The sequence below is a fragment of the Serinus canaria genome, chromosome 4, assembly GCF_022539315.1.
Source record: "Serinus canaria isolate serCan28SL12 chromosome 4, serCan2020, whole genome shotgun sequence".
NCBI classification, from domain to species: domain Eukaryota; kingdom Metazoa; phylum Chordata; class Aves; order Passeriformes; family Fringillidae; genus Serinus; species Serinus canaria.
In genome coordinates this window covers 7,786,815-7,858,903 of record NC_066317.1, presented here as the reverse complement: position 1 = coordinate 7,858,903, position 72,089 = coordinate 7,786,815, and the positions used below count along the sequence as shown (strand labels likewise).

General features: G+C 41.2%; 1 protein-coding gene across 5 annotated transcripts; it reads right to left on the bottom strand.

Moving 5' to 3' along the window:
- Positions 1-23,945: 23,945 nt before the first annotated feature.
- Positions 23,946-60,097, bottom strand: PCDH10 (protocadherin 10). Of its 5 annotated transcripts, XM_030238896.2 has the most exons (9): positions 59,414-60,097; positions 59,214-59,287; positions 55,276-58,461; positions 53,764-53,822; positions 53,098-53,204; positions 43,757-44,062; positions 30,137-30,232; positions 27,867-27,941; positions 23,946-25,584 (listed from the first exon to the last, which is right to left on the bottom strand). In XM_030238896.2, exons 3-8 carry the CDS (start codon positions 57,871-57,873, stop codon positions 27,907-27,909), a joined length of 3,201 nt encoding a protein of 1,066 aa, XP_030094756.1. In that variant the 5' UTR covers positions 57,874-58,461; positions 59,214-59,287; positions 59,414-60,097; the 3' UTR covers positions 23,946-25,584; positions 27,867-27,906. The 5 variants fall into 5 exon arrangements, with proteins under 5 accessions (XP_030094756.1, XP_030094755.1, XP_030094758.1 ...); XM_030238895.2 differs by having other exon boundaries at positions 59,214-60,097; XM_030238898.2 differs by lacking the exons at positions 30,137-30,232; positions 59,214-59,287; positions 59,414-60,097 and having other exon boundaries at positions 55,276-58,948.
- Between the last annotated feature and the right edge of the window lie 11,992 nt (positions 60,098-72,089).

The following is a 72,089-nucleotide window of genomic DNA, read 5'->3' as shown; positions in this document are numbered from 1 at the left end:
GTGAATTAGACTTTTTTTTCCTAATTTTTTTTTTTTTTAATATGTGCAAATACATCCTGAAAGTTCACATGACATTTTTGAATAGCACAGGTTATTCTTGTTGCTTTCTTCTCTTTCCTGTTTAGTATTTTGCAAGTACTCTAGCTACTAACTACTACAGTTACTAACTACTCTAGTTAGGGTCAAAACTGCAGGGAACAGAGTTTACCACTTTTTCCATCCTTTAAAGAACAGCAGTAGGTCTAGTTCCCTCCACGCTTCATTAATTATTATCCAGTTCATAAAGTATCTGAACAAGTAGTGTTATCTTCTAATTTTTCATCAGGTATGTAATGAAAGCCATGAAAAAGGCTCTAGCATTCCTCTGGTTAGCTTTCATGTTTTCTGCACATCATCTCCCTTCAAGTCAGTCTGGAATATTCACAGTGAAGAACTTTTTGTTTAAAAAAAATTATATATTTGATCATTGCAAACAGAATTTTACAACTGTTTGTAGCATTAAAAAAAATTAAAAATTAACTCTTCAAGCTACCACCATTAACCTAAGCAGAAGCAATGTGTCAGGTCACTCAAAAACATCTTGATCCTGGATGAGCTTCTGCACTTACATTCCTTAATTCCATCCTGGAATTAAAGAATGTAAGTGACCCTCAGGCAGATACTACTTATTCTCTTCACTGATAGAAATACAGGAAGAAACAGAATATACTATCTAGACTAACAATCTTCTTCCACCTCTCTCCTGGCTATAATAAATATCATGTCATATGAATCATATCAATGTTGTTAGAATTAATACTGATATATTGATATAATAGTACAGTAGTCTCTCACTAGAGACACAACTCTCATGTCAAAGATAAGCCAGTCTGACCAGTCCAAGTGAAAGGAAGGATGGTTTGTCAAAAGCAAGTGAGGATAGGAGAGATGAAAGGGATTCCAGACCTCAGATCTAAGTTTAATGTTGCTAAAAAACAGTCAGAAAAATCAGAATGGATAAGGATAGCTTAAGAGTTTTATATCTGCTTCTTCTGCCTACAAAAGTCAGTCTAACAGTAAAATTACCAGGGTTTCACTTCAGTCATCCAAATCCAACTCTTGCCCATTTATTCTGCAGCATCTGTAACAAATGGGAAAAGGTTCAAGGGATGAACAGCACACCATGTGCTACAGGTCAGCATCTTAAGCCTTGGGTGCATTTGAAGTGAATAATTTAATTATTTTAAAATTAAGTATCTGCAAACCCTGGGACTGAGCCCATTGGAGACATTACCCTGCAAGAGGGACCTGCCACCCACTCTTCATATTTTGTTGAAGAGGACAAAGAATGAAGAACTTCAGTCTTGACACCTCCCTTCATATCTACACAGTCAGTTCTCAAACACTGATTTTTCAAAGAAATAAATCACTGGTGAGGGAGATGTAACACACCAGCCCACACAGCCATCAGTGTGGCATCCCCAAAATATCAATGTAAAGTAGTCTCAGCAATGAAAAGGGTGGAGAAAGGCTGCAATGATTAAATCACTTTTGGAATCTTCCAATGGCAGGCTTGTTTACCTACATCTGAGTTCACCAATGTAGTGAAGGAAGACAGATACAAAGCAAGAAGTGGGCACTAGGGAAAATAATATCCTTCCCAGCAAAATTAAAGGCATTTTTACAGAAAAAAGACTTATAGGAAGTGGTTTTATTGTATGCAACAACAATAATGAGGTGCCTTATGGACAGCAGTATGAAATGCAATTTCTTTCAAATTAAGGGAGGCTATTTCCATCAGAAAAGTTCAGAGACCTCACTATCTATGAATAAAAAAAGAAAACTGTAAGCAATTTAAAAGCAGTCGTTTTCTTAAATAAAGAAATACAGGATTTTTATGTATCAAAAGACACAAAGCTGCCTACATAACAAAAAGTAAATGGTTATGTATCTGTAACTTAAATTTCCAAGAAAGCATCTTTGCTATTGAAAGAGAGAATCTCCCATTCCTCAAATCAAATTTCTATTTTAAATTAAAAGACCAGGTTGAAACAAAATCCATGATCATGCCAAGATTTGAGCTCAACAAACCTTGGAAGCGTGGCTGCTTCATCCTTTTATGCCTCTTCCAAGAGAACAGACTCACAGACTCAAACAGCATTGTATCAGAATGCACCCAGATATCCTTTTACAAGGCAATACATAAGCAGAAAAAAAAAAAAAATTAAACCCAGGGGGTTATCAGAATAAGAAAGAAACATTTCTCTCCTTCTACTCAGATCTGAAATAGATCTGTCCTCTGTCCTCCAGAGCCTTCCTCAGTCTGAGAGCACCAGGAAAGGAGCAGTTTCCCCCCCTTTCTTTGCCATGGAAAGCAAAATATGTCCAAGAGTGCAGCAGCTCCCAGGACATCAGTTAGTTTCCTTTCCCTGTGCAGCCATGACTTAATATTACACACATTTAATATTACATTCAGCTTGCCTGATCAGCAATATATTTGTCATGCACCCTGATTGCACTACTCCAAATGCTAAGCAACAAAGCTATTCCCTGAAATTCCATCTGAACTCAATGCCAGTTTGCATGATAATTGTCTACATCAGAACCTTGATAATTGTCTAAGTCAGAACCTGTGTAATGAATAATAAATAATAAAAAAAACCACTGCTATCCTCGTTTCAGTCAGCATTCCCTGCCAGTTGACTGGAGAGGTCTGCTGTTCAGGAATTCCACTCTGGAATCCACTTTTTAACAAGCTCTACACACTGTATAAAGACTTTGCAGTGAATAGGACTTTTGCTAATTCCACGAAGCAGAGGCTGTCAGGAGCCACACAGTCTGCAGGCATCAGCCTGTACACATCAGCTGAAAGATCTCAGAGAGGTCAATAGGAAGAGGCAGCACACTGTGGTGCCCTGCAAAAACACCAGTGCAGGTCCCAGAAGTAAAACAGCAGCTAGAGCACTGGTTTGGATCTATTTTTGGGGAGCAAGGAGGAAAACTCCTCACTGAGGGCAGGATTTCATGCTGGAGACAGCTGAGCTAGGTTCAAGGATCCCTACATGTGTTAGAGTGGACATGCAGTGCTTTCCCTTTTGATTCCAGCCCTCTAAAGCACCCCCTGACCACACCAGCTGGGTTTTGTGAGGTTATAGAACCAATGAGCTGCTCAACATGGAAATACTCCTTTTAAATTCCTCATCTTTCATTTGATAGAGTGAGGGAAGCTACTACACATCTGCTGGGAGCAAGGATTCACCTGCACAATAAAAACACACAACCTATTTCCTTCTCATTTCCATGAGAATTTTCCTATCTGTTCATCCAAGGAAAACTTTTTTTAAAAAATAATTTCCTTGACTAAAAGCAAAAAGACAAACCAAGCAATTCTAAGATATGAGATCTTACCAGAAAAATCATACTTCTCACTAAGCTCCCTCTCTCTTCCCAGTGCCAGAAATTTGTTGGTTACAGGGTATTGTTCATGGTGTTCTTGTAACTTTTTTTCACTGCAAAAGAACAGCTAGAAGCAGGGAAAAGAAACAGCATCTAAAAATGCAAGCAGAACATTTCCTGAATTTCACCAACTTGTGTCCAGTTTCCCAGAAATTAACAGGTCTTGATCTCAAGATCCCTTCAAAAAAACTTCAAATATCCAAGATTTCAGCTATTGCTGCAATCTAAAAACTTCATTAAAACTTGTCTTGCCTTTCAGAACTCTAGAAGCAGTTGCAAGATAAGATCATAGCAAAGGGTAGAACTAGGTTCATTGAGTACTTCCAAGAAAAATTCAGTTCTCACTGCCAGAGAATTTTAAATTAAGATATTTATGACCACACGAAGATGATAATCTAGTGAAGAATTTGAATACAGAGAAAGAGGGGAAGGACATGAGCATTTCAGAAATAGGACAATGAACTGCACAATCATAAAAGCACTTCAAATTTTGCCATTGCTTGTTTCTACTACACTGAGAGTTAGTTGTTTTACTTGCTCAACTATAAAGATGCTCTAAGTCAGGGGCCCCCAGAGTGGGGTCCATGAACCCCAGGGACTGTGCAAGACAATCCACTGGTGTCCAGAAAAATATTTTTGTACACCTAATTTAAAAAACATCTTTTTAAATAGGATTTTTTTCTTCTTTACCTCATCTTTTGCCCTTTCTGGTTTTGTGTAGATTTTACTATGTCCATAATAGCACAGTAGTGCTTATGTATAATTTATAACACATACATTTTTCCCTTTTACAGACATGTAGTCAAAACATTTAGGGAGCTGTTCTAAATGGTTCATCCACCCAAGAGTAACAATCTTAATATCTGTAGGGTATTTACACTATTCTCAAACATCCAGAACTACCACAATTTTCTATTCCATCTCCAAGCCATTCCAAACCACAAACAATTCAATATTAGCACCATTTAAACATATATAGCTATAGCAAAACTCAATCCTAGCTCATGTTCAGTCTTCTCACTGATTCTTTATAACCTCTGAACTGAGATAATCCATTTTCAAGTACTTGAGGAAAATGAAGCTTTCTGTTATAGTCTTCAACCTGGCTAGATCAAGGCAGTGCCTTTCTGTGGATATTGAATGAAAAAGGGGGATATTTCTAAAGCTTCTACACAACCAACAGCACTCAACCATGGCAGAGAAAGTTTCTTAAATTCTTGCACTTCAGCCTGTCTTGAGCTGAAGCAAGTCTCCTACTGCTGCACCCTTAAAAAAAATAGCATTTATCAGTATGCATAGAGAACTTAAAGATTCTGAAAATATTACCTCTAGAGCAGTTGTTTTCTGCTCAGCTTTATTTCATCATTTATTATGCCTTGATTTTTTAGTATTTTTTTTTAAATACTAAAAATAAGCAGGGAACTGAGGCTGGCTTTTGTCAACCAAAAACAGTATCCCAGTTTTGAGGTTCAATACTTGGTGCTGATTTGAAGGGAAATGCATCCACAGTAATGCTCCAAAATACCATCCTGAAGTGCTCCAAGCCTACACCAGACCCCTTGAGGCACCTTGGTGAGGTTTTGGTGGTGTTTTGGGAGGTTGTTTGGGGGTTTTAGGGCTTGTGTAAGGACAGGGAGCCTCTGCAGTGCATGAGCACAATGCTCTGGCTATGCCAGACACAGCTGACCCAGCCTCCTCAACAGGGGAACCTCTAGCCCAGATGTCATCTGATCAGCCCAGATTTCCTACTGCCACTCTCTAACCAGTCCTCATTGCCCTTGAGCACCAACACACCACAAAAGAGCTCAAACTTTCATCCACAGCAGCTCAGCACAGCTGCCCAGGGACTCCAGGGATCTCCCTGTGCCTTGTCCCAAGCCCAGCCCACAGCCACAAGCTCCCTGACCCGGCACCAACCTCACTCACCTCTGCCAGACCCACTAGACCATGGCTGCAGCTCACTCCCCACCAGAACTTTCCTTCTCCCCCTGCTTTAAGCCCTCCCCTCCCCTCCACACTGCCCCTGCCCAGGGGAGCCATTAACCCTGCCCTGCCTGGCTGGGGCAGCTCCATTGAACCAAGGGCTGGCCTGAACACTTTGGGTGCTACTCAAAATAGAATCACTTCAAGTCAAGTTTTTAAAAAGCTCCCAGCAGAAGAACTCACTAGATCAAGTCGCTCTAAGCCCCATCCAGCCTGGGGCTGGAACTTCCAGGGATGAGACATCCACAGCTTCTCTGGGCAACTTGATCCAGCATCCAATCATCCTCAGAGAGAAGAATTTCTTCCTAATAGTTAGTCTAAATCTTCCCTCTTTCAGTTTAAAGCCATTCCCCTTTGTCCTACCCCATACCCTTGTAAAAAAATCCGTCTCCACTTCACTCCTTTAGGTGCTGGAAGGTCTCCCCAGAGCCTTTCCTTCTCCAAGTGGAAAAGTTCCATCTCTCTCAGCCTGTCATGAATGGAGGAAAAAAACCCTCTATCTTAACTAGGGCTTATAGGGCAAGAGCAAATGACCTCCAGTTTCTCCAGGAGAGGTTTAGATTGGGTATTAGGAAAAGTTCTTCACTGAAATGGTGGTCAGGCATTTGAACAGTCTGCCCAGGGGAGTGGTGGAATCACCATCCCTGGAAGTGATCAAAAATGTGTGTATGTGTTACTTGGGTACACGTGGGCTAGTGGTGGATTGCAGCTTCCCTGGAGGTCTCCCTCTCCCGCCTTACTCAGCCCCTGCTCACCTTTTGCTATTAAAAAAGGAAAATATAAGGTGATAAGCTGTCCCCAGGCAGTGTCCCTGTGCCACCCAAGTTTTCCTCTGTGGCTGCAGAGATCTTTCTAAAAGTTGCCAAGAGATGTTGTGGCTGTGTAAGGAGCAGTTCATCCCTACATCTAATTTTAGGTGGACATACATGCCATTTTCATTTCCTTCAGCTCAGCCTACCATTTGTCCTTTCGTGTTCTCCTTTAAGCCACTGGGAATTCAAAGCTATTTCAAAGCATAATTATAGCAATCTGCATATAAAAGGCTGTATGTCCTACAGAGGGTTCAGCTGCATTAAAAAAAAAAAAAAAAACCAACCTCTTCCATTGAAGAAAAAATCAGGAGTTAATCCCACAAGTAAGATCCAGTAAAGTTACTATATTTTTCACCTGATGTGAACAGCCTGTGGATTCATAAAGCCACCAGAAAATTGTCTAAGCCAGTGCATTAAGTCAGTCTGAGTGCATAAAGGAATTGTAGCTGCTGCAAGGGAGCCGTGGCTCTAAAGCTTGCTGCAGGCTTGGCTGCTCAGGTAAAACCCAGGAATGAATGGCCTGACAGTATCATATCGTACTGCTGTTTAACAAAATTGAAATACAGGAATTATAGCCACATGCTGCATCACAGAAATCACCTTTTTCCATAATATTCCTTACATTCAAGATGCAGAGTTAACCTCAAAAATGCTGAAAGTCGTTCGGGTGTTTTTTACTCACCTTACTCCATTTACATACTCAAAATCTCTCTGATAGTTAGGAATACTTATTATTTTAAAGTTGAGCTGCAAAGGGTCACAGGACTTGAGGAACACCATCAACTGAATTTGGAATATTTTCAACATGAGTGCTGGTAGTACCGATTTTCTGGGGTTATTTTCTAAAAGTGGCTTACCTACCCCATAGCTTGTCTTTCTAACTTTCTCTAACTTTTCTGGGGTAATGCTTTTTGGGAGTTATGTCTCTGGGATTATGTTTCAGAGGTGTTTCCCTACCACACATCTCTTTCTTCTGTCTAATGTTCCAGTCTCCTTCCCCACCTGCCCCCTACTGAACTGTCATCAAACTCTCCTTCATGCCAGTCACTTTTCAGTTCTCCTTAGGATCACACTCCTTCATCACCTTCTCTCTTCTTCATAAGTTTGCACAGTCTGTTTGGGCTGTTTGCAGAGGAGAGGAAAGGCAGTGGGAAGGCAGCTCCAGCTGAGCTGCCTTTTGTCTCTCCCACTGCCTTCTGCCAAAGCAGCCAGCCAGGCCACCCTCCCCAGGTGACACACTGCAGGCAAACCCCTGCCTTTCTCTTCTTCTGGGAAGAGCCTGGTAATCAATGTTTGGCTGAGAAAAGCATCACAAGTTAAAACCAATAGTATGAATGATACCAGAGATTCAAGAACTTGCATCCTGGATATTTAGAAATGCAGAGATTTATGACTTTTCTACAAAGCTTTGTTGTGAAGAGACTGGAACAGAGGATTTAGTTTTAAAAATGGAAAAGATATCACAACAACTTAGGAAATCAGTTTAAAAAAAAAAAAGCAGGAACAGTACAACTAGAATTTCTGTATTTATTGCTTCTTAGAAATAAAAGGCATGTCCATTATTGTTTATCAATTTTCATTTTTCCATTCTTTGAGAAAGATATTGCATTGATTTCTAAATTTTAAGTAAGACATTTCAATACAGGTTCATCTCTAATTATTTTTTTCTAGGCAAAACAGCAGTAGTGAAATTAACAAAAATGCTGCTTTACTTGTAAACAAACTTCAAAACATGCCTCTGATTAAAGGCAGTTCCAATGTGAGCATGTCTTGGTAAAGTTGTGTAGTGGGCTGACCACAGCCCCTGGCCCCATGCCAGGAACCCACCAGAGCTTCTCCATCACTCCTGTCTGCAAATGGACAGGGGAGAAAGAGTATATGAAGGTTCATGGTTTGAAACAGACTGGGAGAGATCACACACCAAATATTGTCCCAGGGAAAACAGACTCCAGTTGGGAATATGAATTGAATTTATTAATAACAAAATCAGCATAAGGAAAAGTAAAATATTAAAAACACACCACCCCTCCCTCCTTCCCCACTCTACCTCCTCCCCTGCAGCTGAGCAGAGAGAAGGAGGAGGGAGTTTAAGGTCAGTTCATCACGGGTTGTTTCTGCTGCTGCTCAAGGAGTGGAATTCTTCCCATGCTCCAGAATGGGGTCTTTCCCACAAAAGACAATTCTCCACGAACTTCTCTGATGTGAGTCCATCCCACAGTCAACAGTTCTCTGCAAACTGCTGCCACAGGAGTCACACCTCCCTGGGCCACTCTCCTTCAGGCATGGCCTTCTCCAGTGTGGATCCCCCACAAGTCCTAACAAGTAACCTGTTCTAGTGGGGGCTCCTCTTTCCAGAGGTCTGCAGGTCCTTGCCAGGAGCCTGCTCCAGCATGGGTCATCAGGGTTCTCCTTGGGCTGCAGGTGGATCTCTGCATCCCTGTGGATCTCCATGGGCTGCAGGGGCACAGCTGCCTCACCATGGTCTCACCATGGGCTGCAGGGGAACCCCAGCCCTGGTGCCTGCAGCACCTCCTGCACCTCCTTCTGCACTGACCTTGGTGTCTGCAGGGCTGTTCCACAAGTTCTCACTCCTCTCATCTGGCCACAATTACAACAGCACAATAACTTTTTTTTTTTTTTTCCCTTTCTTCTTAAATCTGTTATCTCAGAGGTGTTACCACCACTTCTAACTAGCCCAGCCCTGGCCAGAGGCACATCCATTTGGAGCCAGCTGACATTGGCTCTGCTGATCATGGAGGAAGCTTCCAGCAGCTTCTCACAGAAGCCACACCTGTAGTGTCCCCTCCTCCCCCTACCCCACTACCAAAACCTGGCCACACTGACCCAATACAACACCCATTACAAAAAATAAAATGCTGGTAAAGTGATTACAAGCAGGAAGAGAGGATTTCTCAGAAGATTACGACAGGCAGCATTCAGCCCTGATTAAAACTGTTTTCTTGCTTGGTTTTTACAAATGCCATAATTTCCCTCTATTTTAGAATCCCGTATATTTAAAAAAAAAAAAAAAGAATGACTTCAGGCTTTTAGCACAGAGACATTGAAGCATATGGTAATCCCAGTCCCAAACACTAAAATGTGCCTGTCTGTGCCAAGTCTTAATTACCAGCTCATTAACACTCAGGTGTCAATTGCTGATGGCAAAGGCAGTACTCAGTTGGCCTGGTTTCTGTCATGCACAATGTAATTAAATTGACCTCGGCAAAAGGAGCCCTGTAGTTGCCTGATACCACTTGGACACCCATTGCCTCACTAATCACAATCGTGTAATTTAGTGAATCACAGAGTGTAATGAGGGAAAGGCTCTGGAGAGTACCAAATTGTACTTGCATATGTAATAATGACTTTAAGGACAATTAGGGAAATAGTGGCTGCTCTGTTTTCTTCCAAGCTAATAATGAACTGCAGTAACTACTTGAGTTTCTATTGTTGATTTAAAACTTTAGCTGCTATTTTCTGGTTTAAAATAATGGTCAGGAATAACTAAAGTGTTAAAAAAAACCCTAAATTTTCTGCTGCTTTTGGTTGGGGTAGAGTTAATTTTCTTCATAGCAGCTGGTATGGGGCTGTGTTTTTGGATTTCTGCTGTGAACAGTGCTGATAATTCAGTGATGCTTTTGTTATTGCTGAGCAATGATTACAGAGATGGACATGTCACTTCCCCTGGTAAGGGCACCAGCTGTGGCAGCAGCACCTGCATGTGACTTCACCTTGAGTATTGTGTCCAGTTTTGGACATCACAAGGTAAGAAATATAAAAAGCTTTGTCCTGGCTCTGGGTTAATTTTTGCAGTATCCAGGAGGGGCCATGGCTAGGATCCTGAGTTTATTTATTCTGTACTACTATTTATTCTGTTTATTTATTCTGCACAGGGGGTGGGTAGGAGGAGGAAAAGGGTCGCTTTCAGTTGTCCCAGTGGTGAAAAAAGCAGCAAGGGTAGCCCTGGGTTCTGCGTGGTGAAAAATCACATGTGAGTTTTCACTTCTCTTCTACACTCTGGTATCATTATTGTTTCTCTTATGTTTGGTTTTACTTATTGCTGTTTCCAGCAATTGGTCTCATTTCAGTCCATGATCTTTGCCTTTTGTGTCTCCATTTCTTCTCCCCATCCCTCCACAGGAGAAGGGAAGGGGGAGTGGGGAGCTGGGGAGCAGCATGTGGTTGGGAGCGCTTCAGTGGGAACACTGCATTGGGGAATTTCATTGCTAAACCATGATCAGCTATGAGAAAATACCCAAAAAATGAAAATGGTGAAGAGTCTTGAGGAGAAGCTGTAGGAGAAGCAGCTGAATTTACAGGGCTTACTCTGCCTGGAGGAGAGGAGGCTGAGGAGACTGCAGAGGAGAGGGTCTCATAGCTGTCTGCAGCTTCCTGACAAGGGAAAGAGGAGGGGCAGGCACAGATCTCTTCTCTCCGGTGACCAGTGGCAGGACTGCTGCAAGCCACCTCTGGGGCAGGGCAACCAGGTTCATTGCTAAAGCATCCCTGGGATGGAACAAAGTAAAATGATGTTAAATAACTGAGCAATAAATTTTATTAGAACTGCTTTGAAACTGTAGCTGGAAAAAAAAAGTAATGGTTTGGAGAAGGGGTGTATAGCCATCCTGGGATGTATGGTCACCCTAAGAGAGGAAATTGTAAAGGGAGAAGTAGGGAAAGAGAGGTAGAAGAAGAGCTAGAGGGATATCCCCACCCTTGGCACCAGCAATGTGTGAGTGATTGTTGTCTGGGGTTGGAACACACCCCCAGACAACACACCTGGACCCAGTCCAGGTCCATTTGGGGTGGGCATCGATGTACACATCAAAAATTGGGGTTTTTATTACCCTGGGCTTTTTCCAGTAAACACCCCAATACCTACCCCAGAAACATTTCTGGGCATGCATCTTCTTGGGAGACTCTGCAAGTCTGGAGGCATCAAGGGGATGGGTGGGGGGTTGTGTGCATGTCCGTGTGTCCAGATGTGCCTGGAAAAAGCTCCTGAACTGTCACTGTTATATTTTCTGGAAAAAACCCTTTGCCAGGATTTCTTCTCCTGGGAAGCTGAGAAGCCTCAGAGAAAAAGAAAAACAATATTATCTCATTTGTTTCTCTTGTGTTTTGCTGCTTTGCAATGTAGTTTGGAGATTGTTTATCCAACATGGGAATTGTTTTTCTTAATGACCAATCCCAGTCCAGATGTTTCGAGACTCTGGAATGAGTCAGGAGTTTTTCATTATTATCTTTTAGCCTTCTGTCTGTATCCTTTCTCTATTCTTTAGTATAGTTTTAGTATATCATTCTTTAATATAATACCATAAAACAATAAATGAGCCTTCTAAGAACATGGAGTCAGATTCATCATTTCCTTCCTGCCACAAAGGACCCTGAAAATACCACACTGAACAAAGTTCCTGAGTAACTTTCTGAGTTTTGAGGCTGCACAGTGCTGGCTCAAGGTGTGGGAAAGAGACAGACATGTAAACTCTGCTGCTCTTCTGGATCTATTTCTTAATGACAGTTTCAAAACCAGCTTGTTCAAAGCAAAGTTTAGCCATTAAGTCCAAGTGGTTTATTGCAAGGACACGAGGGAATGGCATGAAGCTCTCAGGGGAGGTTTAAGCTGTTCCTTCACCAGAGGTGGTGGGGCCCTGGAAGAGGCTCCCCAGGCAGTGATCCCAGCACCATGCCTGACAAGGTTCAAGAAGCATTTAGACAATACTCTCAGGCACGTGGTGTGATTCTTGGGGTGTCTTGTGCAGGGCCAGGAACTGGATTTAGCTGATCCTTGTACGTCACTCCCAGCTCAGGATATTCTGTGATTCTGCGATCTGAGTGATTTGTAGGAACACAGTTACTTGGTTTAGCCAATATTTAAATAATGATGCTTTCTCTGGCCAATGCAGAGCTTCTGAACTCTTCAGAAAACTTTCTGCCTTAGGAAGATGAGGTTTTTTAAGACTGAGTTCATTGTATTGAAGTTTTTGTGCCTAAATTAAGCCATCAGCAGCTGAAGTCTATGTAATCTTGACCTGCTTCTTGGCCAGGAACCAAGCAGCACCACCAGTCATTTCAGTGCTTCTTCAATTTTAACTTTCCCTGATACAATTTTCTCTTTCCCTGTATTATTTAGCAGCTTACTGCCATATCCTAATGGGGTCATCTAATGCTGATGTCTAAACTTGAATGGGATCAATCTAGGCTACGACACGCAGCAATTCAAACTTGCAAAGTTCCAAAAGGTCAGACACACCTAAACTTGAGTATTTTATCTTCATTAGTTCTGAAGGCTAAGAGTCCCCAGATGGATCTTTGTTCTTACACAAGTAGTGGAACTGCAGAATTTCTATTTTGGTGAAGAAAAGCTCAAATTTTCTGGCTTTCTCCATCCCTGCTTACCCTCTGTCACTGGGCCATATTTCCTACACATCTTTTAAGAAGTACAGATGAATTTCAGTGCCACATAGATTGGGTTCCCACTTCTCATTGTTGGGTTTTTTTTCCCCTGTGGTTCTTTTTTTTGGTTGTCTAAATCCTGCTGCTGCCTTTAATAATTAAACTGTTTCAACTGGGTATCCTATGTGCTATTTTTTTACAAATGTCAAATAACAAAAATCTGATGTCCACACCCAGAATGGGTAAGAAAGGATATTTTGTCTTTGCACTGATTCATTGAATGCATTTCATTAATCAGCAGATCACACAATATGAAGCAGTATTTTTATGATACAAGTCAGTAACCTTTTTATATATACTACAAAATGCCAAATGTATTTTTATGGGGAAATTGAAAGGTGTCAATTTCTAACACATGCTGAAATGTAAAAATTCAAGACTCTGATGCAAGTCTTGAAAGTTTTATTATTTTGCATATAATAAAAATCTGCATCTTAGATCTTTCTTTTACTCTGACATCAGTGGGATATCTGAGCCCTGTGCTTGTGTATGATTGATTCAGTTTCACAGTGAATGGTTAAAAAAACACCACCAAAGAGTGCAAGCCATCTGATGAAGAGTTACTGAACTGGGAGAAGAACAAAGGGAAAGTAAAAACTTTAGTTCTCCAAGAGTGAAGTAAATACAGTTGCTGACAACTTTATGCAAAACACGTAGAGGAACAAAATAATTTCTAGAGATGTTACAAAATCTAAAGAACAGATGAAAGCATTTTGTGTGATGATGTGTTTATTAAAGATTGTGAATTCTGGAGAAGTGATCCATCCAACAAAGAGAAAGCAATGCTGTGCAGAGATCAGGAACAAAAGGGAAGGATCCTTCTTGAAGAGTGGCAGGCCATCAAGGAAAGAGACTTCCCAGCCAAGTGCTAACAGATGTAACACATGAGACTCTATTAGATGAAAGTTACACAATCTACAAACAAGTGGAATTCAACATTGTTTCATGCATAAGTTCCTACCTGCAAAATAGTGCTCAGCATGGATTGCATAAATATGCAGCTAAGGGAGACAGAAAAATTCATGGTGCCCTCCCAGCAGACGTCTGTAAACATGCCTTGTGTTCGTTGAACAAAGAAATCTTCATGTTGAAATAAAGATGATGGAAATGCTGCACCCATAATCGTGGGAGAAAGGAAGTCAGGCTCTTACTTAATGTAGTGACTTGCTTTTGAGAAACGTTGAACATTCCCAGCACCCTTTGACCTGTGATTGCTCAGAAATTTTTAAATCATTGTTCGGGGACAATGCCCTGCTTCCAGCCAGGACAGGGTTAATTTCTGCAGTATCCAGGAGTGGGGCATGGTCAGCACCCAGAGGGTGTTCCATGCCACCTGGCATCATTTTCAGGGGACACAGGAGAAGGGCTCCCTTACAGTTTGGGGTAGAGGGCTGTGGTTGGGTGCTGTCAGGCTCTGCACGCTGCACTGGTGAGCGTTTGCCTGTGATTCTCACCCCTCCCCTCACACTTCTGTTATTAATATTGTTGTTGCTGTTTATTTCCTTATTTCATTGCTGCTTCCAGTAAGTTGTTCTTATCTCAACACATGATCTTTTCCTTTTGTGCCTCCAGCTCTCCTGTCCATCCTGCTGCAGGGGAGAGTGAGAGGGAGCAGGGTGAGCAGCACGAGGTTGGGAGCGGTTTCAGTGGGAAAACTAAACTGGAGGATACCCCCCTTAAACTGCCATGAAGCACTTTTTGATAAAAATTCCTTTCAACAGATGATTTGGTTTTGGCTGTGAGTTGTGAAGGATTCACTCTTCAGACTGAGTACAGACCAAGGGATAGTTTTGTCAGATTAATCCCTTTTTTTCTGACCTAGAGATGGAACACTGAGAGGCGTTTTAAAAACTTTCATTCCATTTTCAGTCTCATGAGAAGGGTGAGAAAATACAGATGTTATAATTCACACCACCACAATCAGAAGCCAACTATTTCCTAGTTCCAATACACTATAAGTATTTCTAGGCCTATCAGCTATAGCCATACCATGCTATAAATGCATTAAAGCCAACCATCAAAAACTAACCCTCGTGGGTCCTACTACAATGCATCTTTCATAGTTCTACTTGTACAAAATATCTAGGCCATCCTTTGAAACTTGTTTCCAGCTCCATTTCTCTCTCAACAATGTTTGTCCTATTCCATGGCATTTCTAAGTCAGCATGTCTTCTCTCAAGGTTTGCATACAGGTGCATACTATGTGAGCCTTCTGTCAGGCTCTGAGAATTTTCCACAAAACCATGTCCCACACAGTTCCACATCAGGAATGGCCTGCTCCCCAGCTCATTCAAAGAAAGGCAGCCAAAGGAAGGCTCCATGCTGAAGTCCCAGCGAGGTGAGCTCACTGTGCAAACAAGTGGATGGTGTTATCCCCCAAAGAGGAGAGTTAGCTGCAGCCTCCTGAAACTCCACACTTCTGGTTATTGTTGTACCTATTGCATGACATAAGTACACATAAATAAACCTAATAAAAATGCCTAATAAAATGGCATTTAAAGCTCTTTCATTCAGTTTTTGAGAGGCAATACGCTCCACTGATGCAGACAGAAGTACTGAGATATGAACACAGAATTTTCCCCCTATTCCTCAAACAACATTATTAGTTACTCATTCACTACCTGTACTGTCCATATCACTCCATTCCTACTTTGTTTTGCCTTCCCTTAAGGAAGTAAGCCCTAACTTTTGTCTGTGTATGTTTATCCCCTCCAACCCAGACTCCCACACTTTCTGATCATGACAGCTGCTGGTGATTTAACATAAAAATGGCAGCCAGAAATGAGCAGGCCACAGGGTGTCATTTTTTATGCTATTTCATCTTTGATTCTGCCCATTCTCAGGGCAATAAAGAGAAAGATGGTACTGATATAATTCAGGGTGATAAGCAGACCCTTCTGACTTGAACAGGCTTCTTGTGATCTTCCATATTATTTAAGGGTTCAAAGCCTACTACGGTTTTGATCTTTTAAGAAAGACATTTTCTCCCAATTTAGCTCCTGTGTGTTGAAAAAGTGCAGGGGGAATACAACAGGGTGTTAAAATACAAGATCAGTCCAGAGAGACATTCTCACCAGCATCAAGACAGAACAGTGTCTGTTGCTCTCCTCTTTCTTCTTTGAAAGCCCTAAGGGAGCACAAATCCTGGGAACAGGATGGGAGCAAAAAGAGATCTCTACTTCTAATAATGCAATCTGCAACAATATAATCTAATTATGGATGGCTGATGACAAATTGACAAATTTCTAGAACAATCAGCCTATCTCAAGTATGCAGAGTGATTAATTCAGATACCTTTTTATATTAGCTGATTTCTTCTTCCTTAAGTTGTGATCTCTGTGCTACACCTTGGACAGGGACAACCCCATTCCTCACTGTTCAATTCAGTTTGCAGTTATGTTTATTCATTCAACTATAAAATTCTAGCTCTACATAGATATTTGGTATTTTGATTAATGTGTCAATTTGCCCTCTCTACAATGGAATGGACCTGTCAGGGCAAGATGTTGACCTGTAGTGGGCCAAGAATCTACTTTCATGCTCCTTGATTATTTGGATGAAACTGGAATTGAATAATTTACCTCCACACCAACAAGTGCACAAAATTCCTCAAATGAAATTCTTTTCATATATCTCCCATTATCTTATTTTTTCAATGTACTTGGTCAGGCCAATTGAAATGTCTCAGAAGGGGGGGAAGTTGGGGAAAGAGGAAGACAGAGCTCTGTTACATGTCTGCAAGGTTTTCCTTTGTAAGAGCAAGCCAGGACCAAGGATGTAAAGTGAAGACCTCAAGTCATATTAGTGACAACATATGCACAGGTAAGGCTCTTGTTTGATTTATTTGAAACAACTGCTAGTTTGCAATCTCAATTTGTATTTCACAATAACAATGTCAGGGAAATAAAATTATCAAAACAAAGCTGCATCTCAAAATGAAATATTTTGTTTCCACCACGTTTGGAATCTCCCTTTCACAATGGAGGCATGTGATGCCTGCAATGCATTCTCTTAGTGTAGGGTTTTTAGAGTGCCCTTGCCACTGTTATGTCCAAATATTTTCTGGTAAGATATTCATCGACATGACCAGCATTTCAGGGGTGGTTTGTTCTTGATATCTCCCTTTGGAAGGAGAGAAGCTCTCTGTTACACTCCTACTGCCACTCTCTGTGCCATCTACAAATACCTACTGGGCAAAACCTTTTGCACAGTATCACACCCTCACTGGAGATGAGTCTGTATTTAATCAGTGGTGAGCCATGGGAGGTGGCAAGTGCCCAAGAGGTGTTTCAGTGCTCTTTCAGACTGCAACAATAGAAAAGGAGATAATCCTCCAACTTGCTGTTTAGAAATTCTTCCAGGCTGGGTGTGGATGCAGAAATTCCTTGAGGTGGAAAGAATTGAATACAGATTTATCACATCCTGGTAAAATATTCCAGAAGTCATACCACCTACTCAGGAAATCTTAGGTATCTAGTCTTTAACATCTTAACAAACATCTTAACAAAAACAGGATCATATTTTTTAGGTGTTTGCAGAAAAAAAAGTATTGAGCAGAAAACTGCCAGACAAAGAAATGCTGTCAGAGGCCCTTTTTTATGCCATATGATCACAGTATTTGCTCATAATCTTGGCTGCTGAGGACAAATGCTTCTTTAATATGATGGGCTCTAAACCCAATTTCCTTTTCCCAACCCTCCCTAATCATCAAATCCAAAAGGATTTAGGCTCTGAGTGGAAAGATGAAGAGCTCTTCATTTTTCTCTTTGAAGCTGTCCCATTTTGAAAAGAATAATTATATATTCTTTTGACAGAGAGACCAAGGGCACCAAATTGCATATTGCATTCTAGAATGCTGGTTAGCTCATAAACCTGGATGTGGGGAGAGCCCAGCATGGTACCACCCGTGTGATTTTACATTATTTTCTTGCATAATGACTGTTGTGGTGTTTTCCTCTCTTATTATTTTGATTTAGGAATTAGGTTCTGTTCCCACCTCTGCAGTGTGAAGTTTCTCAGTTGTGCCTCAGGAAAATAAGGTTAGTGATGCAGGCATCTGCCATAACACTGGAGTATATTTTGGTTACTAATAATGGATAAAAAAACCACACAAACAGCAGCAAATAGATCTATCTTTAAAAATCTATCTTAAAAAATCTATCAATAAAAATACCCACCCTTAAAATAAATATTTTTTCAATTTCCATATATTTTCCAGTGCTGAAAGTTATATTTGGGATGAGAACATAAGATGGTTGAGTTTGTTTTTTTTTTTCCTTGAAGCTTTAGATCTGTGAATATTAGCAATGTGTTCAGTAAAGCAGTAGATTGAAATCTGTGAATGAAGAATTAAACACCTTAAAAGTTTACCTGCAAATAGTGGTTTCCAGTTTACTCCAGACAGAAAGGAAACAGGAAAACAATTTTCCCAGTCCAGTGAATCAAAGTGCAGACTTTAAATATGTTCTGTTACTGCATTTCGTGTCCTTTTTGAGCAGTGGTAGGTATGGAAATTATTTATATAAAAAAGAAAAACAGCAAGCTACTTGATTTTACCTCAATATTTTCCTAATTAAGGGGTACTTCTTAGATCAGACTTACTAAATAGAAAAAAAATTGAATTTCTTTAATAATAAAATTAAATTAATTCCCTGTGTTGTAACAGGGAATTAAAGTAGCAAAACTAAACCTGGGAGCCTTAATACAGTTTCTATATGATAAGGGCTGCTTGAACTCCATCTATAATTACAAAGGAAAATTTAAGTTAGACTGGTAATTATACTACTTAACCATTCCCAATGACAGGGAGCCATCAAAAATAGCTGACATAAATGGTCAAAAGCACAGTGAAGTACCATCCTTTAAAGAGTTGTATTTGAAGAAGAATATACAATAACACATCTGGAAGTAAGTCTATAAATTTTCACAATAGGATGAGGAATGTTCCAGAATGCTCCTGTCCCCAAGGAAGTGCTGGATGCCAGGATTGCCCCCCTTCCCATCCCCTGGATGGGAACTTTATTAACAGGTGTAAGAAAAATAGGATCCCTCCCATATATACCTCAGCCATTTTATTTCAACTTAGCTGTGACCTAATGTAAATGTGTACCTGGAGTGCCAAGAAAGAGATTTATTTTTTGTTTTGGGGATCTTGTTTGCTTGTTTGTTTTATTTTCAACAGATCATTTCAGGCAGCTCAGTGAGGTTTAATGATGTTATTACAAGGTATATTGCATTTTCCCCCTAGATTATATTAATTACCTATCTTTAACTTCCAGCACAGTCTCCCTTTTCTTTCTTTGTTGACAGCCAGAATATAAATCAAGCAGAGCCTCTCTCAAAAACTGAATGGCTGTGAGCTCCAAGGGCATCATTCAGCCTCATCTTCAGGGGGTTGAGAATGAGAATGTTTGCTTGCATTCTTCCTTTTTTTTTTCTTTTAATATAGCACAAGTCACAACAAATATATTGCTCTCATGGTGAAATCCTTCTCCTTTTGTGATATTTATGTTCCTGAACAAAACGCTATTTAAGTATCAATTAATGTTGTCTGTGAGAACAGGAAGAGCAGAGAATGTTCTATTTCTCTCTTTCTCTTTTTTTTCCACACAGGAACAGTGCCACACCTCTGCTTTTCCATCAGCATCCCAAAACATTTCAGCCCTAAATTATTCTGCTACCTGGTTAGAAAATCTGTAGTGATGGGCATGGAATTACTAGGCAATTTTGGCACCAGGCATCATCTAGGACTTTTTTCCAGATTATTCTCAACAAATGAGAATACCCTCCCTCCACTGAGGGGAATGTGCAATCCAAGGATGTTAGACCAGCAAAGATGATAGAAAACATCTTTCAGCCAAGTCTGATGGGAGATAATGTTCTTAGGATCTGTTGCCTTCCAGAGCAAAACCTTCTGAAACATCCATGAGGTTGAGGTTGAATTATTTTTTTTTGCTTGTTTCGGTCACATTTTCAACCAACAACTAGGGCAGTGTAAGAATACTCTGTTCCAATGAATTTTTAGTTGTCTGAACTTCTGCATAATAAAAACATGAATCTGTCTTTTCAGGACTGCATTTCTGTCTTTATCTTAATAGAAAATCTAAACATTTATATCACTTCCTTTATATCCTGTGTTATTTTGCTTTGAGATAAAATTATCAGAAATGTCTGTTTTACACTGACACATAGCCTTGTCCAAAGTTTCAAATATCCAAACAGCTTTTTTAAAAGCAAAGCCAGTGAAATTTCCCTTTTTCTGATGTCAAATAATTTTATTGCAGGCTGCTCTTGCTTAAAAAATGCATAAAGAAAGAAATGAAAACTTTCTTTTGCTCTCCTTCCTATCACTGCAAGTTGGGCCACTGCCTTTAATGGAATTAGGCTCTGATGCATATAAAATACAGCTCAGTTTTGCAGGCTGAATGTCTGGATCCAAGACTTCTAAAACTGAAGGTTAGTTTGATTACATTCCTTTTATCATGTCAAGACTTTGTCATACAATATATCGCTCTCCAGGGTAAGAGCAAATCAAAGATAAATTACCCAAAATATGCTTTTATGTTGAGCATCAGCTGAACTTTAATCTTTGAAGTTCATGTATTTGGAAGAATTCTTTTTTCTTAAATGTTTGACTTAACTGCTTTTTCCATCTTGTATGCTATAGATCAGTATTTCAGTATATATTCACCTATTTGTCTGCGTCTCTCTTCTGCAGGAATGGTAAACATTATCTCAATCCTGCTTGCAATTTTTGATATCTTCTGCCTGCCTAAAGTGGTTACCATCCAGAGGACACTTTAATCAGTGCTGACACAGTGAACCAGAAAGCTTTAGCACAGCATTTTTCATCTTGACTCAGCAAGATTTCCAGCAGTTGCATTTCTAGAGTTTTTTGACAGAATGCTTCCGAAGTGAAGCTTTTGCCTTCTGGAGAGCTACACCCACAGAGATTGCATTTTTCTTGATGTCTGTCAATATCATGAACTTTATTAACAAATTCAAATTCAAAAACAATTTCAGTTCAAGAAATCTGTCCAAGTTAGCTCTTGCTTATTTCTTACATATGAGGATATCTACAAAAACACAGATGCTCAGCAATGGATTGTAATGGCTGTGTATATTTGTTTATATATATATATATATATATGTATCCATTTCTTAGAGACAAAATAAAATGAAGGAGCTCTTTAAGAAGAATTTGCTCTATGATTGTAGGGATCAGTGCAAAGGATTTGACTCACAGTTTCAGAATTTAGCACAGTATTATAATAAAGTCCTACTGGCTGTCTTTTACATTACTGCAAACAGAAGAGAATTAACAACTTCCTACCCTTTATAGACATCTGATGCCAATTTTTTTGCAATCAAATTGCAGTAAATATATGCATATCAAATATGCTTATTTTGGCCCCTATACCTTTGTACAGGCTTTAATTCACAAGTCCAAATGCCATAAAACTCGAGACGAGAACATGGAACAGCGGCAGGTTACGATCGGCTTTCTCCAGGTAAGACATACAAATATTTAACAGCCTTGCAAAATTGCAGTTGCAATTTATCAGCCTAGGAAGACTATCTATTTATCCACCCTTTACCCTGAGGAATGATATTACTTTAAAAAAGAATGAAAAAAAAATTCCTACATTTTGGAAGTAAAAAAAAAAGAGTTGTGTGCTTGAGTGTGGGTGTAACACATGAAGAAGGGGCTGAATTTATTCTTGAATGCAAAACTACATTCTACTCTAAGGACCAAGTCTAGTTTTGTAGTACCCTAACATGTGTTTCTGCCCTTTTTGTTTACATTTACTGATAGGAGCTGTAAGAAAAAAATCCCATGGCAACTTCCCAGAATTTGAACTACAGTTACACACACACACCTGTATCTCCCCCACAACCATATAAAGGCTGTAATGCAGGAATCTTTACAAATCGTATTTAACTCTGCATTTTCATTTCACCTAACTTTGCAACAACACTAGTGAAAAAAAAACAAAAAACCCTATTTAAATTACTACACCTTGTTCCAGTAATTTAAAAATATGTTCATGGAAATACCTTCCCTCAATAGGCATATTAGCAAAAACTTGCTTAAATAAAATTTGAATTCAGTTTCAAGTAGTGAAATGTTTTAGTATCTCTAAGTTTTGGAAGAAACTGAAGTCTGATTTTAAAGAATTTTGATAGGCAAGCTGCTTAGAAATCTATTGCTACATATCTAAATCAGGAGTTTATAAAGAAAAAAAAAGGATTTACAGACCTGATTCCATATTGTTTTAAGACCCTGTCTTCTCTGCTTGAACTCTAATTTACTCCAAAGACAGTTACTCTCACAGGCAGCTTGTTCTGCTGTCATTATGTTCATAAATGGTAAATTGAAACATTAAATATTGCTTCAAATAACTAATTGAAGGCTAGAACATTCTTATCCCTACAGCTGTGCACAGATTAACTCTTCCAAAGCTCAGCATGCCCCACCAGGAACATTACAGCCCAACAGGACTGAGAGCTTTCTCTGTGCTTTTTCTCTGAGGCAAGTTTAAGTACACTTTTATCACCCCTTACAGGTGGTTTTTTTTGCACCTTGAAAACCTAAAGTGAGGAGATTCCAAAACCTTCCTCATCTCAATTTTATGGGCATCAATCTTTCTCCTTAATAACCAACCTAAACATTTCCTGATTATTTCAGTTCACTGTTGGGCCCAATGTGAAGGTGAGAGTCCTTCAGTATTTGCATCACCTGTGCTCAGAGGAAGAGGCACACACACTGAGAGGGCTCTGAAGGCATTTACAGACCTGTCCCTGCACCCAGCAGTGTGATGGAATATTGGGAGAAGCTGAACAAGGCAATTTCAAAGGCAGGTGGGCAGCTGCCCACTAAAACAAAGAAACAGGACAAATTGAGCCTCTGCACTGCCCAGTTTGCCCTTCTCTTGGGACAGCAGCTATGTCCTGGGATTTAAGGTGTCCCAAGGCTTGTGCCAGCAAATGTGGGTGCACCAAAAGTCACAGTGAGCAAGGGAAATCAGCAGGAGCTACAGCTTCATCTCGAGAGCTCAGGCTGTAATACTTCAGTTCTTCCTTTTCCTTGACACTCTGCATCCTACCATGACTCCCTCTAGGACTCTCCCACTGAACTGAGAAGGATTTCTGTGTATACATGGACCAATGCCAAGGGTATTTAACATCAAATAAGAATAAAAAAGATTAATAAATCTGTACGTATACCATACGTGATGGAAAGAGTTCAGTTTTGGAACTCAGTGAAGGGAGATGATATGGTTAATAATTTTTTCAGAAAAAAATGGCATGCAAAATGTGAAGAGAGTTTCATCAAATAAAAACACTTTGGCTGTCCATGAAATAAAATGTAAAACCATTTCCTTTTCCTCCCAAAGACCAAAAGTCAACCATAAATTACAGTGTAAGTCTGTATTAAAAACTTACTTGAAAACAGGTTTCAGAATGGAAAGGCCTTTCTTGCTTTAAAAGCAGAAACAAGAATCTAGCAATCTCCTTTAAATGAAATATTTGTCACAAATTCCATGGCTTTTCTTCATAAAACAAATGAAGCCTGTAGGCAACTAAAAGGTCTGCTACCTAGAGCAGGGGGAACATTTCACTGTTGTATTTCCTCAAATCAATAGGTTTTGAAGTTGTTTGGGGGATTTTTGAATTAGGTTTTGTAGAACACACATTTTTAAAAGGATCTCATGAAACAATTTGTCCTTATATAAACATGCTAGGTGTGCACATTAAAGTGTTTAATGAGCATAGTATTTTGTTTGGGATATTAAATTAACAATGGCAGGGCCCAGTCCACTAGTTGTACAAAGGACTCGTGGAATTTGATCAGGAATGTTGGATTCCCTGTGCATATCTGGATCGCAGCAAGATGGTTTTCATACAGCTGATTTATATACTCCTATCTAATAGAAACTGCCATTAGAGAGAACAAAAAAAACCCAGAACCAACAAAAAAAATAAGAAACCCCAATTCTATTATGACATAGCAGTAACCTCTCACACATTCATCCCATGGCAGCATTGGTAGGGACAGCAGAATTCCTACATAATGGCATGATCCAAATCCCACTGCAATCAATGAAACATTTGCTCTTGTTCTACTTAATGTTCAATCATCAGCAGGAATTGGTTTGAATTTGGCTAGGCATTGGCTGGCAGCAAGGTGTGCTCTCATTTGCTTTCATTATTGGATGTAACAAAGTACAGTGGGGGGGAAAAAATCACAGCACAAAAAAAAAAAAAAAGAAAAAATTTTACTAGATTTTTACATTTAGTAAATGGTACTTAAACTCCATGGACATGAAAGTAGTTTTAAACTTTACCTTTGAAATTTTACTTTTTTTCAATATTTTATAGAAAAGAAACGCTCTAAGATACTGTTTCAGACCACAGAATTATTACAGAACATAAAGATTATATGCAAGGGCTTAATCCTTTTCCCAACAAAGATGGTGGCCAACACCATTTGAACTCCCATGGGAGAGGGGTCAGCTGAGAATGTGCCATGTTCCTAATTGGAAATCTCCTTTGTGATAAAAGAGTCTGGCATACACTTTGCCTTTGTAATTTGAATTCTATCAACAACTATTCCTAGCCACAAGAGAAATATTTTTAGGCAATACATTTGTATAGTTTCACAAAAACTATGTTAAAGAGAGATGTGTGGGTGTTTGTGTGTGTGTGTGTGTGTATGTATTTATGTATGTATGTATGTATACATATTTATGAGCTTGGGATGATTTTCTTAAAATACTTAACTTCACTTACATTATATCTTACATTGCAAAATGTACAGACACCCAGTGTTCTTTTTAACAACATATACAGGTGAATTTATAGAGCCTTAGAAAAGGTTTTTGTGATTCCAAATTAAAAACCATAGAAACATAACCAAAAGAATGGAGAGTGGTTTACACCTCTGATAGTACATAGCGCTCATTCGGGTAATATTGACAGCTGCATCTTTGGCATTGAAAATTCCTTACAACTTTTTTGACAAAATGTTGTTGCTTACAGCTTTTTTTTTTTTTTTTTTTTTTTTAAAACAAGAAAAACAGGATCGACCAAAATACCAATTTTGGGGAAGTACTATTAAAGGTTTATTTTATTTTTTGTTTTTAGCAAGGATAGCTTAGGAACCCTGAATTATCTTCTCGCTTTAGTGTATGGTGTAGACTGTATGAATCCATTTAAAAATCAACTAAGTTGTACCACGTTTTTCGGAAAATTATATATAATATAATATATATATATTTTATATTTATTTAGAAGCTTTGAAATAGTACAGTAAACACTTTGCAACACGGTGTATAAACTACAGAAATGTCTTTGATAATTTTGTGGGTCTTCGGATTAACAACATTTTTATGACCCACAGGTGAAAAGAACATGATCACAATCTCTCTTGTAAAGTTGGAATAGTTTGGGGAACACTTGAATCACACAAAAATAATATAAAACAGTCAAGTTTAAAACAGTGATATTGCATTTATAATGCACATCTCTTTTATCTGTACGATTGGCTTTTTTGTGGTGAATATAAACATCTAAAGGGCTCAGTGACATTTTGGAGAGAGAAAGATATATAGTGCTGTAAACAGGCACACACTGATCAGAGAGGCAAGATCAGTTGCCTCTGAAGTTTCTACAGTTCTACACATTTCAACTCATTTCTCAGGCCTGCTGAGAGCAATTAGGTCCTATTGTTGGCCAGGATGTCTCCAACAGCACACAAATCCTTCAGTTACACAGAACTGGATGGCCAAGATAATGAAGTTGAAAGCTGATGCTTTTTGTTGGTCGACTTTCTTTTGTGCAAATCATGCTGCTTCAGGTAAGTCCTGTAGAAGTGACTAGCATATCCTTTTCCGTGCTGCAGGAAAGAAAGAAAGACACTTCTGAGAGGAACAAAAACAAAAAAAAACAGTCTCCAACAGTTCTTAGGTTTAGGGTTTCTTAGGGTGTAGAGAAACAATCAAAACTTGTCACAAACTGACGCTGGAAATTCCCATTATAGCAAACAGTTTAATGTTGATTCACTTTTCAGAGAAAGCCTCTTTTTGAGGCTTGATAGCCTGAATACCAAATTTAATAGGCTATTTTATTATTCTGTCTTACTTGTCATGGCAAATATTCCAATGTGCCTGTACAGAATCAGTATAAGGATAAGGAAAATATTCAGACTTACAGGTGAAGTGTTACTCAAATGTCACAGGCTAATTTTTCCCTAGTTCAGCTTGTTTTTTTGAAGCAAGATCTAGAATGGCCCCTAAATTCAGAAGCTAGTTTTCCTCTTCTTTCAAAGTGAACCATTATCCTCATCACTAAATGACCCTTCAGTCTGGTTTGACAGATGAAAAAATGGTGCATTAGTGCTACAATTCAAATTTCAGCATTTACTGTCAGGCTGAAAATTAACTCAAGTTACACAGATGAAGAAGGTCAATGCATTAGCAAAGCCATATCCTAATCCACCAGCTGCAGTAGCTGTATTACCTCAAGACACTGACTAATTTAACTGTAATTGGGAGCAAAAGTAACAAATGATTTGTACCAGCATTCAGGAAGACCCCAGGTTAAATTCTGATCTCAGTCACACATTAAACCAATGAACTAACTCACTTGCTCAAGTATTATAATTAGCATCAGCACCATTCTTATCTGGTAAAACTTTATAGGGATAAAATCAGGTGTTACCTTGGCTCCAAATCAACTAAATCCCTACCTGAAATTCAGTCTGCTTCTCTGTGTGAAGTTTTACAGCTGAAACAAAAAAGGAATCTTAACTTTCAAATGAATCTTTGAATCGTGTACAGGTTGATACTTGCTTGGTTGGTGGCACATAAACACATCCAGTCTCCATTCCATTTAACATAAATATATCCATTAGCCATACTTATTTCCTAGATGTATATTCACCAGTAAAGGTATGAAATCTGGGTACTCTGGGTATCACAAGGAAGTCAGATTACTTACAGGAAAATGTTACTGTGGGTGTTGGATGTTGGTCTAATCTAGCCTGCCTATGCTACAGGGTGCACACAGAAAAAATGTGAAAAACATTTCTGCATAAGCTATCTGTTCAACATACACAAATTTGCCAGATGTGTAGCTAAAAATAAAACATCTAATGGATGAGGTTTTCAATGTTTCGGTTCTGTAGCAAATTAGTAGCAGAATTAGAAAGAATTTTTAAAATATGTTTTTTAAACAATGCTTTTAAGAATAATGAGATCAGAACCTTCATGATGCAGTGAATGATCAGATTAATCCAGTATCTAGATATCTTTTAAAGTATATTTTTTTAATATTACAAGAAAAAATAATTCCAATGGTAGTCAGCAAAAATAATAAAGACTTATATTGAATCTTTAAAACTTTTTTTCCAAAGTTCAGTCATAATTTCAGTTCTCTTGTAAATATTTAGACATAGCTGTCTAGATTGGTGTCTGCCACTGAGGAACTCACGCTGCACTACAGACACAGGAGGACTTTGCTGGGAGAAAGATAAACAGAGATGCAGCTGGGGCAATCACTGCTTTTATTCAGCACCACTGCCCCACTCCTGTCTGACACAGTGTACTGATGTGGCACCATCTCCCAGATAATGCAGAGACTGAGTTACTGGCTGTGCCTGGCCTTTTGCCATGTAAATTGATGCATTTTGAAAATTTTAATCTCCAGTTAACATGCTTATATTACAAAACAATCAAGCCCTTTTATAGCAATAACTAAATATTATGCATTAAAGTTGCAGAACTACTGCAACTCTCCCCAGCTACGAAAATTGTTGTACCAAATCTTAAAATATCCTCTGCCAACACATAAAAAGCATTGGATTTCAAAGGCAACTTTTGGGCTCTGTGTTTGTTTGGCTTTTTTTCTGGTTCTGCACAGAAATTTCTGTGCAGGCAAATCTCTGCATGTCTCTACCAGTTTCCGTCTTTTTACAGATGGGGAATATAAATCAGAGAGGTTAAATGGAAAGGAGGATGGACTCAACTCAAAAAAGAGAGCAATGAAAGTTCTGACATCTGCTTCCAGTTCTCTGTGTGTGCATGCATGTGTGTTCATAAATAAGCTTTTAAATAACAAACACTAAGCCTCTCTGTATCACAATTTCTCCATCTGTAAAATGGGAATAATAGTGCTTACCTATCTCCTAGAGGTGCAGGAAGGTTTAAATCACTATTCTTTATAATCCACTTTGAGATCCAGAGATGGCAAGTGCTATAGAAATGGAAGTATCACAGTCAGTGTAAGAGCTGGAACAAGAACACCATCATTTCTGGTGCCTAATATCTCCTCTGAGATCACAGCTCTCTCTTTCATCCCTATTTTATCACCTGTTCCAAACTCTCAAACTAGTACACAGGGAACCTTCAAGTCTGTGTGAGTATGGGTAGGCAGAAAAAAGGCTTAAATCACAAGCAGATCCATAATTCTGATAATGTAATTGTACTAATTGTACATATATTCTAATACTATTTGAGGTGAGCAAAATGATTAAAGATTCACAAGCATTACAATTAAAATTCTTAGGGTACAGGATTTGTGCTGTATCGATCCTTCCCAGCATTACAGTAAGAGTACTTAATGCATAAAATTTATCTGGAATAAATAAAATAAAATAAAATAAATAAAATAAAATAAAATAAAATAAAATAAAATAAATAAAATAAATGGAACAAAATAAAATAAAACAAAATAAAATAAGATAACAACATAAATAAAATAAAATAAAATAAATAAAAAAAATAAAATAAAATAAAATAACATAAAATAAAATAAATAAAATAAAGGAATAAAATAACATAAAATAAAATAAAATAAATAAATAAAATAAATAAAATAAAATAAAATAAAATAAATAAAATAAAATAAAATAAAATAAAATAAAATAAAATAAAGATCTGGCAAAAATACATTAAGATTCAGTGGTTGCTCAATACACCCTAATAAGCCTCCCATCCACAGTGAGCTAATTCTGTGTAGACTGATAAAAGAAGACATGTAAAGACATCAGTGGTAGTTGAACAGAAAAAGAAATTAAAAACACTAACACAATAAACAGGAAAGAGAAAGTAAAGTATGCAGCAATTATTCCTAGCTTGTGGAACAGAAATGAACAGAAAATACTGTAAAGCCTCTGTCTCTTCAATAAATCTTCCTTTCACCCTGCAAATCATCCTATTGCATCCCAACTTGATGTTGGATTAGTACTTTATAACTGTGAGTACTGGCAGCAGTATTTCCTCTTATTGAAAAGCCTAGAAGGGATTGCCTGTGCTGGGAACACCTTCAAACTCTCCAGATCAAATTTTGCTCCTTCTTAGCAGTGCTAGCTACTCTAAAGGGGACAGAGAAAGGGCTCAGTGCTTCCCTCCACAGCTGGCAACCCAAGCAGCAAAAGAAAACCCATACTAAAAACTCATCCTATACCTTTTATAACCATTGTCACTTTCCCTCTGGACTATGTTTAAGAGCTCCATAAGCTCCCACAGCATTATTTCTGCTCTTAACAGAACAACTGCTGAGTCCCCCTAGAAGTGCCAACAGCCTAAAGATCCAAAGGAACTGCTAGATGATCAAATTTCCAAAGAATATAAAATACCAGGCATGCTGTTGCTGTTACAGATAGACTCCTGATCCCCCTTCACTTAGGAGAAAGATGACATAAACCCCTTTCTTTTAAATCAAAACACCCTGCAACAGCAGAAGAGGGGTAAAGCCACTATGTAAACTCTTTTCTTGTTTCAGATCTGCATTCCTTAAGTTCAGACAACATCCAAGCAATTTTTGCCTTTCACATGTGAGTTTTTGTGCAAGCACTCAGCTCACTGCCTTCTCCTGTGGGTGCCCTGTACAAGCTGTGTGCATCACCACAGCACCCAGACCAGGCCTTCCCCACAGAGCACAGCAAGTGATGAAGGAGCACAGGATGCTGTAACCTCCTGCACATTCCCTCAGAAACAGCCCAGCTATTCTGGCTTCCCTGGCAGTGAGCAATAATTTAAAAAAGGAGATCATCACCTCCTATGCGTTACGGCAAGGTTGGTTTTAAATCTGCATTGTTAGTTTTAACTGTCCTTTATATTTTGATGCTTTGCCTTACAGTCCACATCCTAACTGTAGCATGTGAAACATGGGTCTTCTCTGAGTCCCATCAGCTTCACCAGAGCCAGAAAATGATAATTCTAGTGATCAACCACCCAACCAGACTGCAAATTCAGTGTTCCTGTTCTAAATCCACCCAAGCAAACAGAGACCGAGACCTAAGCAGTGGTAGAATGTATTCTGTGAGAAATAACCTGGCTGTTCCAGTCAGCTTGGAGTTCAGCAGCTCAGATATCAGCAAGTCTGTTTTTTGGAAAGAGGTCAACAAGTGAATGGGAATGCAGAGTGAACTGCCATAGCTCCCTCACCCTTCGTAGTGGTGCATCCAGGTAAAGGGTGAGACACACGGCTGGGGCTGGGGCTGGGGGATGTAGGATGGGGATTACTCTGCTGCCACCCATGTTCTGTGGATAAAAAAGCATTCCAGTCACTGCAAGTCTCAATTCAGTATATTCTGCAATCCAAAAAGTCTTTTTTTTTTTCTTTTAAAAGTGATCTATTAATTAAAGAAGTTTGCTAAAGCATTGCTAATAATCTTTTATAAATATTCCATTAATGGCATTATAAAAAGAGAGTGTCTTAAACAGGCCAATAAACTTTGGTGCACAAATATGAAAGTAACATTTTGCTCATATATCTTTTCCTCATGAATTAGTTCAAGGGGAACTTTTTTCCTTTTCTTTCAAGGCTTTAGTGCAGAGATTTTGTCCTTCAAATCTATATATTCTGTAGAGAAATCTTGGATAAAACACCTTGCATTCCAGATGCCCATGTTTAATTTAACACAATAAATGTGGGTTTAACTTTTTACACAACTAATGTGGGTTTAATTCTTTGCACAATTAATGTGGGTTTAATTCTTTGCACAATTAATGTGGGTTTAATTTTACACAGTGTGATACTTTTGAATTCTGAATTATATCAAATAGTTCGGGGGGGGGGAAAATGAAGGAAGATGGAACATACTTACTTTTGCATTTGAAAATATAGATAAATAATGAAATAAGATCAAATCTCTAATGTCAATGGGTCTGCTGGTTTTAGTGGCCACTGTCTGTGTGCTTTAGGAATGTGTCTGAGGGGTCCTGAAGGCCACTAAAGGTGACAATGAGACCACGTTCTGCCTGCCCCATTCTGGCATGTGACAGGACAGGCAAGGCAGGAGAAGCTCCTGCACATGAACCTCAGTAGCCCCAGGGCAATGCCTGATGACAATATGGCATTCAGTATGGCTGAAATGTTCCTTCTGGCACCTGCAAAATCCTAGATAGAAATATTGTTTCTAAAATAAACCGACAGCATTTGGACTGATGGGTACAATTACCCAGATTTCATGTGAAACAAGAAAACCAATTGTGAGCACCAGGTCTTCAGGCTGTGAATAAATTAGAGTAGGCCAAAATGCAAAAGTTTTTATTGCTGCACTGAAAGTTTTCTGGAAGCAGGCTTGATTTTAGCTAAATAAATAATCTCCACAGGCCATTAAAATCTTTCCTTCATTTACTTCTGGAACAAATATGATTACACAAAAAAAACCAAAAAAAAAAACCACCTGTCTTTTTTTTTTTTAAGAAAAATATGTAAGCACATATATTGTGCTTTTCTTTCTCCTTTCATTGAGTGCATACATTTCCATGTCCATATTCATTTAAATCAGTTCAAGAAAGAAGGATTCTCAACCATGCCAAAATTTGACAGTGCTGGATGCTGCACTGACCATAATGCATTAAACCTGACAAGTAGTGTTACCTACTCCAGAAAAAGGGGGAGAGAGGTTTGTCCTTTGCACTTAAGTACAAACCTGCCACTTTTCACATTTGGACATCATGTTCCAGGCCAACAACAGATTATCATTATTTTTAGAAAAACATTTTTGACCAAATTGCTGATTTACACATATCGCCACTTCTTTTAGCTTTGAGATTGGAAAATACACACCTTAAGTGCATTTAGGTATTTTCAACGTTTGGAACATGCAACTATTTTGATATGGCAAGTGAGATGCCTGACACAAATGCTGACACATCATCACAGCCACTGAAATAATGTTTCTCTGGTGCTAATAGATGCTCCGAGATTTATTTGCTACCTGGACTTTTCTAATCCTCTGGAAAAGAAAAGGATTAAAAAAAAAAAGAAAAGAAAAGAAAAAGCTTTGCAGTTCTTAAGAGCAGCTACCCAATTCCCAGTTCATGTAGGCAGTGACCTTAATCAACATGTGCTTTACATCAAGCACATGACTAAGAGGGATTGACTTTTGAATCAAGCCCTGGATTTTGTCATCAATGTTCTGCTGCACACAGGATACTTTCATGTGCATTTGATTTTCTGTTCTAAATGCAGAGAATTTTTCTTTTCCACCCCCAGCAACAGCCAGAGGCACAGGAGATGTCAGATTTGATTTATCTCTGGTTCTGATTATTTACTACCGAAACAATGCTTTTTAGTTACTACAACTCAGCAGAGAAAAGCACTAAGCTGTATTCTATAATGCACCATAAAAGCACAAAAGACCTTTTTTTCCACAAGATACAGTGGGAATAGAGCTTCTTTGTCTTTCTGTACTATTATAACCATAATATCTACCCGAAAACACTGAAGATAATACATGACATCACCACTAAAGAGAGAGAATCAAAGAATATTTAAATTTGCAAGAGTTCTTATAATTATGTACTGTGTTAAGGCCCATTAAATAACTCCCAAATTCCTCCTGATGTATGTCAAACTTAGAGCACAGAGCATATTCCCTAAGACTATTTCCAAATTCTCTGCAACAACTTATTCTAATTGCATACATGTTGTAGTACCAATTCACTATAAGCTAACAATTTTGGTATCATGCTTAGTAAAACTCCTATTTGATTCCTTCCTTAATTTTTTTTCTAATAAAAATTACTTATGTGTATGTATGCAACAGCAATTTCTTCTCCTCAATCTTCTTTTCTTTTTTCTCTGTTTGTTTTTGTTCCTTGTTTTTCAAAATTCACCACTTTTATTGCCTTCTTACAAAATCTGCAGCACACATTTCTTTCAGCTGACAAGCCTGAAAATGAACATTTCAGTTTGAGGGTTAACCAATGCAGAACACATTAAAGGCCAGCTACAATGTGACTTAAAATTTTCAGAGCCCTGGGGAGAAGAGGAGGGATATGAACCATTCCTCCTAAATTGCTCATAAGTGCCTCAGTTCCCTATAGATTCCAGGGAGAAGCAGACATGTAGATCACCATTTGGTGGCCTTCAGAGGTGTCTAAATTATTCATGCAGGGTTTGGCCTGAAAGAATTAAATTTACTTGTTCTTACATGAAGTAACATGCATTACAGCATTACATCAGCATCACACTATGAATTCCTGTCCAATTTATCTTTGCCATGATGTTTTTTTCCAACATTCCTCATTCCTAGCAGGGATTAGCTGGCATTAAGACCTGACAAGTATGTTCCCACTCTTTTTCTGAATGTTTTATTCTCTGTTTCTAAAGCACACTGCTTGTCATGAGCAGTAGACCCTCTGATTTCAGGGAGTCCTTCCCAGTTTACCAAGATAAAACACTTAAGTGTATCAAAGGCTTCTCACAAGCCTTTCAAAACTTCTCTTTTTCAAAATCACATATTGGCTTGTTTCTATCCATAAATGAAGTTTGGCCATCACCATTCTTTAGACTTAAGACTACCAGAATGGAATGATTTATACCCACAATATTAAAATTTCTCAGCCATACCCAGCAATCTACGTGGGCCACAGCATGTGAACATATTCAATCTGCTTTCAGGAGTGGTCCCTGGCACCTTGTCCCAGACTTTTTAGGGAAAAAAGCTGCTTGACACAGGCTAAAGACAGGCCAGAGAGTGTGAAAGTACAGACCATGACCTTCCAGTGGTGGTAAGGATCCTGTTTAAATCATTAGAGCAGCCATAAAGAAGAGTGGAAGTACAAAGCACACAGTCCTTTATCTCAAGTGGAGCAGAAAAAAAGTTATTACTGCATCTCATTTGGAAGGTAGAACTTTTTTAGATCTCAACTCCTATCAATACTCACAGCTGTGTGCAGCTCTATTCAATTGTCATCTAAATTCCAATTGAGCATAGATGGATGTTAAATTAAAGCCCAAACAGTCAACTCAAAAAGTCACAAAGTGACAGAATTTTGCTCTGACAAAAGATGAATTCACACTATCAGCATCTATAAAACCCCTTATGAATAAAGAAAGGTTGTGTTCAAGCAGTTTCATAATGGATCTTTTTCCAGGGCTGAATGCAGCTGTGATGCTGAAGGTGAAAAAGATAAAGTCAGAAGACTCAGCTCACTTGCAAAACCAGGAGTCTGTCATCCCTGTACTTCTTTGGGGGATCTACTCTGCATCCTTTATTTTCCCTTTCTAAGCCACATTACTTCTGAAGACCTGTAAAAATGTCATATAAAATGACAACCTTTACACATATGAGATGGGTTCATGTGTATGCAAAAAAATGCAGATTTACTCTTGCAAGTACTCATACAAGCATGTGATTTTCAGGCAGAATCCAGGAACTAAATTCTGAAAATTTGCTTCTCCATGTCCACTGTATTTTCTGTAACCAATAAAGACCATTTTCCTTAACAAAGAAAGAAATCAAATTACCTCAGAAGAGTTTGGATTTTCAGGGAATCCACATCATATTTAATACTTCCAAAAGGGATTGAAGGTAGGTATGAGTTATTGAAGTTAAAAAATAATATTCCTACTGTATCTCCTACTTTCTTTCCAAAAAGGTACCCAATACCTAATTTTTCACTCTTCTGACCTCGCCATACTGTGTTTCTAAAACAAATATATTCACAGCTACTTCCCAGCAGCAGTCATCAGCCTACTAGCATGGCAATGTGGATTCTCAGTGGTTAATGCCCAAATAAAGCTGTTTACAGGCTTGCCAGACAAACAGCAGCACCGATCCCCACGGCGTGCTCGTCCGAACGTGATCAACAGATGCGCTTCCCCATCTCACTGCTTATTTGTTGCATTCTTTAAAGGGGTTTTCCCAGTTTTTCAAACTTAATTCAAGGCAAGAAAAAGTAAGAAAAAGGAAAGGAAACCCTCTAAAAATTAAAGCAGTGGAAATGACCATGGAAAATCACAGTTATTGTGTACAGCCAAAGACCCAAAGCAAGGGATAATTGCCTCTGCTCTGCAGGCCAAGGAGTTCCTTGGGCAGAGGCACGCAGAGAGGAATAGATTTGCTGTGCACAGACCCAGGATCAGGCACACCCTCAATTCTCCAGCTCCTGACTGTCACAGCAAGGAGGTTTTGTACATTGAACAACAGCATTTATTTATAATGAATAGAATTCTGCCTATCAAAAATAAATAACTTCAGTGCCTTTGAAAATTTTAACTGCAAACATCCCCACGCTTCCCAGATGGACCCATGTCCCTAAGTGGCTAAATTACTTTTGGCATAGGATGTAAATTGATGGGACAAGAGGTATTTTGGAATTTTAAACCAGCATGGCACACTAATCTTAAAAATTACTCTCAAGTTTCAAGCAACCTTTCTGCTAGGTTTTTCAAACCTCTTCATACTCCACTGGTAGGAACACAGAAAATGGTATCTCATTAATTTAAAAAGAAAAAATCTCCACAGATGGTATATGCACAGCACACATAAGCACTGCCAAAACTGACCTAAATGAATAAATATAGCAGCAGTGTGACATAGCTGAGATACACAAGACTTCTATGCAGAACTGGCAAATACAGATTTTTCAGCCATTAGGGGAAAACAAGCAGTTGAAATTCTGTATTTTTAAGACTAATTAAAAGTATAATTTCCTTTCAAATAAAACTCACTAATTTTTTCTAACTTTTTCAATTACTTTCCTGCACTGTAGCTGGAAAGAGCTCCAGAGTTATCTAAGATAAAAGACATTATGTAAACTCAAGGACGGGCACAATTTTTAATCAGTATTTTCTACAGCACTGGGTACTGTTAATTTTTCTCCAAGACCACAGTTACACAAACAGATTGAAGCAAAGAGCATTTAATAGCTATCACCTGTGCTTTAAAACTAAAAGAAGAACACATATTACACTTTCTTATATTCATTATTTCTATAAAAATTGATTAAAATAATGTAATTTATAGGCTTTATTGGGCTACAGCCAAGTTTTCTTTGCACATTTATATATTTCCTTCCTAATCTGGCTTTCTGAACTATCCATTTTCTTTCTATTGCTGTAATAATGCTCTGTAAGTGTTCTTCCCCTTGAGCAGGAGCTGCAAGAGGAATATATTCAGAAGAAGAACGTGAACCAGTCGTGAATGTAAGATAAAAATACCTTTCAGAAGTTATGCAATAAACACTGAACAGTTGAATCATCAGAAGTGGTTTACTCAAGATCATAAAGAACCTACTATTATGAGTAAAAGTACATCAAAGTCTCACTCTCACTCAATTATATTGTAATTAGCACACACATTTAAGTTTTATTTAAGGTGTAGGAGGTTTTTTGAAAGATTTATTTACCTAACAGGGATGATGGATCTGAAGTGGCCAGCTTGAGGTATGAGGAAATAAATCTCAGCATTTCAAATACAGCAAATATGGGGAATGCTCTACTAGAGTTTTTAGAAAAGAAGAAAAAAATTCCATTAGGTTTCTTAGCATTATTAGATGGTGGCCCTTCAACTCATGCTCTGTTCCTGCTGAGCAGTTCTGCACATGCCAAGCCACTCCCATCTGTGCAGAAATCAGAGCTGTGGCCTGTCCCAGGGATAAACCCCTGAACAGAAGTCAGGAGCTTCACTGTGGCAGGACAGCCACATAGCTTTAACTCTTTTTGACCATAAAACTGTGTTCTTCACAAAGAAACTTCACAAATTCTCTGTGCTCATTCATATAACTTGTTTATTCAGGCCATTAAAAATTGTGTTTCAGTACAACTTTTTTTAATCCAGCATGAGGATGTTTTCTTCTTCGACCAAGAACTCCAAAATGCACATGCAATTTACTGGAGCTCATTTCTTGGGTTTTACTTCTGTTCCTTTTTTACTTCAAGTGGGTGCAAAAAAAAAAATCACAAATTGAATTTAAAAACCTATTAATGAAGGGATCAAACAGCTCACAAATTTATACCTGATCTGTATTAGAAATCACGTAGGCTAATTTTAAAAGCAAAAATACAGGCAGCCCTCATTTTTTAAAATTAATCAAGTGTCCCATTCCTAAAAGCTCTTCCTGATGTTTATGTAAATGGAAACTATTATGTCCATCAGCTGTGATAAAACTATCCAAATAACTTCCAGAAATGAGATGCAAGTAAACAAAAAAGTGAAAGAAATGTCTTCTTCCATCATATTCACTGCACCAAAGTGTAATTCCTCTTTTTTTTTTTTTTTTGAAAGTTGTTTCAAGACAGTGAAGACTTCTTGCTTTAAACATCTTTTCAAATATTTATGTTAAACATCAGCAGAAAATGTTGTGTTACAAATCCTGGCATACAGAATTGGGCCTTTATGATCCCAACTAGATCAAAATACACAATAAATATTTACATGCACTTTTTTATTCCTTTGAAAAATAATCAAAGGATTGTGAGGCACTTCTTGTCCTGCTATAAATACATGAACATTTTTCTCCTCTAGGTCATTTATTCTAATCTAATTCAGGGATGTGGATAATAACTAGAAGTTAGACTGTGCTTAAAAGGCTTTTAAAAGCTTTTAAATTTCATTTATAACCCAACTTGAGTTGGATAGATCAAGCTGAGCAGGTGAAAAATATTTTGTGGGATGAAATCATCAGATTTCACGTGCACTTTTACAGAAACACAGGGACTTGTGCTGGGACCAAATCGTGTTCAGACCCTCCTGGCATCTCTGCTGCACAGGGACTCAGTAGCAGCCCACGCAAAGAATCCCAGGCATGGGATGAGGCCAAAGTTAGATCTCATTTCTTTGGATGACACTGAGAAATCTCACCCAAAACCTCTGAGTCTGCAAGCCCAGAACTATGTGCACCTATCAAAGGGAGGGCTGTTGTTTAGAAACCATGCCACAGGAATCAGAATGGCCAAAGAAAGGGATTCTTTCCCCTTTCCAATTCACCTTGCTTAGACACCAGCTCTTTGGGTAAGAGACCAGCTTTTTTATCCTCTGTGTCCCACCTAACGTGATAAAATCCTCATTCATCCATGAAATATGTGGATGGTGGTGGCAATACTTTCTATGATAATGATTCCTTTTCATCAGTGAGGATGAAAATGCCTGAGTGTATGCAGAAAATGTTGCAGAGCTAAAGAGGGGGCTACTTTAAAACACAATCATTATTCCAGAATGCCTCCCTGTATAAACACTGTTATTTCATGCAGGAAATTGTGCCCTTATGTAGTTTATTTTAACCTGCTTTCAAAGGAGATGAAGCTTTGCCAAAATAATTTTTTTTGTGTGAAATAAGTATTTCTACATAAAAAGTTCAGGTCTTATGGCAATTTTTGACTGGTTTTGTATATTGAAAAATCCTAACCTTTTAATAGGAAGAAAATTTATTCTATTGCTAATGTCAGCATGAAACTTCAGGGAAGCCCTAAAGTATTATAAAATTATTGCCCATCTAGAATGAACCAAAAGTTAGATTTTAAAAAATTAAAGCTATTTCTTATTAATCATAGACCAAAATACTCCTGAGGTAGATTTAATGGTGCTATTTCCACTGCTATCATCTCAGGGCCTTGTTCAAAGTATTAGAAATAGAGCAGAATCAGACTGATCAGGTATTCATGTGGAGATAGTCTCTGCTATATATCCTGTAGAATCTGGTCCAACTGAGTCTGAATCTTGGATTAGGGGGTTTGATAACTATAGTAATATTATTTATAAAAATAATGTCTTATATAACTACCACTGAAAGAAAAATTTGCTATAAATGGTTAGAATAGAAAATATGGGAATTCTTTAAAAGCTACATTTTATTTTCCTCACAAGTGTTATTTCACTTATTTCCTCCAGTAAAGTTCAGAATTTCTTTCATGTTTTATAAACATTCAAATAATTATAAAAATTTCTTTACTGTCTGCAGAAATGCAGAGTTCAAACCATATGGATGAACAACATGAAGTGTTAGTTGCACAGCAAGAATAATATGCAAGTTAGGAAAATCCTGGAGTCACTCTATGAGGAAGATGTTTTCAAAAATCCTACAATTTACTGATCCCATCGTAACTTTATAATTTTTATGCATAGCATTAACATAAAACTTACAGAAATAAATATATTCTTCCAAATATATTAAGTATGTGGAAATTTACTTACATTACATTTTGTTCAGAATAATACATAGAATAGGTATGTCTATGTGGAAATTGGTGTATGAGCAAGTGCAATGGCTTAGACCAGCAAGGTGAAAATTTGATGATGGAACAAAAAGAAAATATGATATTTGTGTACTTTTCTCCATAACAATTTCTAATACAGCTGCTGTTTTCACTTAACCAGGCAATGGCCTGAACCTCCAACCACAAAGAACCAAATTCCCAAATTACCACTACATTAAGCCTTTATTTTCAACCATGCTGCATAAATTCAACAGGTTACCAATTTGGCATAAATTGCAGAATCATTTTATCAAATGTCTATGATCTCTGTGTATTTTATCAAATGGGGGTGATCAGTTCATGACCCTGTTGCCCTGCAGTTGTTTCTCTGCCTTGCTGCTCTCTTGCTGCTGAGCCCAGCGAACAAAAGCAAGCAGTTTACTTCTTCAGTTCTCATGCAGCCTCCTTCACTCCCCATCCCCACCACAGCTTGCCTACAGTAATTAGTCCTAAGCTTTTGATGTGACTTTGCACAGTCATTTTCAGCATTGTTGCTGCTGTGCCATGTGTTTCTATGGAATGAATAGACTGTCTAGAGGAACACAGTGACACGATCTGTGTAGGGGTTTTGTAGCACTTTTTTCAGTGTATTTTCAATTCAATTCCCTTTTTACAACCTGGTATTTTATTTCCTTCTTGCTGGGTTTGTGCATTGTGGGAAACTTCTCAGGGAACTATTCCACAGTCTTTTTTTCTCAGGATGAATTCCAATTTCTCATGCTAGTATGCATCACCTTCTTGATCTTTTTGAAGGTTCTGCACTGAATGTACACGTTGGAGAAATCCCAGAGCAGACACACTCCTGTGGCACCACGAAAGCTCCACCTGGAGCTGCCATCTAACCTCTGGAGCCATTGACTAAGGGCACAGCTCCAGGGACTGAGCTCCTCAGCATTCCCAGTGTGCTGGCAGGGCTCTGCAGCTTTCCATTCCAGAGCCAGCTACCTGGGAAGCAGAGGAGGCTTGCCCACACTTCACTGCACATCAGGGGTATGTTCTACTTGAGAGCCAGTGCATCCAAACCCCTTCATGACATCTGCAGACACTGCCCCCTTTTTCTGATTGCTGTTTCTAGGTAATGATTTTTTTTTAACTCCATGGATTTCTGCGTAAACGCTTGGGGGACTCTGCTTCTGCTGAAATGTTCCATTTATCCTCATGATTTTTTCCTCTTGGGCACAGAGTCTGGTAATGCTTTGCCCTATGACAACACTTGATTATTTTAGGAGCTTCTTCTACTACACAGAAACTGTGCTAAAGGGATTTTTTTTTTTTGACAATTCAAATACATTCTATTGATTAATTCTCACTCTATCAAAATTCTAATAGATTGACAATCTTCCTGCATTACTTTCCTGGCCAGATGCCAGCTACCTTGTTCCTAAAACCCCTAAATTACAAATGTATGTCCTGTGCTGAGGCTTCTCTCTAATTTACAATGTTTTCTAGTACATTCTTAAGTGACAAACACAACTCCTGACATTCTTTGGTTACTAGCTCTTGTTAGAAGCTGAAAATTAACAAAACAACATAATAAAATAACATAACTGACTCCTTTCTCTTTGCTTTAGTAAATTGTTTCAACAACATCCTCTTCCATTTTTCACACATTTATTTCAAATGGTTACCTGGGAAGGGTGCCTTCCTAGATATGCCTGCCTTTCTCTGTCCCTCCTCAGGTAAATACAAATGCAAAGAGAGTTTAGAACCTCTGCCACGCCCTTGTTCTCACTAACTGCAGCTCAAGAGACTCACCAGTTCTCTCCTACCTTGCTACACCTGCTATCTTGAAGTTGTGTAAATTGTTTCCATGCCTTTGGCTATTTGCTCTAAGGGGTCCCTTTTGTGTTCATTAATTACTATCCTCAAAGTCACTAGCTAGAATTTCTGCTTTTTTCTAATCATTTAGTTTAGAATTTTTTTTAAGACACCTTTTAAATTCAATTTTTTTTTGCATTCTACAATACACTTTTTATTCTTTGCTGCTCATTTTTCATATGACCACTTTCAAACATGCTTCAACGTTTTATACAGTGTTTTTGCTTAATATGAGGGGTCTGTTTCATACATTTAAATTATTTTTTAAAAAAGTCAGTCTGCTGACAAACTAATTTTGACATGGCCATCTGTGTTAAGAAGTTAAATTTAATTTTATTTTTAATCTCAATTAGCTGGTGAATCAACTAAGGTTCCTCCTAAATCAACTTCCTTTTATATACTTTTCTTACCTTATTCATTTAACACATTATTAATAATAAATTATTTACTTATTTTTATAATTAGAGCTCACTTTCTTTTTGTTGTTCTTTGCTAGAAAATTATAATCTAAAATACAAAAAGAAACCCAAAACAAAATAAAAAAATAACCCCCCATGAAATAAGGGAAAATAAACCAGAGAAGCATTACTCTTGTTTTATAGAAATTTTAGTTTTAAGGTTCAAAAAAGAAAATCAAAACTAAATCTGGATTCTCAGGTGTGTATTATGCAGTAACACTCATTTATATTGGTTACTTCTGATATTTTACTTTCAATTCCTTATGCTTTTGTGCCAGGAAAGTGCAAAATGTAGATCAATGTCTCCATATAAAGATATTGTTGAACAAAACTACTTGTGTTAATGTTACAAAATTTAAAATCCTTAAACTATCAATAAAACAAGTGTGTCACTGCTCTTTGAAATTAAACTCCCAGGCCTAGAAGCAATCAGAGCAGAAGCACCATTGTGGTGTCCCCAGATCCCAATCATCACTGCAACATCCAAACTGCACCAGAACCCAGCTAGATGGTTAGACCATCTAAAGATGCTACCAAACTTGTGAAATTAAAATTAGATTTTTGACTGAGGTGACAGTGATGAAATCAATGCTGCTAGATGGTGCCTTAGTGCTGAGGAATGTTTTGTAGAAATAAATGATGAAAGATCAGTTCAGCAAAGACTGAAATTTGTTAGGCAGTACTGAAATTTCACACCGGTCTTTAGAACATGACTGGGTGATTGGCACATGATATTTTAGCCCACACAAAATCAGCTGATTGTCTCAGGACAGGTTTATAGGAAGGGCTTTCACAGAGCAGAACTGGTAGTCAAATTTAAAGTTGTCAGTAAATTGAATCTAAAGAGTAGAGTGGTAAAAAGACCTCTCTTAAAAGAATGAAAATACCAGGACAGCCAATTTAGAAGGGAGAACTGAGCTGTCTGTGCTATGAATGATCTGTGCCAAGATCTTCACATATCAGACTGCCAGCCCACCACCCCTCAGAACAACTAAATGCTTTAGGAAAACAAATAAATTAATACCATTCAGAGAGATTCTTTACTCTTTTACCCCCAATCTGCTGTCCTAGAAGACCTCTGTTGCTTTAAAAAAGGGTCAATAGTGCATTGTTAATGTCTTTGGCTTATATGGATGAGATAAACATCATAAATTCTCTAAGCCAAGGAAATTAAAGTCTCTAATAAAATACAGAATGCATCAAATAGAAGGAAAACGACAGATCAAAGTGCTATTCAAGGGTTCTACAGCTGGCTCAGACTCCAAAAGGAATCATGAAGGTCTCTGAGATCTATCACACCCTTTCATGCCACTTAAACATAGTCAAAGGGTGACTAAAGAAAGAGGCAAGATTTTGGAATGAGACAGGAGGCACAGAGGAGCCAGACAAGAGTCAGTACTTCTAGGCTGAAAGATGATCAGACTGAAGGCTCTTCTTTCCAAACTATTTAAACAGCACTTCAAAATAATACACATACTGTTTATTCACAAGATACTTCTCAATTATAAAAATAAGCTCCTAGAAACTCTCTCAATTAAACTCTAGTCATAGAAAACACTAGCCTGGCAACACCAATGTTTAAACCATCTACTGAAGAAAACTTTGGAAATAATCCAGCATCAGAAAACAAAACTGAGCAACTTCCCTGTGGCATTCGCATTCTCTGAAAAAACTCCTTCGCTCAGGATTTTTCTCCTGAAGCTGAGAGGACTCGGAAAAAAGGAAAGCAATTTTTATCTCATTTGCTTCTCCTGTGTTTTACTCATGTGGAATGTGTTTGGGGATTGTTTACCCACTGGTGATTGTTTCATTGGATTCTGGTGTGAGTTCTTTTGGCTCTTGGGCCAATCAGGGCCAAGCTGTGTCAGGAGTCAGGAGTTTTCATTATTATCTTTTTAACATTTTGTAAGTATCCTTTCTGTATTCTTTAGTATAGTATAGTATTCTTTAATATAATATAGTATCATAAAGTAATAAATTAGCCTTCTGAGAACATGGAGTCAGATACACCATTCCTGCCTTTGTCGGTGCAACCCTACAAATAGAATAACTCCCCCACTAATATTAGCTGACACTTTTGTTGCTGAAAATGATGTAACACTAAAAACAAGCAAGATTTTGTATTTTTAAAAAAAGCACTGAACAACGCCTTCTTCACTGGTGCCTGAATCCAACAGAAGCCATCTCCCCCCCATTCCTAAGATTGTGCTTGTATTATTCCTAACATGAAAAGAAGAAGAGCTAATTTTTGTTGCTGCAAAGGGAACCCTTCCAAGGAGCTTTTTGAACAGTACTTACTCAAATATGGTGGTTTGTAAGGCGCTCGTGTATTAGACAGCAGTCCATCGAACTCCTTCCTCTCCAGACTGTTGTGAAGGGCCTTCTCTTTGCCAAAGGTGGAGAAGGACCTTTCTGCCCCGGGCTGGGCTTCTGGTGTTTCAAACACTTCAGTGTCTGGAACGGAGTCCATGCCAGGTACGTGCAGATTGCTGCGGTAATCTGCAGCTTGGCGTCCATCGGATGGAACAAAGGAAGGCATCCAGCACCGATCTGAGTGGCCCAGTGCTTTACATTCCTCTGTGCAATTGGAGAAGAGATCCATGCCTGCAAGCACGAAAGGAAAAGAAACTATAGATATAAGCTTCAGCATCATGAACAACTGCTGACAGATAAGAAAGATCATGCCAAGGAAAGAGAAGCGGAAAGAGAAATGCCATAACAACTTCTCCTGCTAGTTTCATCTTCTCAACAACAACACAAAAAAGAAATCTAGTTGCCCAGTCATCAGAAGTCAAAGACACCTTGTAACACACATAAATAAATGCCAGAATGTCACACACACACAAATGCCACTGGAAGAAGAGCATCAGAGGCTCTGTCTCAAAATAACTTGCAGATCTCACTATTTGAACCAATTCAGACAAGGTTCAAGTCCGCTTGCAGGTCGATATCTGCGGTTCACTGGTTGAAAATACCTGCTTAAGAACGTGCAGGAATTGTTTCTACATAAATGTGTCCCTGACCAAAGAAATTGAAAGTCTGGACTTAGAAATCCCAGATTTAATTTATGAAATGAAACATTAATGAGTCCTATAAAAGAACTATCTGTGCATACATCTGTATAGAGATGGAGCCTATTGATATTAAAAGCAGATGTTACAACGTAGGAATTGAGCTTTCCAGTGATCAGGAGAACTTATTCAATCATTACATCACTCTTTCAGAGACAGTTTTCATTGCTGCAGTAGTCCTTGCTATTATCAAGTCATCCAAGAAATGGGACAGAACCCTATAATAAAATACTGCAATTAGCAGTACAAAGGCAACTGTAGTCCCGAGTGATGTGGCTGTGGATACTATAAAAAAAATTGTTAGTACTTCCCCTATGTAAGCAAACAATTATCCATGCCAACACCAAACTGCTTGCTTACAAATCCTTTAATGCTATTAAGATCTCAAATGACAAGCTATGCTGCTTTTGACCACTTTCAGATCAGCATTCCAAAGGAGTATTTCCTGGCTAAGAGTCATCAAGTCATTGCATTATACTTGAGAGGAATAGTGTATGAAATCACAGGGACAGAGTAAAATAAACCAGCATCTCCAAGCTGGTTTGGCCTGGTTTTGGGTGGGATAGACTTCATTTCATAGAGTTCCTAGCAGTTGACACAGTGTTGCATTTCAGATTTAATATGACAATAATATTGCTAACGCAGTTTTTTGGTAGTTGCTCAGTAGTACTTACACTAAATCAGGGACATTTCAGTGTCCCACGCCCTGCCAGTGAGGAAATGCAGAAGAAGCTGAGAGGGAGCATGGCCAGGACAGCTGATGGGAGCTGGCCAAAGGGCTATTCCATACCAGGGAGCATCATGCCCACTATATAAACTGGGAGGTGGCAGGGAGGGGCCAATCACTGCTCAGGGCTGGGCTCAGCATCAATCAGTGCCTGGTGCAAGTATAGCATGCATCATTTGTCTTCAATTTCATTCCTCTCTCTCCATTTTGTTATTATCTTTATTTCAATTATTAAGCTATTCTTATCTCAGCCCACAACTTTACTTTTTTCTGATTCTCCTTCCCATCCTAGGAGAATGAGCAAGCAACTGTGTTGTGCTTAGCTGCTGTTTGGGTTAAACCAATACAGTCTTCATCATACTAAAAAGCAGAACAGTAAAAAAAAATAAAACCTCCTTTTCTTGTACTTATAAAGAGAACTGAGCATCTCAGGTGTGTATCAAAACTGAACTAAATCTGTTATAAACATTGCATTTACAAGCACTTCATTAGAATTACAAAAGAAATATAACACTACTTGTAACAAAACAGGAAAAAAAACTGAACAGCTGTAATATAGAAGAGAACACAGCCTTAAGCTGTGCCAGGGGAGGTTGGGGTTGGACATTAGGAGGAATTTCTTCGCAAAAAGGGAACAGGGAGGTGGTGGAGCCACTGTTCCCTGGAGGTGTTTAAGGAACGACTCAAGGATGTGCCTTGAACTTTAAGGATGTGGCACTCAGTGCCAGGGTCTGGTTGACAAGGTGGTGTAAGGGCACAGGTTGGACTCAATGATTTCAAAGATCTTTTCCAGCCTAGCTGATTCTTGTAATAAGATTCACGTAATGTAGCTCATTTACCAGGGAACATTGTAAAGAACTGGATTAGCCTGATCTCCAGTGTGAGGATTAGTATTAAGAATTCTACCACAGTTTTGAACTCTAATTTGAATTATATTAATAATATTTATGTAATATCTCACACTACAAAAAAACCAATCTCTTCAGAAAGGAACAATGATTACGAGCTATCAACAAGTGCTTGAGTAAGAAAGGCAATCATTTAGACAGAAAAAAATCAGGAAATGAGAAATAAAAGGTTTTTGTCTCAGATTAATCTCACTTTATAATGACTTTTTAATTTTAAATTAAGCAATATACAATACCAGGTCCGGTTTCGATTAGAAGCTTGCCTTGATAATTGGCATGCAGAAGCCTGAAAATAAATTTCTGATCAGTGAACTGTTGAAGAATGCAAATGTGAACTGCAGATATGCTTAAGGAATCAGATGAAGATCATCAGGCAAGGAGGAAAACAGTGCAAATATAAATTCTGTAGTGGTAGGAGCTATCAAAGACTGAAAAGAAATATTTAGATGCAGGCTTTCCAGAAAGAAATTAGTATCTATATATCCGAAAGAAAAAGTTTTTTTGCCTTTCCAAAGATTTAAGGGACAATAAATATGAAATAGTTACAATTTTCAGACTTCTTGGCAAAGCTACATGTAAAAAACAAATAGCCCTGCACTTAATAAGAAAATTGCTACAGCTTCCTTTTGCTGATAATGTATCACTGATCATACTAATTCAACATTTCCTGAAAGACAGCAGGAGAAAGAAAAACTTAAGGGTAAGCATTAAATTATTTTCTTTAGTCCATGGGGAGGGAAAGATTAGAAAAATATTTAGTTTACACATTCAAATATATACCCTTTTCTTCCCTTCATGGATCTTTATTTCACCTGGAAAATTACCCTCCATTTCACTAGTTTGTTCTCACATCAGCTGCTAAACTGCAAAATGTCTCTATCCAAATATTTTTTTTTGTTCCCTTTTGAATATTGCTTGTCTATTGCAGTGCACTGAATAGTATTATATAACAGCTTATTATAAAAGAGATGTTATAGCCACTATAAATCAGGATTCTTAATAAACAAAGTAATGAATGTAGGGGATATAAAATGTGAGCTTGTACTGCAAACTTTTTCTCTCTTTGAGAGGAGAACTTGTAAAAAGAAATAAACCAAATTATATACATTGGAATTTAAATATACCCTGCTGGAACACATAGCTAAATGTACATGCTTGTTTAGAATGGGAACAAAATGTTCAGAGTGGCAAGGGTTAGGAATTGTTCCAGCTTGAAGCAGTCACAACAGTCCCTAAGAGTTTAACAGGTGCAGTACCAAGCCCTCGGGTTTAGTATTTTGACAGAAAAGAAATTCAAATTAGCAGCTTATTTTCAAAATCCCTGGGCAGCCATGCAATTTGCACTGCCTGTGGTATGAATGCTGGCTATTCTTCCCCACCTTTTTCCTGTGGGTCATAGTATAGAATTTTCTGGCTCTAATTGAAAAACATTCAGCACACGGTTGGGGAAAAGTAAGGGCTTTTTGTTGCTTTCCAAGGAGGAAGGACATATCATGGTAAAGAAGTGAGACACTCAGCACAGAACTCCTTCATACCCCAAGAATCATGCTCGTGATTTATAACAAAATGTGCAGTAGTTTAACACTTCCATCTCATTTCCCTCACAAATCTAGTTTTATATATATATATATGATCCTGCTGAACTATCCATCATAATTACAAGTCCACATTAAAGAAAAATGCTCTGCATTTTTATTTTTTCCCTTAGTTATGCTGTTAGACCTTGCACATACAGAAAAACGGAGATTTTAAAGGTGACTCTGAATGAGGAATTTCAAATGCCCTTTGTGGATACAAACACAGCACAGTGCACTGAGGTTCTGACAGGGATCAGCACTGCACTGATCCAAATGCAGCACACACAGAACAACTTGTGGCAAAGGCCACCAGCTCATTCCTATTTTATTACCAGGGGGGCTGGCTAGTGGACAATATGAGCCCTCCCACAACTGTGACTTTGCAGATTTTAAATGAAAGCAAACCCCTGCCCCTCCCTCAAAAGCTGCCAAAAACTAGGAAAGGTGTTAAGTTTGATGTCTGAAGTACCTGAACTCAAGTGCTTTGAATCACATACTTGGCAGCACTGCATTTTCAAAGCCTGCTCCCAATTTCCTTCCTTTTCATATTTCAAAAGGAGAAAATCAGAATTTCTCCTTGAGTTTTAATTGGTTTTGTCGAGGCAAAAAATTAGTCCTAAACCCATTTTTAAGTAATGTGTCCTTCCTCAAATTAATTAAGGAGCAAGAAGCATACACCATGAGCAACAAGTGAACACTTTCATGTGCATTACTCAGTAAAAGATGCAACAAAAAATAAAAATACAAATTAAATGCTGATGAAATATTTTTTCCAATACCATTATTGAGAAGGCTTTTCCCCAATCTGTGCATTTTTTTTCCCCCAGAACCTTGCCTTTTACTTGGAAATAAATGACACTTCTGTTTCTCCTGTGCTAGTTAGATGCAAGACAGCTCTGAGAAGATCTGGTTCCCTAAATCACACCTCCCATTCCCAGAACAACTATCCATTTGGTTAGATTATCAATGAGCAAGTATCTCATTTCCCTGGGATTCATGTTTTCTATTGGTAAATAAGGATAATGATGCTAGCCTTCTTGGTAGCTATCTACTGCAGAATTGGACTCTATGAAACAGAGTTATTATCACTCTTTCTTGCTAAGTAATTGGTATGCTGCCTTGGATAAAACTGACTTCATCTGCATCAGAACACGAATAAAGACTCAAATATCTTCAATATTCAGCTCTTCCAAATCTCAGCTTCAAAGGCCTATCTGGACCAATGAGATGAGAACATTTTTAAGCATGCAGGCCAAGGAAGAAGAGGGGAAAAAAAACCAAACAACAAGAAAAAATAGAAGTAGCACTTAGCTTCAGTCAAAGCACTTTTCTAAGCCATTTTCATGTTCACTCTCACTTTATCTGAGATAGACTTTTTGCCCAAGTGATCTTCAAAACAGGATTTAGCTGTCAGTCTGCATAGGCTCAGAGGAAATACTGGTTTTCTCTGTCCCTTTACCACTGAAATTCTTCTTCTGACCTCTCTTATTCTTCTCCTTACGGACACTGAAATATTGCAGCTCTTCTGCCATAATGAACCCTCTTGGCATTCAGCTAATCTGTGCTGAAAAGGTGTGAGCCAGTGTTTCACCCTGTGCCTTTGCATTAAACCCTTACCAGTTCCCTTCATAAAATCCAACAGGAAAAGCCTAATTTCGGGTTTCAGCCAGTCACCAAGTAAACTGTCCAAAAACAGATCAAAAAATGCATTTTATAGGATATACAAAGCAGGATATTTTGGTGCATTTTACAGGATATACAAGGCAGTGCATCTACTTGGCTCCTCATTTTGGACATTCTTCCCTGAAGTGCCTCTGAGATACTGTGCCAATTCCATGAAAAAAAAGGGTGATACTGTGAAGGACTGTGCTTGGGAAAGCCAAGTAGCTAGTGAGCAACCATACGAAATAAATTGATGGCACAAGTCCAAATCTTATAGGACAGGTGTCTAATCATACAATTTAAATGTACACACATGCAGAGTATTAATTGGCACCCAAGCTGGCAGTTTCACAAGGGAGGCCAAGAAATTAATCAACCATGGGAAATAAACTAACCTCGTGCTTGAGAATTACTCCTAGAGAACACAGCTGAAATGCAGAGTGTTAGTTAGAGGTAGAAGTGTTGTGTGAGCTGGGTTTGCTCCATCACAAGTAGCAGCTTTGCTCTCAAACATTTTCAAAGGACAGCACAGGTCATTAGAACCAAGGGTTTGAGGAACCCCTCCTCTGTTTGCCAAAATCCTCCTGCACTGACTTCTCCACCTTTGTAAAGTTGTTTTTTTTTCAAAAACTCAGATTTCTAACCCAGTCAATGAAATAACTATTCAATCCACAAAAAAATTAGGATCTTGAGCATCTCACTCCCTGCCAAAAGCAGATGACAGTACTTTAGTACTTTGTCAGTGTTAAGGTAGGTAAGAATGTGGATAATTATGAGGCATTTCTGTGTTACCTTAATGGGAAAAAAAATAATCCCTTACATGCATCTCAGCACATTTAAAACATGAATAAATCACTTTTAAGAAAACATTTTGTGAAAAGGTGAACTATGATCTAATTCCAAAACCCAAGAAAACATTTTATGACATGTAGAGCAGCATAGCTCAGATTTTTTCACTAAATTCTACAAGATAAAGCTGGGGCAGTGTGATGGATTTACATCCTACATGTTTTCCTTCCCAATTAATAACTGACCATGACACCACAGCTTGGATTGCAATGGACTACTACAGAATAGCTATTTCTGTGCCACAGGACTGCTCACCAGTGACAGAGGTCCTGTGCTGAACAGTAAAAAGATGTTTTGCCAGCAGAACACACTGCTGACTAAAACTGGTGGGGAATGAGTTCTGTCTGCCAGTGTGAATTACCTATTAAATATTTTTAGCTGCTTTTGAAAACAAATATGATGCTGCATAGTATCAGGTAACATCTCGGGGAAAAAAACCAGCCCAAACTGCTGACATGTTATCAATCAGTGTGTTTTCATTCAGTAATTTAAAAATAATTTATTATAGAGCATCAGAATGACCAATGCAATTGAGAAGGCATTCCCTCTATACTTCCTCTAACCATTTAAGATCAAACAAGATTTATGTTCCATTTTTTTCCTCATAAAATTTATCCCCAAAAGCTCATTGCAAGAGTGAAGACTTATGTCAAAATACCTTGTCATTGCTGAGGTAAAAAGGCACATTGTTTGCATTAAGGCAGCATGATTCAGCCCAAAACTTAGAGGAACAGTAGATAATGTGTGTAGAAGATTAGGCTGCTTCTACAGAGATCTGTATTGAAATACTTATCTGGGACTAGCATTAAATAAGTGGTGCATGCAAATTATTCTTAAATCTCAGTACTAAAATATGAAATTGGTGCATTCTGAGTTTTCAGTTCAAACTACTAATTGAGAGTAGACCAAGCCTAATAGTCAGCTTTCATCACTGACTATGTGATCACCACTGAAGATACAGAAGTTCACAAATCACATCAGATTCTTAAATGATTTGGAACTATTTAAAAGCACAGAACAGTTTTTCTCCACTGTTTGATAAAATAGAAATGAAGAAGAATTTACCCCACTAAGGATCAATGCCAAATATGACAAGTATTCATAGTCTACTTTTAAAATGGAGGGAAAGCATAAAGAACAGAGGCACAACAATAACAGCACAGAATGCAACTAAAAGAAAATAGCTTTCAGTTGATGTGCAACTCTATGATTATATTCCCACCATCAGTCAAATTCAGCCCCTTCTGCAGATGTTTATTCTTTTCTCTCCTGTTTGGTTATTATGGTTCATTATGTTGAGGGACTAAGCTGATTGAAATGTTCATGGAGATGACTGCTGCAGTAAAATGCGTAAAAGAGGAGGAAAAAAAACCAAAACAGGAATGCAGGGAGGGCAGGAGGAGAGAGAGCTTTTTATAACTCAGTAGCCCTGATTGCTGCATCAGAAACAGTGCAAAAGAAAGGGTGGGGGGAGGCTAAATACATGGCTTTTTTGAACAATAATAAATCATACGCCATATATAGGCCAAAAATGAAAGAGGCTCTGTGTTCAGATGTAAACTTCTGGCAAGACCTGGTTTGTTGTCAGGTTCCCAGACACAAAATAGACACTCTGTTCACTTAGCATGAAGCCCTGCAAGAAGCAGGGAGCTCCAGAGACTCTTGGCTCTTCTCAAGTCTCATTAGGTCTGCATATTAATGACTTGCAGCAATAGAAAGAGGCCCTGTGGCAGCCTCCTCTTCCCCTGGTGCCTGGGTTTCCCATCGTTAAGGGCACAGGGACTACAGCAGCAAGAAAATAGGGGACATTAACAGAGCAGGAGGGTGAGGCAGCACTGCTGTGACAGCACTGGGTCCCCTTCCCTGGTGGGGGTCGGGGGGAATAAAAAAAAAAAAGAACTGACAGTATTTTGTATGACATGGTTGTAGCAAATCTTTTTACATGACAGAGCACAAAGGAAACAAGGGGAAAGGCAGCACTGTGTTGCACAAAGATGTACCAGACCTGGGGAGGCTGTGGTAGGAAAGAAAGCCCAGCATTTGTAGCTAAAATGCAGTGTGAGGGTGAGCGTGAATTCTAATGCACAGGCTCTGAACAAATGTTCCTTTCAGAAGCAAACTGACAGTATGAGAACTAAGACAGCAAGCCCTACATATGGGCATAACACTGCAATGTGTGTATTTCCTAAGTGATTCATAGTCTTTTAAGGCATTTCTTTCCTCTGTCAAGAAAATGTATTTAATAATATCTTATTAACACAGAGACAACTTGCACTATATGGTGCCTCAATTTGAATTAACAGACAATCCTCCAAAATTCGAAGGTATTACACATTCAGAGCACCCAACGTGTCTCCGCTGATCCCCTAAAAAAAAAATCCACACAGTCTGGCTGTCATTCAATCACTGGGTTCATTCTTTCCCTTGGGAATTCCTCCTTCACTTCTCATTGCTGTGCCAGCTGAAGTGCCTACTAAACAGAATTGCTTAATGCTTTGAAATTCTCTAAATCTGCCATAGAAGAAAATGTGCTCTAAAATGTACCAATAACTTTGTTTTATTTAATGTGCAGGAAGTTTTCCTACAGTGAATGATACAGTATAACACACCAATTCCCATCCCCAACCACGTGACTAAAATAAATCCTGCCCCGAGACCAAAAGAGGTTCAAAACTGCCTCCTTGTCCAGGCAACTGTAGCAGCAAGCTGATGTAAAGCCAGCCTCCCAAAAAATAAATATGCTCACCTCATTTATGCCTCTCTTGTATTATATTCCTATAAGTAACTGTTCCTTCTAGTCTCCCTACTTAAAGATCCAATATTTCCATTCTCTTATCAGACTTACCAGAGGATTGACCTCGATTAGTGGCATCATGATCACTGTCTCCTTGCTCACTGTCTCCATGACCACTGTCCTTAGAGCTTACTATGTCTGCTTCCTGGAATGCAGAACTAGACACAGAAACATCTTTACATTAGAATAAACATGAAAGAGGAGCTCATAAAACATTCTTCCGCCATCACATGGCCAAACATGGCGCTGCATTCCCCCCCACCCACCACCACTCCTGCCTGCTGCACGGCTTCCACCGAGGTGCCCTGCCCACCCTGAACAAAACGAGCAATTTTCAGACCTTGCAAGGGGCCAGCAAGGGTTATTACTCCTCCTGGCTTTCATGTAGTCCGTAAAAGTGATTTGGTAGCATTTTCTTTAAGCTGGGTAGCTGAACTTTAGCTCAGTGAGACAATGTTTTCTGGGAGACCCTACAGAAGCATGTTATTAAGTATTTGAAGCACGTTTTAGACTAACACAAACCGAGATTTTGTTCTCTTTTCAGTCAGTTTGGAAACCAGTTTAGAAAAGCCGTAATTCAAACTTATATAGTGCATCTACATCCATTCGACTTCCCACTGCTTTACTACCCAGTTACATCTGTAGTAAATACATTTCTGCACAGCATTCAGACTTGCTAAAGCATGCATGAGGAAACCAGGGCTCCAGAGCTCCTACCTGTTTACTCGTCGGGGTCTGTCAACTAGATAACTGAGCTCAGCACGCTGATGCTTTGTCTAGGAGAAAACAAAGTATTGGGAGATATTTTAACTCTTGATATTTCTGTAACCAGCAGCAGAAAATACAAAAGGGAGCAGCTCACCACAGTCACTATAAATGGTAATGCTTAGCTGCAAGTAGGCCTGCAAAATCTGTTTCTAGAATGTAAGGGGGGAAAAAAATCAGCTCTTAGTCACACAGATGGGAAGGCACAAGGGATTTTTTCTGGAGTTCCTTGAGACAAGACTCTGACGTTTTCTCACAGTGCACACTGTTGAGCATCACAAGGACTCCCACAAAAAATTAGCATAACTATTTCTAGAGTTGTGGACTACTCAGATGGTACTGGTATTGCACCATAAAGAAAAAAAAAAACATTGAGATACCCTCAAGTCATTAAAAAGGCAGCAGAAGCCAAGAGTTCTGTAGACATTTTGAGGCAAAGTCAGTATTACAATTGAATATTAGAAATTTCACTGCAGAACTTAATGCCTTAGAATACACCATTCAAACCACCTTTGTCAGACTGGACAACACTCAGGTTTCAGTAGGGTAAGAGAGAATGTGGGGTTTTCACTAGTGCACAGGCAGGGAGGTGCTGACAATATATATGAGCTAACCCAGCACAAAATGATTAATGGGGGAGTGATATGGCATGGTAAATGCTTCAGTAAAAATTCTCTGCACACCAGGTAACACAACATAGGCAAGATTGCAGGGGACATTAAGTCTTAGCACACAATTTTACAGAAACTCTTTCTTGCTGCTCTTTGCAAACTTTGGGGTTATAAAGAGCTATGCAGACAGAGTCAAGAAAAGTCAGAAACCCTATTTCACAAATTAATTAAAGCTCCTGCTAACTACAATGATTGTCACAATCCCAGAGGGGGTTTCCCCCAAAGCCTTACTTGCACATGAAAAGACTTCAGGACAGAAAAAGACACAGGTTTAAAGCCTTGCTCCAGAGCATCCTGTGATTACACCCCGCGTCACTTCAGCCTTGTCAAGCGGAGAGATTCTGCAGAGAGCTGTAACCCCCCCATCTCCCAACCCACAGGCAATCCACTCACAGCTACCGCAGCCTCGGGGGCATCTCTGCGCCCCGATGCTGCCCAGCCGGGGCCAGATTCCTTCAGAAGCACGGAAGGGGGAGTGGGAGGGGGACTCAGGGGGAACACGCTTGGCTGCAACAGCTGCTCAGCCCGAGCGGGAGGGAGCCAGCGGTGTGTGTGTGTGTCTACCCCGCAACTGCCTCTGAGACCTCCGCCTGTCGCTAAAGCCTCCCAAAGAGGAGAGGGCAAAGCGGGGAGAGACAGCGGACGGATGAAAGGAGAAAGAAGCAGGATTGGGAATGCAAAACGCCTTTCGCGACGGGAGAGGAGGAGGAGCGGGAGCTTCAGGAAGGATGCTCGGGGATGAAGTCTGCGGGGGCTGGGGGGATGCGGGATGCCGGGGGATGCCGGTCCTTACCTCGCTGGACAAAATGCTGCCGTTGGAGATGATGTCGGGCTGCTGGTCGGCGTAGCCGGTAACGATGGCCCCGCAGGGGTTGTGCTCGGCGTCGGTGCTGCGAGAGGGGCTACAGGGCTTGAGGAACATCAGGTCGGTCTTGGCGGACTCGGGGGTGAGGCAGACTTGGTAGCAGTAGTTCTGGTTGTGGTGGTGGGAGCCGAAGCTGCCCGACTCCTCCACCGGCACCTGTGCGGGGTTGCTCGGCACGTTGGAGCTCTGCACCAGCATGATGTCCGACTTGCTGAGCTTCTTCTTGCGGGCCCGCGCCTGCCGGCTGCAGCAGGGGCAGCAACAGCAGCAGCCCAGACAGCAGTCGCTGGCCAGGCAGGTGTAGATATTGAGCTTCTTCTCCTTCTGGCAGCGCACCGCCAGGACGATCATGGCCAGCAGGAAGATGAAGGAGACGGAGCCCAGGGCGATGATGAGGATGAGGGTGAGGTCAAGCGAGTTATCCCCCCCGGAGCGGCTGGGGCGATGCTCGCCGGAGCCTCCGCCGCCTCCCCCCGCCCCGGTGCCCGCGGCCGGGCCCCCGCCGCCGCCGGAGCGCTCGCCCGCGCCGTCCACCAGCACCACCTGCACGGCGGCGGTGGAGGAGAGCGGCGGCTGCCCGTGGTCGCGCACCTCGATGACCAGCTCGTAGGGGCGCTGCGGGTCGCGCTTGGCCGGCACCCTGCGGGCCGTCCGCAGCTCCCCGGAGCGCCAGTCCATGCGGAAGAGCCCGGCCTCGTTGCCCCGCGCGATGCTGTAGGTGAGGCGGGCGTTCTCGCCGTCGTCGGCGTCCACCGCCGCCACCCGGCTGACCAGGTACCCCGGCTCGGCGCCGCGGGGCAGCGCCTCCCGTGCCGGGGTGCCGTTGCGGCCGGGCAGGGGGCTGACGATGGCGGGGGCGTTGTCGTTCTGGTCCACCACGATGATGTGGACGGTGGCGTTGCCGGCCAGCGGCTGCGGCTCCTCGCCCGCGTCGCGGGCCTCCACCTGGAAGCTGAACTCTTTGAGCTGCTCGTAGTCGAAGGAGCGGAGGGCGTAGAGAAACCCGTTCTCGGAGTTGATGGAGACGTAGGTGAAGACGGACATGCCCTGGATCTGGCTCTCCAGGATGGAGTAGGCGAGGCGGGCGTTGGCGCCCTGGTCGCGGTCGGTGGCGCTGACGGCGTAGATGTAGGCTCCGGGCACGTTGTTCTCGCTCACGTACACCTGGTACACGGGCTGGCTGAAGCGCGGCGCGTTGTCGTTCACGTCGCTCACCCGCACCTGGATGGACTTGCTGGTGCTGAGCGGCGGCTCGCCGTGGTCCCGGGCCACGACGGTCAGCGTGTAGGCGTCGCCGCCCGGCTGCTCGCGATCCAGCGGCCCCTCGGTGACGATGGTGTAGTAGTTCTTGAAGGAGCTCTTGAGGCGGAAGGGCGCGTCGCCCTGCAGCAGCTCGCACTGCACCTGCCCGTTCTCCTCCGAGTCGCGGTCCGAGACGCTGAAAAGGGCCACCACGGTGCCCGGAGCCGCCGCCTCGCTCACCGCCTCCTTGACGGTGGAGAAGCTGATCTCGGGCGCGTTGTCGTTGGCGTCCAGCACCCGCACCAGCACTTTGCAGTGCGCGGGCACGGCGTTGGGCCCCAGGTCCTTGGCTTGCACGTACACCTGGTACACGCTGCTCTCCTCGTAGTCCAGCTCGCCGCTCACCTCCAGGCGCCCGGTGCGCGGCGCGATGCCGAAGAGCTCCCGGGCGCGGGCCGAGATGTGGCTGCTGAAGGAGTAGATGATCTCGCCGTTCTGCCCCTCGTCGGGGTCCGTGGCGTTCAGCTGCAGCACCAGGGTGCCCGGCGGCGAGTTCTCCGGCAGCGACACGGTGTAGACGGGCTGCTCGAAGGCGGGGACGTTGTCGTTGGAGTCCAGCACCCTGACGGTGAGCAGGGCGGTGCCGGTGCGCTGCTGGGGCTGCCCGCCGTCCACCGCCGTCAGCACGTAGCGGTGCACCGCCTGCTGCTCCCGGTCCAGCGGCTGGTCCAGCACCAGCTCGGCGAAGCGGTTCCCGTCACCCTGCGTCTGCACGTCGAGGGAGAAGTAGCTGTTGGGGGTGATCTCGTAGGTGCGCAGGGAGTTGGTGCCCACGTCGGGGTCGAAGGCGCTCTCCAGCGGGAAGCGGGTGCCCGGCGTGGCGCTCTCCGAGATCTCCACGGTCAGGTCGGGCTCCGGGAAGGAGGGCGGGTTGTCGTTGATGTCTAGCACCTCGATCTCCACGCGGAACAGCTCCAGGGGGTTCTCCAGGAAGACCTCCAGGTGCAGCAGGCAGGAGGGGCTCTGCTTGCAGATCTGCTCCCGGTCGATCTTCTCGTTCACGTAGAGTACCCCGGTTTCTAGGTTAAGCTCCAGGTAAGGGCTGCGGGAGTTGGGCGCCGTCTGGAAGCGCCGAGCCGAAAGTTTTGTAATGTCCAAGCCCAGGTCCTCGGCGATATTCCCCACGAACGTGCCATGCTCCTGCTCTTCCTGCACCGTGTAATGGAGCTGGCAAAAAGCCCCCTCCACCATCAAGAGCAAGGCAAAGAGGAATAGCACAACCATCTCCAGACGGGGAAAGAGATTCCCCCCTCCCCGACACCACCGCTACCTCCTCTTCCAAAAGCCACCTCCTCCTCCGAAAATACACAGTACAGTGTGTGTGCGTGTCTGTGTGTCTGTGTGCGCGCGCGCGTGTCCGCGCCTGCAAGCGTATGGAGAGAGAGAGGGATCGGGGGAAGGGAGGGGGGAAGAGGTTGGTTTGGGGGGCTGAGGGGGATGCTAGATACTATTTCTTCTGATTCATGTTAGGATTTTTTTTCTCCCCCATCTCCCTCCTTTTTGTTACGGGGATTATTGTTTCACACGCTGACCAAACGAAGAAGACAGGCGTCCCCACTTCATCTGTGATCTTCGAAATGTACGGCCAACTAAAATAGCTATTAGCCGGCTGTAGCTAGAGACACACTGTAGCCCTCTTTTATTTATTCCGAGAGTCTTGGCACTGCACCGCGGCAGCAGCAGTGGCGGCGGAGACAGCAGCAGCAGCAAATTCCAAGGAGGAAATTTTTGTATTTCAAGATTGTCCTCGGTTTGTCTTCCTGGTGGGAGTTGGAGGGTAGATGCTGCTGGAACAGCCGGCGGGCATGCCCTCTTTGGATGGAAGGAAAAGGCAGAAAACCGCGAAATTAAAAAAAAAAAATTACCCGCAAAAAGATTTCATATTAAAAAAAAAAAAAGGCAGAGAGCAGCTTAGCTACCCAAAACTTTCATTCCCCGATGTCCCTGGTATTTCCTCTATTTTTTTTCTTTTTCTTTTTTTTTTTTTTAATTTATAGATTTTAGATTTCTCTCTCGTCTGTCAAAGGTCTTTCCTTTTCTTCTCTTATTGCTACGAGTACGTTCATCATCATCACCCTGCTTTTACGGCGGTGCCGATCGCGGTGGGGATTTTTTTTTTCCTCTCTTGCTGCTTTTTCGCCTAGCCCCCGTGTCTGTGTGTGCCGCCGCTGTGCTGCCGCTGCGCTCCCGTCCCGGCTCCGCTCCCCAGATCTCTGCCAGCAGTTTCTGAGCGGGCAGCGCTCGGCTCCGCTGTTTTTGCGCAGCGCCCGGCTCCTGCCAACCAATCGGCGCCCAGCACCGCCCCCGGGGGCGGCGTCCCATTGGCCGCGTCGCGCGTCGAGTGCGCTGCGTCACGGCCGGGCCGGGCCGCGCGCCGGCTGGGCGGGCGAGGCGGGCAGAGCGCTCGCCGGTCGCCTCAGCGCTCCCTGCCCGCGGATCCCTGCCCGCTTCCCTCCTTCCCTGCCTCATTCCCTCCTTCCCTGCCTCTCTCCCCTCCCCGGGTGATGGTTCCCCCGCCGCGGCCGCTGAATGGGGAGATCGCCGCTCGTGCCTGGCACACGCACACGTCAACAAGCCCCGCTCCTTGGAGAGGGAGTTTCCACGGAGCCGCCACCAACTTTCCTTTCCAGTGGAGCTTCTTGGAAAAAAAAAAAAAAAAAAGCGTAAACAAAGGGAAACTTGCGGTGGTTGTTGTTGTTCCTTTCCCCTTCCCCGCCCCTTGGTGTGTTCCACAGTGGAGAGAGCGCAACTTTCCGTCATTTACCCGTGCAGTGTTTGCAGCTCCGGCCAATTTAAAGTACCACGAGCTTGCGCCAGTATTTTCCTATTTCCATTTTGGAATTTCCGCTGGTGCAACAGGAGACCGTCAGGGGCGGTGGAAGAGGGAAAAGGAGGAATGCTGCTTGTCATTGGGTGCTCAGGGTGGTGGGGCAGATATCCCTGGAGTGGGATATTCTCTCAGGGATAACCAGAGGAATCCAAGGGAAACGCTCCGGTGCCGGCTGTCAGTGCTGGCTGAGAGATCCGCGTCCCTCAGGCTGCCGAATGAATAAAGTAAAAGAATACAATACTTATAGTTCTTGTGGAGGGTTTCTCCCCCTCTAGAGTGTTACTGTTCTTGAACAGCAGCACAAAGCAGGGACCTGCACCTCCTGCTCTAACCCCATCACTAATCCATCACTCAGCAGCGGCTCCGTCCGCACATCTCAATGAACTACAGGTGCGTTCTTCCTGCGGAAAAGCAGGAATCCACATTAGGATGCCGAGGCCCCGGCACAGCTTTCCCCGAGAAGCTGTGGATGCCCCATCCTTGGAAGTATTCAAGGCCAGGCTGGACGGGGCTTGCAGCAACCCGTTCAGGTGCAAGACGTCCCTGCCCATGGCAGGAGGGGCTGGAACCAGCCAGCTTTGAGGCTCCCTAGGAATCCCTAGCAATCCCAGCCATTCTGCCATGTCCAAAGCCGAGCCCCCCGCGGGCTCCAGCGCCCGGAGCCGCGGGCGCGCCCCCGCCCCGCCCCTCCCCCGGCTGCGCGGCCGCTGTGGCGGGCGGCGGGCGCCCCCCAGCGCCCCCAGCGCCGCACTGCGCCCGGCAGCGCCGCCGCCGCCGCCCCGCGGGGCACACAGCGCGCCCCGCTCCGCTCCGGGACGGGCGTCCGCGCCCGGCCCTGCCGCCCCTCTCCGCCCAGCGCCGCGCTCCCCGGGCCGGCTGTGTGGTTGCGGCAAGCGGCGCTTCCTCTTTGCGGGAGGGAAGCGGCAGCCGGCGCGGCAGGCAGGGAGATGCTCACTCTCCCCCAAATTGCATCCTGTTCTCCCCTACTGCGTGGCTCCCTCCCCACCCCTCGGCTCTGTGGCAGCGCGGGGCACAGTCGGCGGGGCGATTCCGGTGGGTGTTTTGCAGAAATATTGAAAAATTTCGTCAGAATGCCCCGGCTGCTCTCGCTTCCCGTTGGATGAGGACGGGGACCTCGCTGCCTTCCCTTCCCATGCAGAAGCGCCGCCGCTCCCTTGCCAGTCCGCTGCCGCCAGCTCCAGGCGCGGCCAGCGGAGATCGTGCCTCTCCTGCCCAGGGGACCGGTGGATGCCCATAGGGAAGCGGCCGCTGCCCGGCACTGAACGCGACCCGGGGCAGCCCGGCTCTAGCCCTCCTCTCCCCGCCGCCGGAACCCCCGGAGCGGCCACCTCTCCTGCCTTCGAGGAACGCGGGCGGCCCGGGCGAAACCCGGGAGACCGAGCCCGTCCGTGTCCGTGTCCGTGCCCGCCTCTGCGGGCCGGAGGAAGCCCCGGAGGCGGGAGGGGGGGACACATCCCCGGGTTCGGGGCGCTCCCCACGCGCGCTCGAGGCGCGACACCCACGCGAGGCTCCTGCGGAGACGGCGTGATCCGGGGGGCAGCAGCAGCCACGCGGGAACACACACATATTTATATCCACACACGTGTATAGGCGTGGGGGGAGCCGCCTCCCGCCCTCCCGGGGGGGCCCGCAACCCGGGGATCCGATCTGCCCCCGCGATTCCAAGCGCAGCTGGTCTCCATTTTGGGTCTCCGAGCAGTGCCTGGGAAGCGGCAGGGATCCGCGGCCGCCCTCCCGCTAATGCCGAGTGACAAATCGCACTTAGGCGATACATGAACGAGAAAATGATTTATGGATTTTCACGACGGTCTGAGCCGATGAAGGCGACATGAATTATCCATCCTAATGTGCAATATATCATTTTCTAATAACACTGGGTTGGTCCTAGCGCTGTGCGCTGCTCCCTTCGATAGCAGGTATCGATTCGGCACAGTCCGAGCGCCGGCTTTCTGCCGGACACGTACCTCCTGCAGCACCAGCTGAGATCTGTGTATTTACCTCTTTCTAAAGCCCAGGGCTAAGGACAGACTCCTGACACCGTGGCCTTTAGTTTTTCCATCTGGCATCATTTAATTTGGCAATTACTTTGCCGAATGAAGACTAATCTTTCGTATCACTGCGTTTCACTCTGTGCTGTGATTTGGAGATGGAGAGAGAAGATGCCAGGTTTGTAAATGCTCCGTGCTGATGGGGATGGCACCTGGGTGAGTCAAACCTTTCCCCCCTGCCAAATCCTCCTTGGCACCCTGAGTACAACGGGGCACTTTCTAACAAGGAGAACAGATGCTAAATCATACTTCTGCTCACACAGAGCTTCCCTGGCACCTCCATTTACCAAATCTCAAGGATTATTTTAAAGACAAAATTTTTGCTTTTAACTCGTACACAGGAGGAAGGTGAATCATCCACACACAAAACTGAATGCGTGTGCATAAGAGGGGGAAGAGTTGTCAGGTCTGGAGGGTGCTCAGCCCCAGGTCCAGCTTGTGCTGGTGCCCCAAGGCCAGGGCATCCCCTCTGCCCCAGCCAAGTTCTTTTGCCCTTCATCCCAGAGTTGCAGTGAAGTCATGGTGACATAAACTATGAACAATCCCAATTATTTATCTAAATGGTTCCAAGTCTAAAATATCACTTTCACATTGGGAAGGACAAGCAAGTTCTGGCCTTCCATGAGACAAAAAGCAGAGATGGGGAAGATGGAGATAAAGGATTAACGCATTCATTTGGAATAGAGCATTAAATTAGTGATTACTGGGGAAGAGGTGAGGAAATGCTTCATTTCTCATTATCCAAGTACAGTTTTTCCTTTGCTCAGACACTAAAGGAGTCACATGTGTATGAGAACATCCAAATGCTGTGTTCTGGAATAAACAATCACTATCCTAACCTGCACAATCATATTTTAGGTTGTGGAAAGCTAATCCACATAGTTTAGTTGAGTCACCAAAATGGATGGTCGGGTTCTATTTTAGGTTCAGTCTTAGTTTCAGGCTGGGGAACACTGTGGCCTCTTTCCTATCTGGATGTTAAAAACACATCAAAAATTGGCCTCCCTTGTCCCTCAAAGGTCCTAGATTGCTATTCCTTGTTTTAATATTAATTATCTTGGTTAAAAAAAAAAAAAAAAAAAAAACAAAGAAAACCCACCCAGGTTTTCCCTCAAGAAAATGACAGGTCATGGCAGGAAAGATTACTGGAATCAGTGATAGGTTTGGATTGTAAATAAGAAACAAAAGATGCTGTGGTTAGAAGAAGCCTGCTTCCTAAGAGGAAGATGTATATGTACTAGTGATGGGGCCATAGGATGGAATCCTGCTTCAAAGCAAGGTCGATGCAGAACAATTTCTCAAATTAACTAAGAGGCCTGGTTAAAGTATCAGAGGGGAAGGTTCACTGCCACCACTCCCTCAATGGATTTCTCTCTTAATTGCCAACGAGGAGACAAAACAGGAAGGCTAGACAATCTGGCTAATCAATAAAAAAAGCCTGTCTTCATGTTTGCCTCAGGAGCACTCCGTATGTCAGATCGATGTGGAAGCCACCAAAGTTCTTGCAGGGGTAGCCAGTGATTAAGACATTTTCTGATGGTTTTTAAACAACCCCAGAGACAAGCATCTGCCACAAGGTTGAAGATATAAGCAAAACTAGAGATACAGTGTTAATCATCACCTTCACACTTCTGGGAGTGCTCCTGGTGATGAAAACAGCTCGTTGTATTTATGACCTCAGACAGCTGTTTTAATAAGTGATGATCAAATATGACTTCATTACATGCTCTGTACTCCACCAGTCATCAGATATGATGGAGCCTCTCCAGGAGGTGCCAGGAGTCTGGAACAGAATGACAGTGGATGCATCCTACAGGAGTTTCTTAAGGCCAGCTTCTGCCTCCTTTTCTTTGCGTGCCCCCAAACATTCAATACACATTTCAGGGAGTCTAAACTCAAGCAGCAAGAAGCAGTTCAGTGTGAAACTGTAGATTGGTACAGCCTACTGCTATTCAGCTTTCAGAGTCTATCATAATGTTTATCACAAAGAGAAAAAAAAAATCTCAGCCTGTTTCAATGACTTGTGATTTTAGCTGATTCAAGTCTGCATTGAAATAAATAGAATAAAATTATTTTTTCACAGTTAAGCTCTGAGCATTTTCTGTCAGTCAGGCCTTTTACAGTGTCCAGATCAGAGCAGCCAAGGTCCTGGTCACTTCAAAACAGTTGTTTCTGTATGCATGGCTTTGTACTAACATTTGGCCTGATTCCTATAAGCTTGTTTCATGTCCCATTACTATTAATTTAATAGCCACCAATTTGGCAACTTTTAACTCCACTTTTATTGTCGTGCTGCAGATACATTATAAACAAATTAAAATGACTTTATACAGGGTGATCACTCATAAAACCCTGAATTTTATCTGTTTACTTGTGGAAAAGAGGTGATATATGTATCTAACATCACAGAAGATATTTCTTAACAAAAGATTTTCCAATAAGGCAAATTACTTACCATCTAGCTAGAATTTTCAGAAAGAGAGTTTAATCCATATATAGAAACCTGGTACTGAATCAGATGAAAAGCAAAATATGATCACATTGATCAGGAGAGGCATCATACATTTTTTCTCTATAAATTTATTTTTTTATGGTATTGCTCAATCAGCTGCACCCATTTCCTTGAACTTCATCAAAATACAGTTGACCTGTATCTGAATTTAACCAATGTTGCTAAGCTTGAATGATTACCAGAGCAAATGAGGACAAAAACTACAGTGGAAAACTCCACTTGTTTGATACTCTGTTAAGCTTCTTATAGTACACTTAAAGCCATAGGTAGATGTAGTTGCTTCTGATAAAGAAAATTGCACTGTTGATTTTCTTTTCAGCAGCAAGTTCAAACCTTGAACTAAAGCACAATTTGTTTTGAGGTTCAGCTTAAAAGCAGTAGTTCTAATACAAAACTTCTATTCTTAGGCATAACAATCTAGTGCTTGACAGAATAAATACAAAAAAGCCCTAAACTCTAGATTGTTTGCCCAGAAGAATTTGCATTCTTGGGCCTCAGTGTTCCATGTATATATAATTTCCAGATGATAATTCTATCATCTGAGTCATCATGCCAACTATGCAGCAGATAACAATAGCACCAGCTAGGAAGGAAAAGGAACAAGATGACAAAAGTGATGTTATAATTACCTAGGCACTTAGGAAGAGTGTGCACATCTGTATTTTTGTACCTATTCTAGGTGGAGCTACTTGCACTACCAATATTCAAGAGAAGTATTTTTTGAGGCTTTCCTTGGTAAGGTCATATGCTCAGGTGCCTGCTTTTTCTCCTAAAATTGCATCTGTCTAGGGAAAACTTTTCCATAGTCTTACCCACCTCAATTTCAGAGGAAGTTCCACTTGGAAAGCAGTTTAGTCTCTTATGAGGCCGTGATCACAATTTTTTTTTTTTTTTTTTTTGGTCTATGCTAAAAATATTGCAATACTCAATTCAAAATTTTACCACCTCCACATTTTGGAATAGTGACTTTAGCAGATGGAGGTCTCAGGAGGACTTGTTGCCATTCTCAGGAAGAGACACCAAAGGGATAAGTCCTCAAAACTTCTTCCACAGAAGCTGTTCCTTGAAACACTTCCACACACTCAGAAATTGGAAAATCTGTGCTAGACACCTCCTCTGATAACTGCTTAGTGGCTGGACTGTGTGACAGAAACTGGGCAAGTTCATGTGTTCCACACAACTGCTGTGGAGGATGAACAGAGTTTTTCTCAGAGTAATTATTTCCAGGATTCTACAGAGCTGGATGTAGATCTGAAACATGTGCACACTTACCCATACACTTGCTACTCTCAGTGGTGGTAAGGAAGCAGAGAAGGTGGAAAAGGAAAAACATCACTATAGAACCACAGAGAAGAGCAGAAAAGGATGATCATAATTACTAAAGGATAGGGAAATGGCTATAAAAGTATAACTGCAGCAAAACAAATGGTAAGAGAGAAAAATTAAACAAAAACAAAACAAAACAAAAAACAAACAAACAAAAAAACCCCCAACCAACCAAACAAACCCCCTCCACATTTAGGCTTAAAAGTAAAACCAATCAGGCTATAACCACAAAGCTAAATACCCTACCAGACTTTTCAGCAGGTTCCTAAGTTCCTGCAGCCTAACAACAAAAGTTAGTTTCCTTTCCCTTTTCATTAGCAGGCTTTACATATGCGTGTGGAAACACTCCTAACTGTGAGCTCTAACTTAATTAGGTGAAGCAGGAGTAGTCTGTGCTATAGATTTCAGTGGTCCACACTCTATTCATTATGCAAGTTGGGGCCTGGTGTTGCTACAATTACAGTTTTTCAATTAAAAATCAAACCAGAAGATTGTCTCCCTCACCAGAAGTCTGTGCAGCAGTGGGATCTCCAGAGGCTGAGCCAGCCTGGCTGCTGCTGCCTCACGGAGCTGCAAGGTTGCTCTGCTCAGCAGGATCTCACAGCTACAGGGCACAGGGACAATACACCTCGCTCAGCAAAACGTTGGAAACATGATTAGCAAAGTATGCAAGTTGCATAAGCAGACTTGGGAAATGTTGGGTTTCAAAGTTTCTGGTGTTGTTGCTTCTAGTGAGCCTGTAAATCACTGTGATCTGTTACTAAAAGATCCCTCTTTGCTGCCTGTCAGTCCTGCAGTTTGTGCATTGGAATGAGGCACTCCAAAGGCACCCAGCTTGCATTCTGGGACAAGATCTTTCCCAAGACATCTTCTCTTGTTGGATCAGTGCACACCATGGGCACTGATGCTGAATCAGAGCTGGTTCATACCTGCAGCACTTTGGCTTCTGGTGCAGGATCCAGTGGGGAGGGAAGGGGAAGGGGAAGGGGAAGGGGAAGGGAAGGGGAAGGGGAAGGGAAGGGGAAGGGATAGGGAAGGGGAAGGGGAAGGGGAAGGGGAAGGGGAAGGGGAAGGGGAAGGGAGGGAAGGGAAGGGGAAGGAAGGGGAAGGGAAGGGGAAGGGGAAGGGGAAGGGGAAGGGAAGGAAGGGAAGGGAAGGGACGGAAGGGAAGGAGGGAAGGGAAGGGACGGGCAGGGAAGGGAAGGGAAGGGAAGGGAAGGGAAGGGAAGGGAAGGGAAGGGATAGGAAGGGAAGGGAAGGGAAGGGAAGGGAAGGGAAGGGAAGGGAAGGGAAGGGAAGGGAAGGGAAGGGAAGATCCTGCCGCTGAGGATGTTGAATGCCCTGTGCTTAACATGTGTGTTACCATGTGTAACACATGTCCCAGTTCCTTGTGGTTAAGATAGGCTGTAACAGTGTTGCCAAATGTATTTTGTGTGAGTGGAGGAATACTTGGGAAGAACTTGGGCATGGTGAGAAGAGCTCCGGAGGTGATTATGATTTTAGAGGAAGTGGAGGGTTGGCACAATATGCTCTGAAGAAGTCTGCAGCCACATGTGACTGTCTCCTCACATGCCCACAACAAGCTGCTGAATCACACCTGCTTCCTTTAATACTGGTGTTTTCACATTTTGCAGGCTTTGCTATGCAAATCTTTTTGAAGTACCACAAGCATATACAACCATATGCATATGCTTACATGTAATTACATGAACCTTTGTAGCCCCACATTTCTCTTCACAGAGAAAAGCAAGGCACAATTCTTCCCAATAATATTTCTGGGTTTCACATCTCTGCACCTCAGAGAAAGGAAAAACAACTCTTACTATTTGCTGTGCCTGCATTTGTGCAAAAATGGAATGCAACATGGAGATTGTGTACCCAAAGTGATGGTGCTTTGTTTCCTTGCCCTATCAGGGCCAAGTGTGTGTGTGTGTGGTGGGGGGGACTGTTGGGTGAGAGTCACAAGATTCTGTACAGTGTGAGCAGTTGTGTGCAGGGTTAAGTGCTTGGCAGATTCAGTTTTAGATGTATAGAATAATAAAGTATGATAAAGTAATTAATTAGCCTTCTGATATCTATGGAGTCAGATGCATCATTCTCTCTCCCCTTAGTCAGAGTTGCCTTTGATTTGCAATAAACCTTGATGTCGAGCTTGGAGAGAAATGATTGTTCTGCAAGATGTGCAAGTCAGGGGAAAGGGGAACGTAGCTGCAACCAAGTTCAGCGGGAGCAATGGCCAGCACAAACCCGATCCTCCCTCTAGCGAGAGTCTTTTCGAAGCGCTTCTGAGCTCTCAGGAGAGGCTGATCTACTCAGCCACTGGAGACAGTAAATTGTCACCCCCGTGACTGGCCAGGGTCACCCTGCTCCTCACAGGGCTGGATCGTGGCTGCTCCTCCCGGCTGCCAAGGAGTGGGGCAGGGCACGGCTGCCGCGGGGAGGGAGAGCATCATTTCCCCTGGAGCTCACGGGAAGCTGCTGCAGCTGCTGCTGCTGCTTAGGAAGGAATGGTCCGGCAAATCCTGCAGCTGTGGGAGGCAGCAGCTGGATTGCAAACAAGCAGTGTGATGTCCACGCAAAAAGAGGAGCTATGCTTATTACAAATCAAAGTGGAGGTGCAGCGTGCTACTGCTGGGCAGTCAGGAGGGGAGTGTCTGTCTCCAGGAAGGCTGAGAGCTGACTTCAAGAAGTGATCAGCTGGGGAAAAAATATCCCATGGGCGCTGTGAAAACTCTGTGTGAGCTAAGCACGAAAGTAATGAGATTTGCAGGAAAGGGAGGGAAAAGGAAGTGAAGACAGGAAGGACTCAAGTTGTGGGAAGTGTTAAATAGAAGAATGAGCCATGTAAATGTGATTTAGGGTAGAGTGGGAAGATGTCAGAAATGTTGTAGGAAGGCTTGGATTTTCTTAGCTCTGAAGAACATTTGAGACTTTGCTGGCTTTCAGTGCTTCTCATAGATTTCCCTGTAATTGGGGGAAACTTGGTGAAAGAGGATCATTGCTTCCTGTAAAAGCCAGTGTCAAGAGCAGAGTGGGAATATTTTGGAAGAACTTACTGCTTTTACTGGTTGGGCTCTACTGCTGCCTTTAATTGGAAAAGCTTCTCCTGGAAGGATGTATTAGAAAGTTGTCTGCAGCTCTCCCTTGCTGCTGTAGTTCTGGGCAGTAGGGATCTGGGGAGCACTTGTGTCCCCCAATTTCCACCACTGTGTAGTTTCCAAGAACCTGGAGCTGATCAGGAAATGAGGTTATAACATTCAATTTGCTGGAGAGAAAGCATATAGACCCTTTGCTGTATTTTGCTCAGCACAGAAAGGAACAAAAGCACAATTAGGAAGGAAGAAAGAGCTTTTATGGCATGACCAAGGTGCTGATAAATAGCTTTGGAAATGCAGTTCTTATTGCAAGTCAAGATAGAAAATCCAAATAATAATTGTATACATTGATTTAACAATGTAGCTGTATGGGCTTACAGGATAGTATTGAAGAATATGAACTGAAAATCCTCGACCAGAATTCAGAAAATTATAGCATCATCAGAAGTCCTTTATCTACAGAACTGTACTATGTAAAACTGTAAATTTTAGTGCCCTTTTTTAGAATTTTCAGCAGGTAATAAATAACCACCTTGTGTTGTGGCCTCAGCAGGAAGAAGGAGAATAATACTTGATTGGTGCTCTGATCTGAGAAATCACAAAAAATGGGGCTAGGAAAAAAGATGTATATAACTGCTTTTTTTTTTTTTTTTTCCTCCCAAAATGAGCTTTCTGGGTAATAAAGTGATACTGCAAATTTCTAGAGGTGATTGCTGTAATAAAATGGTTTCCAGAGCTTATGTGCTTTTAGGGAATGGCAGAAATTGTCATTTGATGTAGTACCAATGTTAGAAGACAGGATTGTGCTCTTGCTTTGCTAGTGGTGGTGACTTGGAAGAACTGCCTCAGTCGTTATATGTGTATAATGGGCATAATATTTCTCCCCTATGAAAAAAGTGAATTAAGGCCATAAGAAAAAAGATTCCATACAGGAATTGGACTTCATTTTTGCACATGAGCCTGCTCTGAGAAAGTTTCTCTTTAAGCCTCCCTACTGAAATGGGATAGAAGCAGAAATGTGTGCTTTGGGCATCCTAACAGCAGAAGTTTGGGAGCTTTTTGTAGTAACATGGTGTGGTTTGGCAGTATAAAAAAGACAGTGTTAGAGCTTACAGTGCTGCATCAAAAATGCTGTGGCCATGCCAAAATACAGACTGGTATAAACACATTTGGCTTCTTCAAATGTCTTCAGAATACAGAGAGAAATTAATTTTGTAGTGGCAGTTGCACTGCTTGTCCCCTGTATGCTGGATTGTAGCTGCCATCTGTCCCAAGGTGGAAGAAGTCAGTAGATGTCCCATATTGCTTGATTTGTCTAATCTTCTAAGACTGGGACTGTCAGATTATCTGGAACCTGATGCAGCTTGTCCAGTTTGTTATTGCTGGGTGATGAGATAGCATGTCTATGATTTATCTATCCAAGTATAGAAGATGCTAATCATATCTTAGCAATCTAAAAAGCCTGGCATAAGTTTATTGAAATACTCGTGAAATTAGAATAGAGGTTTCCTTTGTACCATTTGGTTGCTAAGTGTGACATTAGGCAATGATAGCTTTCAGTCTGTGAGAGTGGTAAAAAAATATAATTTATGAAGTGGTTTAACCTTTTTGGCCATAAAAGCATTGAGACTTTGGCATCTGTTCTAGTCCCACTTAAATCACTGGAGTTTTTGACAAAGTTTTTTTGTTTTTTGGGTTTTTTTGGGGTATGATGAGCTCCTGCTTGTAGCCATGGCTTCATTTGTCCTACAAATCTGTGTGTGTTTGTCAGCTAGTTGACAACTATTCCTTGATCATGACTTTTTGGGTTTTATTTTTAATTTTTCTCATGCAGGGACAAAAAATTGAATTTTCTCTGTCACTCATGGCAAAACAACAGAAGCCTTGCCTGAAATTAGGAAAGATCAATATCCAACCAGCATACATTTTAGGTAAAATATTCTGGAATCTTGTTTTTTGTTTTTAATGTTTGCTGCTGTATTCATTTTTTGGCCACCTTGATATACAGTATAGGTACATGAGCACACATACAAATGTGCACAAGTGGGAGTAAAACCTTCAGTTTCAGAAGTCTGATCTTTCATTTTGTGAACATGTGAAATGATGATGAAAAGCCTATAGGTAACTGGGACATGGACAAAATGCAGAAGCAGGGCTCTGGAACTGGCAAGGCAGAGAGCATTTTCTGGAAAGAAAAAGTATGTTCAATTCTCACCCCAATTTTTGGCAAATAATATCAGCATGAAACTGAAGGATAAAATAGTAGTTATTTTCACTGTGATAATGATAAATCTCAGAATTGCTAACAACTTCTATGCCTTATTTTATCTTTATTTCCCTTCCTCAAACCAAATTAATTTGATTATATTGTGGAGCAAAATGCTGAAAATGTCCTTTTTAAAAATATATGGGAAGTAAAGTAAATAGAAAGCAAACATGTGTTCCTTTTTATTGTATTTTTATGGAGGTTATAACCAGAGTTATTTTCCTCCAGATTTAATCTTTGTTCTTAAAAGCAGTTACTCTTGTGGAATCAGTATGGACCAGATCCAAAGTTGTTCAATAAAAGTAGCAAGATTTCCAGTGATTTCAGTATTATTTTGATCGGGCCCTTAATCTTTTAGAAAATGTTAAGCTTAATAGGACTATTGTGTAAAAGGTGCTGATGGAATTCTCTTTCCTGCCTAAAGGAGAAGAAGGTGGAGATTTACTAAGTGGTTGTCTGTAAGTGTTGTTTTAGATCTTTGTCATTCTGTTCCCTTTCCAGCTGTTTTTGTATATAAAAAGCTAAAGTAAATCCCTTTTTAGAGGTTCACTATTGTGTTAAGGTACTTAAAGTTTAATGTCTTTGTGTCAAAGAGCTTTTATGAAAGAAGATTTGTCCAGGCATATCCTGTAATAAACATCTGGAAACTGCAGGGATTGGCCTATGGTGGCTGTATAGCAAGAATACAGTTTAATTAGCTGGCTTTACATCAGCATTAATTTTCCCTTTGTTTTGTTTTTGTTTTTTGGGTTTTGGGTTTTTTGTTTGTTTGGTTTGGTTTTTATTTTGTCTATTCACATATTTATTTTTTTAATCTGAATATATATGTCCTATCTTGGACATATATAAATATTTAATATTAAATATTTATACATATTTACCACATATAATATTAAATATTTATAAATATATAAACTTGTCTTAAATAGTCCTCTGATTGGTAGACAGCAGAAAACTCCTCATCTGGGATTGATGCTGGGAGGGCTGTTTGAAAGCAGATTACATCTCTGCATGCTATTCACTGTTTGATTGTTTGAAGAGCAAAGTTTCTCATCTCCAAATTTCCTTTAGTACAAAATATATAGGAAAATGAGTATGTCTCATAGATTAGTCAAAAGAAAAAAGCTGCCACAGAGGTAATAGGCATAATTTGTATGTGGGCCAGAAGTTTAATTAGGATTTAGCAAAACAAAAAACTAGAGCTTTAGCCCATCTGATACAAACCAGAAGTGAAAGCCCTTAAACAGTTCGGGGGGGAAGGGAATTTCAGTTTTTTTGCAAAATGGAAAGGGAAAGACAATGAATAGTTTCAGTAGTAATAATGAAGATGGGAAAAATTGCA

Coding starts and splice junctions, on each gene's coding strand:
- PCDH10 (XM_030238895.2), bottom strand. CDS start 57,873: ATGGTTGTGCTATTCCTCTTTGCCTTGCTCTTGATGGTGGAGGGGGCT. Junction 30,233..43,756: donor TTACAAACCACCATATTTGA/GTAAGTACTGTT, acceptor TTTTATCCACAG/AACATGGGTGGCAGCAGAGT. Junction 27,942..30,136: donor TGGATGCACCACTACGAAGG/GTGAGGGAGCTA, acceptor CCATTTCTATAG/CACTTGCCATCTCTGGATCT.